At 35.6% G+C, this 72089-nt stretch overlaps 2 protein-coding genes, 1 long non-coding RNA gene and 1 pseudogene across 6 annotated transcripts; 2 read left to right on the forward strand and 2 right to left on the reverse strand.

Annotated features, from left to right (window-relative positions):
• Positions 1-5135: 5135 nt before the first annotated feature.
• LOC146881585 (uncharacterized) lies at positions 5136-10427 on the reverse strand. The gene is made up of 5 exons (XR_014986167.1): positions 10090-10427; positions 9941-10014; positions 9727-9853; positions 9331-9394; positions 5136-5378 (listed from the first exon to the last, which is right to left on the reverse strand). It is a non-coding gene; the product is annotated as an uncharacterized LOC146881585 (long non-coding RNA).
• A 17812-nt stretch (positions 10428-28239) lies between these two features.
• LOC114169284 (uncharacterized) lies at positions 28240-40663 on the forward strand. Of its 4 annotated transcripts, none has more exons than XM_028054362.2 (5): positions 28240-28374; positions 28506-29197; positions 29569-29641; positions 31438-31576; positions 32469-32858. In XM_028054362.2, exons 1-5 carry the CDS (start codon positions 28339-28341, stop codon positions 32507-32509), a joined length of 981 nt encoding a protein of 326 aa, XP_027910163.1. In that variant the 5' UTR covers positions 28240-28338; the 3' UTR covers positions 32510-32858. The 4 variants fall into 4 exon arrangements, with proteins under 4 accessions (XP_027910163.1, XP_085524883.1, XP_027910162.1 ...); XM_085668757.1 differs by lacking the exon at positions 32469-32858 and adding an exon at positions 40338-40663 and having other exon boundaries at positions 28277-28419; XM_028054361.2 differs by lacking the exon at positions 32469-32858 and adding an exon at positions 40371-40663 and having other exon boundaries at positions 28277-28419.
• On the forward strand, positions 34823-36023 carry LOC146881586 (uncharacterized; annotated as a pseudogene).
• A 13037-nt stretch (positions 40664-53700) lies between the features above and the next one.
• LOC114168417 (G-type lectin S-receptor-like serine/threonine-protein kinase At4g27290) lies at positions 53701-58313 on the reverse strand. The gene is made up of 7 exons (XM_028053214.2): positions 56945-58313; positions 55851-55961; positions 55059-55195; positions 54744-54954; positions 54421-54658; positions 54182-54332; positions 53701-54110 (listed from the first exon to the last, which is right to left on the reverse strand). Exons 1-7 carry the CDS (start codon positions 58266-58268, stop codon positions 53811-53813), a joined length of 2472 nt encoding a protein of 823 aa, XP_027909015.2. The 5' UTR covers positions 58269-58313; the 3' UTR covers positions 53701-53810.
• Positions 58314-72089: the final 13776 nt, after the last annotated feature.

The following is a 72089-nucleotide window of genomic DNA, read 5'->3' on the forward strand; positions in this document are numbered from 1 at the left end:
GAGATTTTAGCAATAGAAAATCCAAGTCCAAGTCCTATATAAAGAGACTGAGGGGGAAGTAGAAAGGACAAGCTCGGTACTTTGGAGTTTAGGAACCCTTAAGGGAGCCTAATTCCACTCTCTCTCTACTTTCTTCTTATATTTTTATTTTAATTTGCATTCCATGGAGGGTTAAACTTTAAGGGTTAGTTCCATTGTAATTTCTTAATTGTCTTCTGAGGTTAGATCAATAAATTTGTTTGTTCTTTTGATTCTTGTTGTGATTTATTTTAATCTATGTCTTTTAGTTCATAATTTAGTAAAAGTAATGATTTTTACATTGTAGCAAGTTAGCACAATGTTCAATACACATAACTTAACAATCGTATGAGTCCAAGGGTTTTTAAATTTTAATTGAGAAGTTACTTTAGTTAAATTTTAATGTTTTTTACATTGTAACAAGTTAACACAATGTTAAATCTACATAACAAAACAATCGTATGAGTCCAATGGTTTTTAAATTTTAATTGAGAAGTGAGTTTTTGCTAATAATTGAGAAGTTACTTTGATTAAAGGTGAAAACTTTGAATAGAATTAATCAAGAAATTACTTTGGTTAATTAGTTTTTTACTAGATATAAAAGGTAAACGAATAGACATGATTAGGCATAGTAATATTTAATTAAGAAGTTACTTTGGTTAAAAGTGAGGATGCCAACCAATTAATTGAGAAGTTACATTGATTAATTTGAAATCTTAAACAAGAAATTAATAACAATAATCTTTAGTAAACCAATGATGAATCATATCTTGAAAAAGCAATGGAATCGACCTATTTTTCTTTACTATTATTTTTATCTTATTTTATCTTTTTATCTTTATCTCTTATATTTTTTTATTTTATTTGACTAACTCTTTTGTATAGTTTTTATAAGAATTAATTTGTTAAAAATCAATTTTGTGTTCGTTAGGAGACGACTTTGAGTTATTTTACCCTTTCTATTTTGTTGATTACTATCTTAGCAATACTGACGTTGCTATAGTTTAGTCGTATTGATTTGATCACGTCAACGACCTGGTGTTGAACACCCTTTCTTGGGCCAGACACGGCCCAATCATGGGACGCGGTGAAGAAGACACAACCACTTCTCATGGCCTAGTTTTCGAATAAACTTTTGGATGTTGTGAACTACTTACACTTTTGCAAAGAGAAAGAGATGAAGCTAGTAGGATGTAGCTAAGTAAAGAAGAAAGAAAGAGAAAAAGTAGAAAAGAAGGAAAGAAAAAAAAAAGTAAATACTTTCAAAATTATATTAATAATTTAATATTTTAATATATTTGATTTTTTCGTAAGTTTACATACTTTTTATTTGAACCTAAAACTTAATTCAAATCGTTTTTAATTGAAATTTAAAGTTATGTATGGTTTATTAGATAAATATATAATTATTATTATGTTTTGTTTTTTTAATTGAGACTAGTTTTTATATTTTTATTTATTTTACTCTTAAATTATGAACATAAAAATACAAAATTTATACTTTGAATATGTCCTTTTTAAATGAAAAATGGAAGCTCTAAAATATAAATTCAAATTTTACTAAAGAAACCAAATTAAATTTTAAATTATTTTTTCCAATAATAATATTAAAATAAAAAATAAAACATAATATAAAATGTAAGACCCTAGAAAATGGCATTTAAAAAGTGATAGTGGTTTAAAAATAGTGAGACTTAATTATTTTAATATTAAAAGGTTTTAGTATAAATAGAATCGTTATAAACGAGTTTCATTATTTTAAAACACAACATCTCTTTAGAAACCACTTTTTTAGAGTTCTCTGACTTTTCTCTAGAGGTTATGTCTCTTTGGTCGTTTGATTGAAGAACTGAGACCGTAGGATTGATCCTCTCGGCGAGCTCTTCAAATTGGACCAATCAGTTTCTCCGTTCGTGTAAGTTGAGTTTTCGCTCTCTTTTTAGTCTTTTCTGTTTTCTGTTGCATGCGAGCTCTCTTCCGCTTGCATGTGACGTTTTAATCATCAGTATGAGTCTTTGCTGATCAGTGATCATAATGGTAGGTCCTGATCGTTCTTGTGATGTTTCTATGTGTAGATAGACCATCCTGTGGAGTTAGATGCGTTTTGGTGTTCTTTGACCAGTTTGGGTCTGTAGAGTCGCTTTGTCAGGTTAGGGAAGCTGATAATTGAATTTAATTATAGGATACAATGAATGTAATTGTGTGTAATTAGAATTGATTGTTTGAAGTGTGATGGAATGTGAATTGTTTGATGTTTGATATAAGTGAAATTGTGATTGCATTGTGTGAATTAAGGTTGAATTGGAAAATGAACACTTGAATCATGGCTCTAATTGGTATCATCTCACTTTACTTGAAAACCATTTTGAAAACTAGACAACACTGCCATGGAGGTGCCAATTTGGGTCATGAAATCAAGTGAAACATCTTTCAATGAAAACCAGAATTTGTGTTGTTTTCTGGTGTGAGGCTGAGCCTCAGAATTCAAGGCTGAGCCTTGAAAAATGCGAGACGATTAGCGCTGAGCGCAAACCTAGCGGTGCCTAGCGTTGAAAAATGCGAGAAGAATGAGGCTGAGCGCCAGCTGAAGGTGCCCAAGTGTTGGGACCCCTACAGGTCTGGAACAAAATTTCAGTGCTGAGGCTGAGCGTTGGAATCTAAGGCTGAGCGCTGGCTGCCAGATTTCATGTGTTTGTTGTTTTGATGTGTTTCATTACATTAACTTATTGAAATGGATTATTTTAATTGTCTTGGTATGCTTTGAGTGAGATTAGGTGAATAAGGACCTGTTGTATGTGATTTATGGAGAATTTCATGGAGAAATTCTAAGTGTGGATGAGGTAGGGTATGCAAAGACATAAGGACTCAGTTTTTGTTGGTATCATGACGCTCCAATAACCATTAAGGATCATATAGAGTATAATGGGTTATGTTGTGAGGAGTAGCAGGAGGTCTTAGCCACTAGACTCGATCAAGTCTTTGGCGCGAAGAAGACTTACCTGGTGTGATGATTGGGTGATAACCCCTTGAGGCCAAACTCTGTAGAGTTTGGGAATCATACACGGTGCAAGCTACCAAGAGGTCCAATGTTAATTGCATATATATGGATGATTGAGTCTAGAGTTGAATGGCGTATGAGTATTGGAATGTTCCTGTGTGAATTTGTGATAATTTATTGTTTTTATACTCTTACTCTAATTAACCTTCTTTAAATCATTATTAGCTTACCCTTGCTTTCTATGTTTCTGTCTCGTGTTGTATGTTTTTCTTTTGCGATGATCACCTTTTCGGTGGGAGCAGATGTGGTTGTAGTGTCAAGGGCACTTCTAGAGGATGAGGATTCATCGTTTTAGGTTGTGGAGGAGCTTTCCAGTGGGAGATTTAACAGAGGTCAGTTTAAGCATAGAGTTTACTAGTTTAGTTTAAGTGTATAATTGATATATTTTTATAGTCATATCTTTTGTAAGACTGTATTAATATATTCTGTACACTGGATTATTTGGTTTGGAACTATGATGAAACTCCCTATTTTTATTAGTTTCAAGCTGCTAAAATTGGGATGTTACATTTATGGTATCAGAGCAATGTGTCCCTAAGATGACCAGGGGGTTGTGGGTTTGTCATGTCTTTTTGTGTTAGAGTTCAAGTTTAGTCGAGTTTTCTTGTGGAATCAAAAGTATTAAGAACATGAAACATCTTGATAAAGTAATGAGGGTGCACACTCATAACTAGATCAAAGGTTGTTTTCCTTTCTTAATTCTAATGGTTTACGGGAAAGAAAGGTGATAGACAAATGGTTTTGTTCTCAGTAGATGATCGGGTTTTGCTTTCTATGTCCTTGTTTGTCTTGTTTGCGTCTTTGTGGTTTTTGTTTAGTGTCTATAATGGTAGAGGAATGCAGATTCAAGGTCAACTTGGTCTGCTTACCTTTACAAGAGTTGGATGAGGCCTCTGAAACAAGTTATCATTCCAAGGGTATGAAGTTGTTGTATGATGTATATCGGTGAACCAGAAAAGCTAAGTTTGGATTAGTAGTTTGAGAAAAGATGTTGGAGCTTAGCAACGTTTGGACTAAAAGAGCTTCAAGGACAAGTTTGGGAGCTTCTTCCATGTTATAAAATTTTTGAGTTTCTTCATTTGGAGCTTCTTCCATTTTAATTGAAGTTGCTGGTTGGAATGAATCTTGTTGTCCAAGAGCATCATGCACCATGTCTTGCATTGACATAAATTGGTCATTTTGTGAATGACCGTGTCCACCATCCTTAACCAAACCCATGCAAGTATTTACATTATCCAAATCACCTTCTAGCCTTTGTTCACCATGATCCTCCCAAACCCAATAATAAGGCTTGAAACCATGTTTGTAGAGGTGAACCTTCACAATTCTTTCCTCCAAAAATCCTTGTACAGTTGCACTTACTACATGGACATCGAACTCCCCCATAATTGCGATAACAATCTTGTTGGCAAGCGTTGGAAATAAACTCTTCAACTCCCATTACAAAAGACTCTTTCAAAGCACCTCTTCCTATATGACACCTATCATACATCCATCCACGATTTGATGAAAATTGATCCATGTTCTGTTTATACACCAACGAAAAATCAGACAATTGTTAAGACCATGCTCTATATATAGAGCAACATATAAAAGGAAAACACTCACCAACTGAAAAAGTAACTACTTCTAATTATTTGACAGTTACAATTGCAATTGTCCTATAGGAACATATGCCCTACTATAAGGCTACATAATAGGCCTAATAAGGCTTAGTCTATACAGAATAAAAAAAAGACTATTAAAACTGATTAAGACTATTGTTGTCCAGTTTTGCTGTAAAAACTGGTTCACTATTTGAACAATTTGTGTTAAACACATTGTTCACTATATTTAGTTCAGTTTCTTGTATTTATTTGTGGTAGTTTTATTAACTTGAAGCATAAAAAAAATATAAAAGATTAATAACATTAGTTATAACATTTTAAATTAAGAGATCCAATTATAAAGATTTAATACGAATTAAAGTGTTGTACTAACACCTAGGAATCAAAGTGCCAAAAGTTTGATATCATGCAGCAAGTCTAGTACTAACATACCTATACAGTACATACATACATAAGGAAAATCCAATCACATATACAATACTAACATGTAGGGCTTCTAGTCAAGTACATACACACATATACAGTAAAATCCAATCACATAAAGAAATATATACCTCCAAATATTGTAATTACATTAACAGAACCAACCAAGTACAATTCCAGCAACAACAACAAATGTAGTAGATCCAATTCCAGATAACCGAAAGTTGGAAAGAAACCACACAATCCAGCAATACTTGTTGGGTTAGGTAATCCTGTTTAATTAGTAAATAAAAAAAACAATTAGGTCAAAGAAATTGATTGAAATTACTTTTAATATATTCCACAGCAAAAAAAAGTAATCCTCTTATGTTACTAACAAGAACACAAGTATTCAATCATACATGAAGTAGTTAGCTAAGGTTATTACCGTTAAGTGCCATATTAGACACTTATTTGGTGTTTTAAAGCATTTCTTTTGGGGGTTTTCTTTTCTTTATTTTCTGTTTTTATAAAATTTCCTTCTAATAATCTTACTTTTAATAAAAACATGTTAAAAAGTGTTTTTTTAGAGTAAAGTTTAGTTTAGTAAGTTAAGAGTCCTTAGTAAGTAGTACAATGTAGTTTTAAATAGCCAATTGAAATTTTCAGCTTGATTAATTCCTTTGAATTTTTACTCTAGTAAAATGAATAGAATCCTGAAGAGAGACTTGGACCTATGCCAAGAAAGAATGGAACCCTACAAGGCAATTAGGACTTTTGCCTACCAGTAGTAGATAACAAGAGCACGAGAAAATAAAGAGAAATGACTTGGAGAGAAGTTGTCCAACGTGGCAACAGGAAATTTGCTTGAATTTGTTGACTGGACAGTTTGGGCTAAGAAGGAGTGTTTGATGCAGTTGGAAGTTAGAAGGCTAAAAATTTAGTTACCTATAGGAGCCTTGGTAACGAGAGATACATTGTACTAAGAACTAATTTTTGTTCCCTAAACTTCAACAGCGGGATAATTAGGATTTTGCTATAGTTATAAGTGACTACAACATCTAACAATTACTATGACTCATAAAAATACTATTATTGTAGATTTTAGTTTGAGACAAAGTTAAAAGAAGTAAGACTATCAATGGACAACTTAGATATTGGGAAATGGGCAGCCCTCTCTTAACAGTTGTCCTGACAGTTGAGATTTATTAAGCCATGACTTCAAGTGCCTAATCATCTACTAAGAAACCAGGTTGTGCTACTTTTGGTAATCATCTAAATGAAAGTCAAAAGAATAAAGAAGGACCAATTTGCATCCTTTTGGTAATCACAACCTCAGTATTGGAATTCATAGTCATACTTTAAAGACATGTGGTTGCCTCAATAAGTTTAGGAAAACAACATGGATTTAACTAGTTAGAAACAGGCACTGAATGCTACATTTCCAAAGCACACAGTAAAGATAACTGCTGCTAGATTAAGATAAGTTTTAATACTCTAGACAAGTAAATTATGAAGTTTTAATACATTTATTATAACAATCAATTTGATAAGGTTTTACTCCAATTCAGTTGTATATGTTTGGTCATGTTTCACTCATTAATTCTTAGTTTTTTACTAGAATTCAGTTTAGAGTACGATAATTCTAGTTTCAATTAATTTACATTCAATTATGCTTGTCTTAGAATATCTTTAATATTACTTCCTTACTTAAAATGGTTTTATTAGCCTACTTAAAATGGTTAGGTCACAAACACATAGAATATTGTGATGTTTATTTAGTTAATTAGAAGACAGAAAATTGAAATGAAAAAAAGAGAGAGTTGTAGAGTAGAACTAAAAAATAAGGAACTAAAATAAACAGAAAGGTAAATGAGAGAATAAAGGGATTTGGGAGAGATGAAGGTCAAGTCCAAAATCTTGTCCTACAAAAGCATAACCGCTTATGCTTTTATTCACGGTTGCTAGTTTTATCTTTGGGAATTAATTGCCAAACTGAAGCAAACTTTATTCACGTTTATATATTGTAAGACATGTGATTTTCCTTTTCTTATCTAATCTTACAAAAAAAGTTGGCTGCCACTTCAAACATCTCACATCCCATTTAATTAGTGAGCATTATTATTAGAATTTTTTAGTGCGGTGCATGATAGAACCAACACCCTTCTTCATTTCATTGTTTTCATGAATAATAATGAGTAGCCATGGTAATAAGAAATATCATATTATTAGATTATGCAAGTGCATTGATATTATTATTATTATTATTATATTATTATTATTATATAATGTCAACAACTCTAGCTAAGGAACTACATGCATTGACTCAAAGTGGTAAATTGAAATGATAAGTAAATTGTAGTTATTAGAGATATTTTTTGTACCAGAGTTCAACCCTGCATTGTGTGCCTGTCATTAGAAAGAGGCAAGTCCATGAGCAGTACATGGAATTAAGACTAGGTATTTGGGTTTTTTAATTAATCATCCAAGTTTTCAGGGGCCTTGCTCTCTCCAAACCCACTTGTGGGCACGATTGGGGTTCACTACAGCTGCTAATGATTTAAGCATTTTGATTGAAAAATTTCACAGGGGACTCACTTGCCCATGAAGTTGTGCATATTGGCTACATTGTATCCACTCTACCATAACTTTATCAGTAAAACTTAGGTTACATTTAGCTATATAACAACAAGCCACTCTTGTTGTACCAAACAAGTATTGTCAAAATGAAGGGGCAGGGGCAAGGGCATGGCTTTTTGTTTAATCTTACATATACAGAATACATGTTTAACCCATTTTAGACTCTTTAAACACAAGATCATGAACCAAGGACTTCCTCATAGCCTCCTCAATAGTAAGTCTTGTCAATTCTTAAACCTTTGCATTATGTGGCCATCAATATCAACCTTAAATATCGGAGTGGTGGTTGTTTCTATCAATCTAACCATCTCTCTAACCACATATCTTAGTTCATCCACCCCTTAACTCTAGTTCTACCACACGGGGATCCACAACAGCCTTAGAATTGCTATACTTAGTATATTTAAACGAGTCACAAAGAATAAGTTGCAACCAGTGAATTGCATCCATTTCCACATTCTCCCTTACTAGAAAAACCAAGAAGGAAAATCCAAACAAGTAAAGATGGAGATGGAGCAATGACTTACAATTTCCAGAACTAACATTTGGTTAAATGACATCGGAAAAAATGTCAAAAGAGTTAGATGAAATGAAATAGAAATCATTGTTGTAAAGGTAATGTCTTTGTGCCAACTTAGGGGCCATGATGGGTAAATATTTACACAAGGCAGTGCAAGTCTACCAACTAAGGTCATTTAAACCAATAGGCCAAGCTGAAGCCATGGACAAACAAATAAATTGCCATTTGAATAATTATAAAGCAGATTTGTGCATTTGACGTCTTCATCACAGTGTTTGTCAAACTCCTAGCTGAAGGCAGTGGAAAAAGCTATAAGGGACAATGCATATTTTATATATTTTCAAAATTCAACTCAGGGAATAAGGTTGAATTACATGGAAGTGATATAGTTAGAATAGAAGAAGTAGACAGTTAATTAGATGGGAATTGTTAGATTAAGAGAAATGCTAGGAAGAAAATATGTAGCACACTCTTTGCTATTATGTGAAATTCATTTAGGATCATCTAAATGAAGTGGGCATCACTCTATCTATTGGGTCCCTCGTGAAAATCATCCAACAGTAAGTACAAAGGAGTGTGTTGTTAATTTCGTTAATTATAAGGGAATTAGGGACATTCAAAATAGACAGACAATTGGTTAATTAGAGGGGAATTCTTAGATTAAGCGAAATGCCAGGAACACAATAAGTGACACTCTTTTCTATTATGTGAAATTTATATAGGACCCACTAAACTATGTGGTCATAATCCCTACCTATTGGGTCCCTCGTGAAAAATCACCCAATAGTAAGCACTAAAGAGTGCATTGTTAGCATTGTTCTGTAGATAGGGGGAATAAGATCGGAGGGCTTCAACTAAATAGAACTAGAAAGCTTGTATGAAAAGGAAAACCCTTTGTGAAGACTTGAAAGGTTCATTATAATCTCAATTTTTTATTATCAATAAGGAGAGGAATAGTTTAAATATGATTTAGTATTTCCTATAAACATGAAACAGAAGCAAAGGAAAGAAATGGTATTATTATGAAAATAAAAAGCATATAGAAATTACTGAAACCACAAAACAAGAACAGGTGCATGACATACACAAGTCCAAGTAATGTGAGCACGCTTCTAAGCCCAAGTACCTAGATGCAGCACCGAGAAAACCCTGGAATAAATCAAACATCAGTTGCGAAACATGCTACAAAATCAACAAAAGAAAGAAACATTAGTTTGTTTAGCAAGAAAAAAAAACAATAGACATGAAACAAAGAAAATAATTAAGTCTGCTGACATAACTATCACGAAATCACTATTGTATCTTGATATTATTATTTTTTTGCAATAGAAACTACTGCATCTTTTATTTTCTGCAGTGTTTGAATCATATTTTCTACACTACCCATTCTATTACTTCTAACTAAAACACGCAAACCAATGCAAGAATAGATCAAACAAAATGCTTTAACAAATTTGCAGGAAAGCATTAAAAATATTTACCTCTTGCACAAGTGCCTCAAGCTTGGAGCTATTGTGTTGGTTTTGGGAGAAAGATTTGGTTTTTAACGTGGTGTCGCAACCAAATTTAGTGTTCATAGTTGGGGAATTTCAATCTTGGGGAAGCAACCTACAGAAAGAAATTGCAATTGGGGGAGCTGAGATTTTATTTAATATAAACACAATCACAATAATAGACACTGATCACTATTCTCACCGAGTTTCACTCGCGATGAAGAACTCAACTTTTTCTTCGATTGAAACACGACTTCAGGCTAGGGCATGCGGTTCCTTTCAACAAATCAAAGATAAATGTTCAACACAAGAAATATACTTTAAAACACAATAATCAATCACCTTTCTCACCAAGGTTCAGTCGCGCTAGATGAGCTATGATCCTGTTCCTTGATTGAGTTCGATGGAGTTCCAATTTCAGTGAGACTTCAAGGTAAACAAAAAATCTTTGAAAGCACGCGAGAAATGTTGGACTCCGACCACACTGGTTAGAGTTGCGCGAGCAAGCTGCGGTGTTCAATGGTGAAGAATTCCTATCGAGTCGTGACTTCAACCTACGCGAGAACGGGAACAATAAAACTCCACCTCAGGCCACGCGATTTTCAAGTCAAGGGTCGCGCGATTTTCAGCTCAACCGGCACGCCATTTTCACCCTAGGGCACGCGAAAATATTAGGGAAAACTTATTGCAGAGAGTCTTCACGAGAGTTTACTAAAGAAGTGTTTTTTGTGTACTTAGAAAAAACTTGTTTTAATTTTTTTTTTTTTAAATATTATTTATGCTGAACGGTAGATAATATCAGTAGGTAAGAGGATGAAATATTTACCTGCTGATGTGGATATGGTTACATACAGATAAAATCCTTCAAAATAATTTCATGCCGAAGGGCGCTAATTTTACATATGGACAACATTTACGGATCTAGGATGCGAAAATAATAAACTGATAAATATGGAAAAATCTCTACGAAAGTAAAAAATTACCTACTGAAGACTATCGGTAGGTAAATTAGTATGTAAATCACACATTACCTACGAATTATAATCCGTATGTAAATATCAATAGATAACTAACGAATTTCTTGTAGTGAAGTTTTCCAAAAGGAGTTGAATCTAGAGGTTAGAACATATGGAAGATATCAGTGCATAGAAGTGTAACAACGTTTGAGGAAGAATCAACTTGGTTCTACATCCCGGCAATGCTGAGGTTCAGAGTTATACAAATACAAGCAATGTTAGGAGAAGTGTCATTAGATATATTCGTAAGACCATATCTAGTGTTTTCTTGGATTGGTGGAAGAGAAACACTTGGCAGATCCTAGGTTGCAGAAAATAATGAGATTGGTTGGCATCGAGCAAGCTAATAAAGATAAAGACCATGAAGTGTAAAAAGACGACAAATCTCTAGTTAGAGGCTAAGATGGAGTAGAGCTTACAGATCAGACAAGTAAGATGATGTTAAAGGGAAACTTAATATGTGGATAAGAATGAAGTGTGATGAAGGATTATCTTGTTCCTTTTTAAGATTATTGAATATGGTGTGAGTTGATTAAGAAAGCTAAGTCAAATCCCCACTGGACATTAAGATAGCAAGTTATCTAAATATGAAGGTTCCTTTCACAAAGCTCAAGAGAAGAAGATGATGGATTGATTCAAAACAAAAAGGAAATGACAAGAACATAAACCATAGAAAACCAAGAACAATTAAAGGAAGAAGAAAACATAAAATGGAAAGAAAAGGAATGGTAAAAATGTGAGAAGCACGCCACTACAAAGCTAGGCTAGAAGCCATGGCAACCTTGAAGATGAGTGGATGTGTGCCGCCACTTGCTATGCAAGATAAGGCTTAGAAGTATTCACTCCCAAGGGAGAAAACTCTCACAAATGGTTGAGACACAAGAGTGTTTTTACTTCAAAATGTTCAACCCTTTTACATGTCTAGGAGCACCCCTTATATAGAAGAGTTTAAGGGCCTCTAAGCAAATAAAAGATACCTAAGGATGTCTCTATAAAAACCTAACCCTAGCTTCTAGAAACTAGGTCAAATAAGGTTACAAAAATGAGAGACAAAAGAGCTAACTATGGTGTGTGCAAGACTAATTTCGTTGTAGCACAAAAGGAGACAAAGAATGTGTCTCATATGTCTCCAAAAAGTGGCCAAAGTGTGCTAAAATCAAAGGAGACCAAAGGTACATAGGTACACTTGTTTTATGCCTTTTACTTTATGCTTTATGCCTTTGCTTTACTCTCTCCTCCACATCATATATGCTCCCCAATTACCATGCGCCACCTAGCATTGTTTTCTTACTCCTAATTAACCTACAAAGCAAATAAACATAGATTAGCATGTTGGCTTAAGTCAAGTCAACTATAGTCAACAAGTCAAACCTAGTCAAAGGTCAACAAGTCAACTAAAGTTGATTCAACTAAGTCAACTTAGGGAATCAAAAATAACAAACACAAATGAAAGGGATGAAGGATTAGTGAATTTCCTTTCTAAACATGCTTAGTCTTTTAAAGCATGCGCCTCCATCCTTGGTTGGGATCAATCCTTCATCATCCTCCCCTCCTTGGAGAGAAATTGACCACAAATTCTTTAAGCCTTTGTTGATGGAGCTTGACTTGATTTGGGGGACGATTTGCGCCTCCCCTTTATGAGCTCTTGTTCCATCCTTTCTAAGGGTATTACCCCTAGCCTTGGTTAGGCCATCTTTATTTTCTAGACTACTCTTCCTCTCTTGCTTGTGCTTTGGGCGTTCCTTTTTGGCTTGGGAAGAAAAGGAAGGGTGATGCACATCTTGCTTTGGAAGAATTTTTTTGTAGGCAAGTAACACATTAGTGAAAGCTTGCCCCTTTTCTTTTTCTTCTTTATCTTTTCTTATTATATTTCTATCCTTATTAACTTCTTGAGGTGATAGAGGTTGTAAAGTGATCTTTTTCCCATTTATGAAGAAAATGTATTGGTTGGTATGACCATCATGTAAAGTTTGTTTATCAAATTGTCATGGCCTACCTAGTAAGATATGTGTGACTTCCATGGGAACAACATCACATAACACCTCATCTTTGTAGCTTCCTATAGAGAAGTTAATTAGGACTTGTTTATTGACATCTATTTCTCCCTCTTTACTTATCCAAGAAAGCTTGTAGGGCTTAGCATGAGGAATGGTCTCTAAGCTAAGCTTTTCCACCAACCTTGTGCTAGCTACATTGGTACTACTTCCTCCATCAATAATTAGAGAGCAAACCCATTTGTTAATTTTGCATCTAGATTGAAAAATGTTTTCTCTTTGAGTTGGCTCAAGCTCACTTTGATCTTGACCTATCATGTGCCTTAATAACATAGGGTCTTTCTCAAAAATTTTAGTTTTACTAGAGGAAGAAGATTCTTTTGAAAGAGAATAGGGAGATGAGTGTTCACTTTCAACATCATTACTCTTCTTTAAGATCATGGTCCTTTTGGTTGGGCAATTTAAAGCAATGTGATTATAACCCAAACATTTAAAACATTTAATGGAAGATGATCTTTGAGAAGTGGAATGGTGAATGTGATCACTTGGTGACTTACTTTTACTTGGTGGTTCTTGATGAGAGTTAGAAGGGAACTTATCATGTTTCTTTTTATCCTTTCCCTTCCATGAGTGACTAAAGTAGTGGTTGGGTGAGTAACTCTTCCTTGCCCTTCTTTTTCTTTTCAATTGAATTTCAATCCCAAGGGCAAGTGTGAAAATATTTTCAAGAGTGGAGTACTCATACAACTCTACTTGGTCTTGTATGTCTCTCCTAAGACCACTCACAAATCTTTTTATTTTCTCTTTGTTAGTTTCTTTTATTTCAATCCTACGCATTTGAGACTCTAATTCTTTAAAGTACTCACTCACACTCATAGGACCTTGGTGAAGCCTTTGGAGCTTCAAAAGAAGTTCCTTCCTATAGGAGGGAGGAACAAATCTAGCGCGCATAAGAGTTTTAATGTCCATCCAAGAAGCCGCGGGTGGCCCTTGGTCATAATTCTTACAAACTTTATGCCACCAAGTATTGGCATACTCCAAAAATCCTAAAACTACTAGATCAACTTGTGCTTGATCCTTTACATGATTTTCATTGAAAATTTTATCAACTTTAGCTTCCCAATCAAGGAAGACTTTGGGATCACTTCCACCATAGAACTTAGGAATCTTTGGAGTTTTCTTCTCTTGTGATGGGTTGCGCCTAGAATGCCCTCTTTTCCTAGGATCTCTTTCTTTCTCCCTAGCTTCAAGCCTTTGAATGTGCTCTTGGATTCTTAGGTCACTTTGCTCCTTGTCTTTTCTCAATTGTTCAAAGGCCTCCTTCCTAGACAACTCCAAATCCCGAAGCAATCTCATCAATGTATTGTTTTTGTTTGGTGTAGGTGCACTTGATGAACTTGCCATGATTCCTACAACAAAAACACTCAAATCCGAGACAAAATAAATGGATTAGAGGTTATTCAACATGAAAACCGAGACCAAATCCAACCCAAGTGTTTAGATCACTCTCCCAAAGTAACAAGGCAAGGCTAGCACTCAAAATCCACCAAAGGAGTGAAGCAAACACTTTTAAAAACTTGTTCAAAACCTTTCAAATGCAAGACAAGTGATTCGGCCACAACATCCCAAGAGTTTCAAGAAAAGAAAACTACTAAGACATAACAAAGAACACATAGTGTGACAAGCAAGAAAAGCACAAAAACAAGAAAGTTTAACTTCTAAGGAAATTTTGTTTTAAAGACAAAACTTGAACAAGACTAAAGCAATGAAAAACACTTTTAAAGACTCTATGGACAACATTTGAACAAGCCAAGATTATACCTCAAATTATGCATACACCAAGAAAGATCATAACCAAGTTAAAGCATGGAACTAATTTTCCAATATCACCCAAAATCCAAGTATAAAATTTGGTAGCATAACACCTAGTAAAAATGGCCAAATGGATTAACCAAGCAACACATTAGCTCTCGGACAAACTGTTTTTGGTCATGAAAATAATTTTTCTTTTCAAAACTAGGTACTTAAGATGATGAGAAGAATATTTTAGGGTGTCTTGAACACTTAGTTCCTTAAAAATTAGGTCAAAATCAATTTCAAGGAGCATGCTACAACAAAAGGCATAGATCTCATGCAATAGCTCAAATACTTAGAAACAAGAATAAGAAAACTCAAAGAAGCATATGACATATGACTCAAGCAAAAGTTAGACACATTTAAAGACTCAACATGACATATACAAAGACACAAACATGTAGCTATCATGCATTTAAACTCATGGATTTGGGACTCAAAGACTAAGCATCCAAAGACATGTTATCCAACCACATTTAGGAGTAAGAAGAGTAACAAAAACAGTAGCCAAAACTGCTCAACATAACCTGAAAAACGTTGATTCGCGGTGATCTCGGCAGCTCTGACATTTGCTCACTATTTCAATCATAACTCTCTCCACAAAACCCCAAATGCATTGGTTCTTTTTTTGTTAGAAACTAGACTAACAGAGCTTTCTTTTGACATAAAGAACGTAATTTTTGGATCACTGAGCAGGTGCAGTTTAATCTTTTAAAATCGTGAACAGTTTCTACCAGCATTGTTTTTGTGTGCAATGGAAGTGGATTTGAACCACACAAAGATAGCTACAACAAGACAATGTTAGCACATGAAAAACACCATATTCAAGATAACCTAGGCTCTAGATACCAAATGATGAAGGATTATCTTGTTCCTTTTTAAGATTATTGAATATGTGTGAGTTGATTAAGAAAGCTAAGTGAAATCCCCACTGGACATTAAGATAGCAAGTTATCTAAATGTGAAGGTTCCTTTCACAAAGCTCAAGAGAAGAAGATGATGGATTGATTCAAAACAAAAAGGAAATGAAAAGCACATAAACCATAGAAAACCAAGAACAATTAAAGGAAGAAGAAAACATAAAATGGAAAGAAAAGGAATGGTAAAAATGTGAGAAGCACGCCACTACAAAGCTAGGCTAGAAGCCATGGCAACCTTGAAGATGAGTGGATGTGTGCCGCCACTTGCTATGCAAGATAAGGCTTAGAAGTATTCACTTCCAAGGGAGGAAACTCTCACAAATGGTTGAGACACAAGATTGTTTTTACTTCAAAATGTTCAACCCTTTTACATGTCTAGGAGCACCCCTTATATAGAAGAGTTTAAGGGCCTCTAAGCAAATAAAAGATACCTAAGGATGTCTCTATAAAAACCTAACCCTAGCTTCTAGAAACTAGGTCAAATAAGGTTACAAAAATGAGAGACAAAAGAGCTAACTATGGTGTGTCCAAGGCTAATTTCGTTGTAGCACAAAAGGAGACAAAGAATGTGTCTCATATGTCTCCAAAAAGTGGCCAAAGTGTGTTAAAATCAAAGGAGACCAAAGGTACATAGGTACACTTGTTTTATGCCTTTTACTTTATGTTTTATGCCTTTGCTTTACTCTCTCCTCCACATCATATATGCTCCCCAATCACCATGCACCACCTAGCATTGCTTTCTTACTCCTAATTAACCTACAAAGCAAATAAATATAGATTAGCATGTTGGCTTAAGTCAAGTCAACTATAGTCAACAAGTCAAACCTAGTCAAAGGTCAACAAGTCAACTAAAGTTGATTCAACTAAGTCAACTTAGGGAATCAAAAATAACAAACACTAATGAAAGGGATGAAGGATTAGTGAATTTCTTTCTAAACATGCTTAGTCTTTTTAAGCATGTGCCTCCATCCTTGGTTGGGATCAATCCTTCATCAAAGTGGCATAAAGGTTTCATGCTAGGTTCGATAGTTAGAAGGAGATGATTGGTCTTTGGAGTTGATAGTAGGGTGTTTCAAGGAAAAGTAGTTCACATGAGCAGAATAATTGACCATGGGCTGAGACAAAGGAATCTAAGTGTTAGAAGAAGAAACGTACCATTAAGTTTGATCTTGTAAGAGTGACAAAAGCTAGTGGAGGCAAAGTACACTAAAGAATGAAAGGAGAAGAAAAGTCTGAAGTAATTGAAATGGTGTCTGCGATAGTTGGTGCTAGAGCGACTAGCGCAAATGATCAAATTCAAGGATACAAGGTATAAAAGTGGTGCTTGGGATATGAGTTTGGTTTTGTTTGGGATTATATACTTCTTGGTATTGTCCATATGGTAAAGGAGTCATGGTTGCCGGTAAGAGGGAGTTGGAGTTGAGATGGTGGTTTGCTACAGTTCCGGTCAAGTGAAGTTTACTCGAGTGTGTCTCACGTTTCATTGTGATCAAAGGACCTAAATTCAAATCCAATTTGAATTGTTTCCTTTGCAAGGTTGGGACATAATCTCAAGGGTGAATTGGTTGTTTTCTTAATCTCATTCTTAGGAGATGCGATCTCAAACGAAGTAGTATCCTTTGATTCAAAGAGATAAGTCAATGGTGGTGCATCAAGTGTGGATCAAGTTGAAAGGTGAGGGCAGGGTGTCATGTGAATTAGAGTTATATGACAAAGGCAAGCGAATAATAGATGCAAAGGATCTCGGTGGTAGAAGAGTTTATAGATTTGTTCTAAAGTAAATATTAGAATTTTTGCTTTGGAGTGGTGAAGTTCACTTTTGCATTAGTGTCTGAAGTCGAACTTGTGCTAATAGTTTCTAATTGGATGGTTTATGCTAGGAGTGTGAAATAAGAAAAGCAAGAGAAAGATTTGTTGGAGACATAATGGTATAAACTCAGTATAATCACTAGAATGACTATAAGTTTGATGAATCTTTAAAGAGAAGTTGTGGGTGTAAACGCATTCAAGAAGAGTAATGACTAAGGTTGGAATGGCTAGTAGGACATATGGTTTTAAAAGGGTGGATACGATGTCGAGGAAATGGAATGTTAAGGCTATTATAAGGGGAGTTTAAAGAGTTTTACAAGGTTTATAGAGGTTTTGAGCAATGTTTCTCAACAATGATTGTTTCCTTATCATAGCAGACATGAAAAGATCATCATTTTGAGTAAACAAATAAGTGAATTTGTGTATGGATCAGAGTAGCACAATGAGATGATGGCAAATGATACTTATGAAAGGTAAGAGGTGCACGAGAAGAATTATCTTACTCATGACCTAGAGGTTACTACGATAACCAGTTCTTTAAAAAAACAACAAAGGTGTCGTTTTGTGAGTATCAATTAAAAGTTTTCAATGATCATTCAGGGTTGGAAGTGTGGAGTTGCACAGAGAAAGTTGGACTAGAGAAATAGCAAATGGTTGAGTTATGGTTTCATGTTAGGGTGTCAACCTAGAAGTGAGAAAGTAAAAGTAGATGCTTAGCCAGAGAAAGGAATTCAACATCTTGGTTTGACGAGGTAAGAGTAAGAGTTAGTGGATAAGTATAACTGTTTGAGTTGGGAAGAGAAGATATGAGGAGATTTCATTAGTCTAGTCACCTAACTAGAACTAGTGAGTTTCTCAAAAAGATTGGGAAAAGGCAAATCGGATAATCTTAGTTTGAGATGTATTGTAGAGTTGCTAGGTATAAATCAAACAAGAAATTTAAAGTCAAGGTAATATATGGTTCTAAGGTTTTGTGTAAGGATGGTTACATTAGATCAGAAACGAAGATGGGATGCCATAATGAATTTGGTGGTTGTAATAGTTGAAGTTTTAATTTGAAAATGGAATAACTTGGTTGAGAACTTTGTTACCCTTTGTTAAAGTCAGTAAAGGAAGGAAGATGTTATGAGTGTCGTTATGAATAAAGGTGGTCATGAATGTTGATATGGGGCAGTAGACCAGAAGTCAAGTGTGATCAAGTCAATGGAGTAATGCTTCAAGGAGGGAACAAGGTGGTGTGAAGTGATAACTAATATGTTTAGTTTGAGACCTAAAGTTATATGAGATTTTGATAAAAACCTACAAGAGGTAGTGGAGATCATATGGAAGGTGAGTCAATATATCTGATACAAGTTGATTGGTCAAGTATGAAGGATCGTCCAAGTTTTAATGTTGGAGGTTGGGAGTTGCTTTGAGAGTAGTGGCTAATCCAATCTACACTATTGAACATATATTGCTTAGCATAGAGGCAGAGTTTTTAGTAAGTTTGGGTGTTGCAGTCATTAAGCCAGTCATGTCTAGGTCGTTGTTGTAGAGAAAATGAGGAAAGCATGGTTTTCTTTCTATCTGACGAGTTAATTTTCGAGGACAAAAATTTTTCTTGTTGGGGAGAATGTAAGACCCTAGAAAATGGCATTTAAAAAGTGATAGTGGTTTAAAAATAGTGAGACTTGATTATTTTAATATTAAAAGGTTTTAGTATAAATAGAATCGTTATAAACGAGTTTCATTATTTTAAAACACATCATCTCTCTAGAAACTACTTTTTTAGAGTTCTCTGACTTCTCTCTAGAGGTTCTATCTCTCTGGTCGTCTAATTGAAGAATTGAGACCGTAGGATTGATCCTCTCGGCGAGCTCTTCAAATTGGACAGATCAGTTTCTCCGTTCGCGTAAGTTGAGTTTTCGCTCTCTTTTTAGTCTTTCACTACAAAAAAAACTAAAATTACCAACGGAATTTTATCGACGGATAAACTTTTGTCGATAAATTTGAACTACCGACGGATTTTACCGACGGATTCCTAAATTTTAATTACGGACTTTCCGTCAGTAACACAAATTTTATTTACCAACAGAAAAATCCGTCGGTAAAATCTGTCGGTAATTCAAATTTTTTTTACCAACAAATTTACCGACGGATTTTTCCATCGGTAAAAGAAGCGAAAAATTTCCCGCCCATATTTGAATATCGACGGATTTATCGACGAAAAAATCCGTCGGTAAAAGATGCGGGAAATTTCCCGCCCAAAATTTGAATTACCGACGGATTTGTCCGTTAGTAAATCTGTCGATACTTATATAACTCAAAATCCGTCGGTAAAATCCGTCGATAATTTAATTTTTTTTTATCGACGAATTTACCGACGGATTTATCCGTCAGTAAAAGAAGCGGGAATTTTCCCGCCCAAATCTCATTATAAGAAGACGAGAAGAAGAAGAAAAGAAGGAAAAGAAAAAAAGAAGAAGAAGAAGAAGAAAAAGAAGGAGAAAGAGAAGAAGAAGGAGAAGGAGGAGAAGAAGAAGGAGAAGAAGAATAAAGAGAAAGAGGAGAAGAAGAAGAAGAAGAAGAAGAAGAGGAAGAAGGAGAAGAAGAAGAGGAAGAAGGAGAAGATGAAGATGAAGGAGAAGAAGAAGAAGAAGAAGAAGAAAGAAGAAGAAGAAGACGACGACGGCAGCAGCGGCGACGTCGATGGTGGCAGTGGCGTCGACGGTGGCGGCGACGACAACGACGACGACGACCACGAAAAAAAAATTGAAAGAGGGAGGAGGAAGAAGATGAACAGTGCAACAAATTTACCGACGGATTTTTTGGTAATTACCGATGGATTTTTCGATCGGTAATTACCGACGGATTTTTCGGTCGGTAATTACCGACGGATTTTTCTGTTGGTAATTATCGACGGATTTTCTGTCGGTAATTATCGGCAGATTTACCGACGAATTTTATCGTCGATAATTACCGACAGATTTATCGACGGATTTTATCGACCGATAATTACCGACAAGCATTTTACTGACAGATTTTTGACCGTCGATAATGTTGATTTAGCGACGGATTTTGACCATTACCGACGGATTTTGGCCGTCGGTAATATCGATTTTTCTTGTAGTGTTTTCTGTTGCATGCGAGCTCTCTTCTGCTTGCATGTGACGTTTTAATCATCAGTATGAGTCTTTGCTGATCAGTGATCATAATGGTAGGTCCTGATCGTTCTTGTGATGTTTCTATGTGTAGATAGAGCATCCTGTGGAGTTATATGCGTTTTGGTGTTCTTTGAGCGGTTTGGATCTGCAGAGTCGCTTTGTCAGGTAAGGGAAGCTGATAATTGAATTTAATTAGAGGATACAATGAATGTAATTGTGTGTAATTAGAATTGATTGTTTGAAGTGTGATGTGATATCGCTGTCGTTAGGTGATCAAATTACCACTACTTAACTTTAGCAACTTCAGTATTGCCAAGTTAGTAGTGAACAAACTAGTTAGGGTTAAGATAACCCTGAGTCGTCTCATAACGAATACGGAATTGATCTCAAATATTTGATTCTTATAAAAATGCAATTAAAACTAGTAACTATAAAAATATGGGATTTTGATATGCAAAGAATAAATGACAAGTAAATAAAAGATCGTAAACACAATAATGGTAAATAGGTCAATTCCACTACTCTTTCAAAATAGGATTCATCATTGGTTTTCTAAAGATTATTGTTATTGATTCCTTGTTTAAGATTTCAAATTAATCAATGTCACTTCTTAATTAATTTGTTGACGTCCTCACTTTTAACCAAAGTAACTTCTCAATTAAAAGTAAGAACTTTGTAGATTAGTCCTAGTAAATTTAACCAAAGTAACTTCTTATTTAAACATTATTAGTCCTAATCATGTCTATTCTTTTAGACCTTATATCTAGTAAAAAGTTAATTAATCAAAGTAACTTCTTGATTAATTCTAATCTAAGTTTCTACCTCTAATCAAAGTAACTTCTCAATTATTAGCAAAAACTCATGCAATCATATGAAAGTTTCTAAAAATTAAACAAATTAACTTCTTAATTAAAATTCAAAAACTTGTAGACTCATATGATTGTTATGTTCTTTAGATTTAACACTATGCTACCTTGCTATAATGTAAAAATCATTACTTTAACTAGATTAAGAACTAAAAGACACAGTAAAAAAAAATCTGAACAAGAATCAAAAGAACAAATAAATTAATTCACCTAACCTCAAAATCCAGTTAAGAAATTACAGTGGAATCAACACTAAAAGCTTAGCCCTCCATGGCTTTGATAGAATACATGATAATAATATGATGAAGGAAAGAAAATAAAAGGAAGAAGGAGAGATGTGGTGGATGACAGTATTTTCCAAAACCAAAGAGTTGCTAAGTGTCTCAGTTGTCTCGCTTCTGCTCCCTTAAGTCTCTTTATATAGGCTTCAACTGGACTTTGGGCTTTATCTGTCGGTTGCTAAAATCTTTTATTTTTATTTAATTAATCAGCAACTTAATTTCTTTCCAATTTCCAATTCTGGCCCTTTTATTTAACCATTTTTGCAGTTTTGACCAGAGTTGACTGCTGACTTTGACCATTTAACCAGTGTTGACCAGTTGACCAGTTTGACTGTCTAATAGCAGCCTGACACGTGGCGTAGAGTCTCTCCCCAGAATTAGGGTTTCACTCTCACACTCTTCTCCCTCCCTTGGCTGTGCGTGACGGCGCGGCTGCTCCGACACGGTGGCTGCTCCGGCGTGGTGGTGCGGTTCGTGCTCGCGTTTCTGGTTTGTGATTGCTGCTGCGATGGTGTTGCCTTTGCAGGTGCTACTATGATGGCGCGGAAGGATGGAATCTACGATGAGTTCTGGTTCTCGGGGCAATGGTGGACTCCGGTGTGTGCAGATCTGGCTCGTGGAAGAGATGGTGCGGTGGCTCGAAGTTGCAGGGATGTTGCTGCGGTGTTACTCGCAGTTCTGATCTGTAATGATGGTGTGAAGGTGGTGTGATTTCCGGCATGGTGGTGATGCTGCGAGATTGATGGTTGGATGGGGCTGCCATGGCTGGGGCGCGAGGAAGAAGAACTCGCGGTCTGCTGCAGAGATGGTGGTCGGCGAGGAGGTGGCTGCTGCTGCGCCTGGTTCTTCTCCGGCAACGAGCGATGGTGGCTGGTGAGTGCGTCGCAAGCACGATGGATGCGTCGTGGTGGCGCGAACGATGTGTGAGGAAGATGGTGGAGTCTGCTACAGGCGCAGAGGCTGCTGCATGGAGTTGCGGTGGCCGGCGTGAGTGGCGGCTGTCGTGGAGTTGCGGTCATGGTGGTTGAAATTAGGGTTAGGGTTTCATGTGAGATGGAGGAGATACTGACGTGGCAGTGTTTAATTGGTGCAGATAAGTTGCAAGGATAATGACACATGTTAGCATTTGGTTGGCCTGATTTGAAAGGTGGGGATTGCCACATGGCAGCATTGGTTGAGTGTAGTTTAAGTGGTAGGAGGGGTGCAACTTAGTGAAAACTGGGGGTGCAGAACAGGTTTTCGGTGGTCCACTTTAGAAGGAGTGTGCAAATAAAATATGGGCGTGCATTTAGCTCCTGATTTATTCTTTTCCAGAATTTCCTGATTTTGGACTTATTTTTGTAACTTTGAATATTTCAAATCCACACTATTAATGACCAAAAATAAATTCCAGCTGCATTAACAAACGTTAGAATATCTAATAATATTTTATGCAACTAAAATCAATTTTTACGCCATTTTTACCAAACTTATTCAAAAAATTCAATAATCATAAATCCTAATTAAATCAATCTTTAAGCACAGAAAATTCAATTAAATCCCCAAATTTAAATATTAAATGAGGGCAAAAATTTGAACTCATCATGTGGAGTTAGATACGTTTTGGTGTTCTTTGAGCGGTTTGGATCTGCAGAGTCACTTTGTCAGGTAAGTGAAGCTGATAATTGAATTTAATTAGAGGATACAATGAATGTAATTGTCTGTAATTAGAATTGATTGTTTGAAATGTGATGGAATGTAATTGGGTCATGAAATCAAGTGAAACATCTCCCAATGAAAACCAAAATCTGTGTTGTTTTCTAGTGTGAGGCTGAGCTTTAGAATTCAAGGCTGAGCCTTGAAAAATGCGAGAGGATTAGCGCTGAGCGTCAGCCCAGCGGTGCCTAGCGTTGAAAAATGCGAGAAGAATGAGGCTGAGCGCCAGCCGAGCGGTGCCCAAGCGCTGGGACCCCTACAGGTTTGGAACAAAATTTCAATGCTGAGGCTGAGCGTTGGCTGTCAGATTTCATGTGTTTGTTGTTTTGATGTATTTCATTGCATTAACTGATCTAAAATGGATTATTTTAACTGTCTTGGTATACTTTATGTGAGATTGGGTGAATATGGACCTGTTGTATATGATTTATGGAGAATTTCGTGGAGAAATTCTTAGTGTGGATGAGGTAGGGTATGCAAAGACATAAGGACTCAGTTTTGGTTGGTATCTTGACGCTCCAATAACCATTAAGGCTCATATAGAGTATAATGGGTTATGTCGTGAGGAGTAGTAGGAGGTCTTAGCCACTAGACTCGATCAAGTCTTTGGCGCGAAGGAGACTTACTTGGTGTGATGATTGGGTGATAACCCCTTGAGGCCAAACTCTGCAGAGTTTGGGAATAATACACGGTGCAAGCTACCAAGAGGTCCGATGTTAATTGAATATATCTGGATGATTGAGTCTAGAGTTGAATGGCGTGTGAGTATTGGAATGTTCCTGTGTGAATTTGTGATAATTGATTATTATTATACTCTTACTCTAATGTAACCTTATTTAAATCATTATTAGCTTACCCTTGCTTTCTATGTTTTTGTCTCGTGTTGTATGTTTTCCTTTTGCGATGATCACCTTTTCGGTGGGAGCAGATATGGTTGCAGTGTCAAGGGCACTTTTAGAGGATGAGGATTCATCGTTTTAGGTTGTTGAGGAGTTTTCTAGTGGGAGCTTTAACATGGGTCTATTTAAGTATAGAGTTTACTAGTTTAGTTTAAGTGTATGATTGATATATTTTTATAGTCATATCTTTTGTAAGACTATATTAATATATTGTGTACACTGAATTATCTGGTTTAGAACTATGATGAAACTCCCTATTTTTATTAGTTTCAAGCTCCTAAAATTGGAATGTTACATAAAATAATTATTAATTTAATATTGTTTTAAAAGTATATAATATATTATATTATAATTAATTTTAATTTGTGACATGTTTATTTTTTATATTTATATAATTTAATTTTGATTTCATTAATTTCTTTAACTATACAATTAATATTTTTGAATAGAAATATGTTGTGTCTCATGTTTTTTAATTTTGCCGTATCCGAGTGTTGTTCGTATTCTCACATTTATTTAATTTAAGATTTATCTAACAAACACAATTTAAAATAAACAGAAAATGTTACTTTTTTTTCATGATCATAGTCAAAGTCACGTCATTGTTGCCTTAAAAGCGTCACCAAACACAGAACCACCAAATTTCCCAAAATCATGCCTAAAACTCAAAAGTCACACTTAAATCCTCAACCAACCACGATGTTAAAATCGAACCACACTTTCTCTGATTAGACCCCCACACACCATAATCACTCTTAAGAAATGCACAACTGAAATAAAAAAAACCGATTCCAAAATGGAAACGAATAGAACATCGTTACATGGAATGAATGCGAACGGAAAAAATAGAACGTGGAGAAAGAAAAAAGATCTTAGGTTGTGTTTAATGGATTTGAGGAAGAGTGTGAAGATGTATTTATATAGATTTGAGTCGATGAATATATGTGTTGTTTTTAGTAAATTTAAAAAGTGAAGTGAATAGAGTTTGAGATACATTTTATGATAGTTAGTGAATAATTTGAGTGACATTATAGATAAAATAAAAAGTTATAATAGATAAAAATTCAAAATTACTAAAATAACCTTATTAATATAAGAAGTAATTTTTAAATTAGTCAAAATATTAAAATTTAAAAACTATTATTTGATAAATTTAAAAAATTTAAATTATATTAAATTAGTATTATTATTTTTATAATAATTATGTTATTTAAAATTATTATTAATAATTTATTTCATTATTATTAATTATTATATAGATAAATTTTATTATTTATTATTATATCTAATTACTGCATATTATTTATTATCATTACATATATACATATATTATTAATAATAATAATATTTATTATATACATAATTAATTATTATATATTATTATTAAGTATTATATTATATATGTTATTAATAATTATTATATTGTTATGTACCGGTTACTATAATATATATATAATAATAATAATAATAATAATAATAATAATATATAATTTGTGATCGTAAGGTCCACTTATATTTTAACCCTAATATTTAAGGACTATCCCAAAATTAGTTGGGCCTAGGGCTGGCCCATAAGGTGCCAATGCCTCTAAACCAGCTTAACACTCTCACTCTCTACTTACTTTCAGAAAATCAGCTTCTCAAACACTCTCCTTTCCTTCCAACAATGCTCTGCTAAGGTTTTGAGACTCATTCGATTTCAAGTGAGTTCGACCCATTCTTCCACCCACGTAAGTTATTTTCAGTTCATACTCTTCTTCTTTGGTTTGATTTTCGTGATTCTAGCTAGGATGCATCATGATAACCCATTTGGAATCTATTTCCGCTATTTTTCCAGCTCCCAAATCTGTTCTCAAAACTGTGGTACTCGTAGCTTCAGTGTTAGGGCTTTTCTGCTAGTTTTTCCAGGTCTGGGAAGCTAGGGTTTTCTGTTTCTTGCGATTTTCTACTCGCTTTACTTTTGTTTCGTGTTTGTATGGACTGGTTGTCGTTGTGTTTGATTTGGAAAATGTTAAGGCATGATTTGATTCGAATGTTTGGATTACACGAGAGAACAATGGTGAGCACTGGTTTTCTCGCCCAAGCGAGCACGTCTCGCCTAGGCGAGACTAACAAAGGCTCGTCCAAGCTTCTTGTTCGAGTTGTCGCTTAAGCATCAAATCTTCGTTTTGAGCGAGGTATAGTCTCGCTCAAGCGAGGAGGGCTCGCCTAAGTGAGAAATGGCAGCAAGCCACTGTTCCCATTCCTCGAGCTCTCGGCTAGGCGAAGGGAGCTCGCCTGAGCGAGGGAAACCTCTCGCCTGAGTGAGACCCTTCAGCCTGAGCGAGAAGTAGGGTGAGCATGTGTTTAATTTTGTTTTCCCTCCATACTTGGATGTTTGCCATATGTTTGGATTGAGTAATCTTGTAAAGCATGAATTGGGTGAATATGTATGAGAAAAATGATTTATGGTCTGCGATGGATAAGTTCAACATGACCTTGGCATGTGACATGTATGGAATGGTTGGTTATGAAAAAGACATGGAATTGGCATGAGAAATGATTCTATATTGATTGAAGGAACATGATGTTAGTATGGTTAGGACGTAATTCCACAATAGTTTCGTGGTGGTGCATCATTGGTCAGGGCGTAATTCCATGAATCTCTAGGTGAGATCTCATAGTGGTGCCTCATTTGGTCAGGACGTAATTCCATGACCCCTGTTAGTGGGAGTTCATGGTGGTGCCTCATTTATATAATTTAGTAAGGATTCAAGGTAATGATTGCATCTCGACACTCTAAAGAGTCAATTACTCTCATGTAGAGCATACTGACTCAAGTGGTGAGAGTAGCAGGAGGCCTGAAACACTTTAAGGCTAACCTTATGCATGGGGGATGAAACACGGTAACAATTAGCTTGGTAGAGCAGTAAAGGCCACCACAAGTGCAAGCATCCGCTGAATCCGACTAATTATATGTATCCGGATAAGTCGTGTTTTGAGTCTTAGTGTATTGGTTGCGAGTCATCACATGATCAGTTTATGTATGCATCTTGGTCTATGAAAATGTATGCAATTGTATGACAAAATCACTTTCTACTTTAGCTTACCCTTTCTGGTTGTTGTATGTTTTATGTGTGGTTTTCTCTTTTTGCGATGATCCAATTTATTGATGTGAGCAGATGTGAGCAGATAATCATCAATTCATCTTGGAACAAATCCTGCTTGTTTGAGTTTTCTTTAGGGCTATAGCCCATGTATTGTCTACCGCTTGGGCAATTATTTTAAATATTGTTGACTCTTGAACTCTATTTTATATGGGCATCGTAGTGTGTCTCAGTATTTTACTTTTGGTATCTTGGATATTGTAAGGAGTAGTGTTTATACTCCATGACTATGCTCTTATATTATTCATCGTAATATTTCATTTAATTATTATCATTTAAATGGGACGATACAGTGATACTATATATATAAATATTTGAAGAAAAAAAAAGTATATTATTACTAATATTTGAAATATATGGATAGCACATACAAGATGAGGTTAAAACCGTAAAAGTATTGTTTATAGTAGCAAATCTTTGCAGTTTATGAATGATGAATTTTGTACAGTGTAAAAGTATTGTATGTATTTGTTTATAGTAGCATATCATCTTTCGAAATACTTGAATTTAGTCATTTTAATTAAATTTTGTTAAGTTTATTTGACATTTCAAGCGTATTTCATAATAACATTAAAGCAAAGATGTGTCAAATAGTATAAACAAGTCAAATATAATCATGAGATGTGAAATGCATACAAAACATCAAATAAACCTAACAAGATTCGATTAAAAGGACTAAATCCACATATTTCGAAAGATGAAGGACTAAATTCGTTCAAAGTTTCGAAATTGACTAATTCCAAAATTTGGACCAAAATCATATTTAACCCTTTCTTTAAAAATTAATAAAATCATCGATCCAAAGTTAAAAAAAAATTAAAATTAAATTAATCAAATACAGTCACACGTCAAGTTTCGGATTAGGGGTACACCACATGGAGAGAGGTGTTCATCCTAAGCTTTGTTTGATTGTGGGGTTGGGAGCAAGGTGAACATTTTATTTTAATTTTTTCCTTTGAAAACAAAACCAGGGAAAAATGAGAAGGAAGAGTGTAGGGAAACGTAGGGATGAGGCATGCGCAACTGCTCCTTCCCTCTTCGCCATTCCTTTGCTTTTGGCATCTCCCTCTCCTTTCACTCCTTTCTTTGATAATCTCTTCTTTCACGCCACTTTAACAGTTTCAATTTGTCTGATCTTAATCAGGATGAACATAACGCAACTGCGTTTGATAGTGAGAGTGACGATGTCAATTGCGTTCATCGCCGTCCCGAACCTGGACCCGAGTTTGTGGAGTCGTTGGACAGGAGCATCTGCGTATGCTGTGACGACAAACGCGAAGAGGGAGTTTTGGTTTGCAGCGAAAGGCTGTGCCCTGTCACTGTACATTCCAACTGTATCGGTTCCGAACCCAAATTCAATGATTCGGGTAACTTCTACTGCCCCTACTGTTGGTACAAGCGCGCCCTCGACACGTGCCAACAATTGAGAGAGAAATCCCTGGTCGCAAAGAAAGCTTTGTCACACTTCTTGGAGAGTGGCGCACGTGCAGATTCTGCTGTTGCACGTGCAGATTCTGCTGCTGAACGTGCGGGCCTGGTTCAGGATGGGATAAAATGTGTGGAGGAAACACAATATGAAGAGAATAATGATACAGATGAAGAAAAGGTGTCGGTGTCTGTGACGGTTAGTTCTGTGGGTGAGACCAATGATGAAGAACCCAATGTCGTTTCAGCAGAGAAAAGGAAGAACCAGAGGAAGGATCCTTCTGCAAGGAGGAAGGGTTTGTTACAACAAGAAGAGCATAAACATTGTAACACCAGAAGGAAAATTGATGGTAATGTAAAAGAGGAGGAAGTTACCAGCTCCAGGCGACCACAGAGGTCGATCGTGAAAGGGTGTGTCATTTTTCAAAACTGAAAAATCTGTTGATTTGTCGTGATTTTTAAATTCGGGGCCTACTGCCTTGATGCTGTTGTGAAAGTCAAAAACCACATAATATATGTTGTAGCTGCAATTGCTGTTTGAAACCCTGGTACTATTCAGAGGTTTAAATTGCAGTAGTGGTTGTGTTGTAAGTTGCAGCCTTTGTCAGGCGACGCGAGGCTGTTGTGGCCAATGCACTCCTCAATTGCAGCAATTGATTGATTGAATGGATGTTTTATTGATTCATTGAAATTTATTTTTTCCACTGAGATGGAGACTTGCTGTCTCAAAGCAAAGTAAAAGCGTTAATGCAAATCTTTGGTCTGTTATTTCTTAATTGCAGAATGAATCGGACTTCACTGCCTGCAAAGCGCAAGAGATTACTTTGGACCGTTGAAGAAGAAAAGGTTCTGAAGGTATAAGTTTCATAAAAGTCAAGCTCTGACAATGTGAAATGGGTTAAAACTTCAAGCCAATGCTTTGATTTCAATATATACCTTAGTTGGCAGATATATATAATGTATCTCCATTTAAGTAGATGAGTCTTAGTTTGTGAGAAATAGACGTATTTGCATCCCATAATCAAGCCAAGAGCATACACGTAAACTGTGTTAGGTTGGGCTGAAAAAGGAAACCTAATTATCATATCTATTTAACAACCTTTGAGAATGGTTTTACAGAGGCTGTCCATCAATGTAAATGTTAGGATATTAGAAATTACTTAAGTTGGTTAGAATATTAATGAGCGAGTTAGTTATATATCAACAGGATGAAATATATAGATTGAAATTTGTTGCTATTGTAAGTTGAGTGGATAAATCCTTTGTGAAGTGGAAACCCTTGAAGAAGAAATTTCTGTCACATTTGTTGTTTTTTTCATCCTATTTGGTAAAAATGTTTCTTTTCTTTTTCTTTTTAATTCCTGGTTTCTAATATTAGTGAGAAAGAGGAGTGATCTAAGCCATCTAAAGGATTTGTAAATTAGTGAAACAAAGTTGCTGAGTGGACTTAGTGTATTTGAAGGTACGGGTGAAATGAACATGAGAGGGAATATTTGCGTCATGCTTGTTGCTGTGAGATTACAGGTGAATTAAGAGTCAACATGAGATAAGATATTTGGTTTGGCAGGTTTAGTTAAAATTCAATCAAGAATCATTCAGGGCTATGGTGGGATGTAATTTTTTTATTATGTCTACATGCGAAATGGGATCCAAGTCGTATGGAAAAGTTAAAAGATATAAATGTAAAAGAGAGAAAGAAAGACAAGAACATGGGCTTGGTTGCATGAGTTACATCATAAACCCAATAGAACAATATGCTCCTCTAATTTGCTATCTGCAAATCTGAAAATAAATAAAATACTTGTATGGTTATGGTTGATTGTAATATTTTTGAAGACAGTTTCTTATTCTATCTTCTTCACATTTGGGGTCTAATTATGTCTTCAAAACATTACAACTAGCCCAACTATCATTGCTGAACACTTATCTGGAAATAGAATATTGAGGCAACTTTCAACATGTGCTTTTCTTTGTGCTTGTGTTTGCAATATGAGGATACAGTGTTCATGATAAGTTGCTATGTTGTTATGTCTATCTTTTTCATTATATCTGATTTAACGTCTCTTCTTCTTGATTGATATGAATAATACTGCTTTAGTGTCATTGAAAACTGCTGTGGTGATGCCATGGCAGAAATTGGGTGACGGAGTTATAGCTTGCCACCAAAAAATGATAGTGGTGATGCTGGTTTTACTTGGTGGCCCATGGCCACTTTGGGTGTCAGAGTGGTCTGGCCAAGGTAGTTAAAATCAATATTATGGTTAGGATCATGAAAGACTTACAAAATCATAAATCATAGGATTGTAATTATGGTTGTCTCTTTCATTATTTTTGCAATACAATTATGTTTTTAATTTTTCTGTAAATTATCTTTATGAATTTATTGATTTCTATTTGGAGCTGTTTGCTAAGTTTCCTGCTTCCTAGTATGCATTTTATGTTTCTAAAAGTTTATTATGAACTTAAAAGTTGTAAAACTTATACATTGGACAAGGTATACAACATTAATCTAAGGTGTTTTAGCTGTTTTGGGCTTTTATTTGTCTATTATACTTTTAGCTTTGGTTCTCACGTTAGAGTAAGGAGTACTAAAGTTCTTAATAGGCTTTTATTTGTCAATTAGACTATTAGCTTTGGTTCTCACATTGCAGGAAGGAGTATTAAAGTTCTCACAAGAAAATAAAAATATCCCTTGGAGGAAAATTTTGGAGTTTGGTTGTCGTGTATTTGACAAGACTCGAACTCCTATTGATCTCAAGGATAAATGGAAGAGCATTATCTCCAAGAAAGGTATAATTTTAAATTGTAGTTGTAGTTGATTTATAACAAGTGCTATTTAGGAAATTATTTCATTTCATGTTCTACGTTTTATGCTCTTGAGACTGACTTTTTAGCTGGCAAGCGTCTTTTAAACTATATGAGAGAATTCATAAAGATGGAATTCTTATATCATACCTTTACATGGTAAACCATATACATTCCTTTCGAACAATCTTCATTGGGGTTCTTGGGATATTGGGCAAATCTTTGAATGTTCTTTCAGTGGGATGCTATATAGAGTCCCTTGTTCAATCTCTGATTTGAAAGAACATTTAGGATACTGGGCATTAACAAAATATGCCCACAGTTTGAAAGTTTTAAAAGAATTAGAAGGGTCTAATGATCACCTAAGTAAGTACTTGGGGAATCCACCCTCAAAAACTAGTTGTTAAGAGGAACTTAGCCAACCCCATATTCCAGTGAGATTTAGACACCCCATAATACTCCAGTCCCTATCAAGGTTCCAAGTTATTTAGTTGGATAATGTGTCAGGTTGTTAGCATTTGAGGAGGTGGTTTACATGACAAAGACAAATTATATAGCTTGTGTGTGCCTTAGATTATGGGGGAGGTTCATTTTGGTTATTAGTAGTGTTATTGAAAAACTGCAACGGAGGCACCATGGTGGATTTTTGTAGCAGATTTCTTGTTGGCCACCGTCTATGGTGGTGGCAAATCGGGTTTCACATGGCAGCGCATAATGGCTACCATAGGTGTCTCAAAATGGTGGTTCAGGGTGGCCATGGCAGAAATAGTGATCCATTTGATGCACTCTGCTTAAAGAAAGAAGCCTTGGGTCAGTGTGACTTGACGTGAGGCATGTAAAAACTCTAATGTCTTCTTTCTTTGTTTTCTATTTCCAGGTTATACACCCGACCCAGCTAGTCCACTAATGATTTTTTGAAGTGTTTGGTAATACAACCAAGTTGAAACCCAAACAAAATATTTTAACCTTAACCCAATGTTGCTGCCACCACATGTAAGTTGTTTCACAACACTCAGTGGAAGCCATTCAGCTGTGAAGGCTTTCCTTCTCCCACTATTGTGCTTGCTTCATGCCACCATAGCCGTGTTGCTGTCCAACTACAACACCACCAGTGTTCTGCCGCTGCTCACTGTAACACCACTGATGTTGCTCCACAACCGTACAACAAAGTCCATTTATTTTTTCAACCCCTTTAACTTGATCACCTATTTTAAGTCTTGAACTTGGTGGTGTTTTATTTGGTTTTATTTTTATTTTGATTGCTAAACTTGCAATTATTATTAATTATGACTATTTTTCATTATTTGAGTTACAATTATATTTCTACATTTTAAAATTTTTTATATCTATATATTTTATTTTAATTGTCTGCTATGCTTATACCATAACTCATTATGGCTCTCGATATATTTTCATAAAGGATTTTTGTGTTGCCAATACTTTCATTATCCATTATTGATGACACTGGTTATTAGGCCTTTTGGTTGGATAGGGAAAGCACTTTGTGACGAACTTTTGTTCGAGGAGAGTGTGATGTGGGATAATTCTTTGAATATGAGGTCAAAGGTCCGCCTAAGGGAAATGAGATAAGATTATACTCAATTCTCTTCATTCTTGCATTGTATTTACATAGATATAGAAGCATGATCACATACATCCTCTATCACCATTGGGCTTAGGCTCAACACTATGGGGCTAGAGAGTGATCCTCTCTTTTATATGATCATTTTTTATTTTTCCTCTATTTTGTATCTAAATTGGAGTGTATGTGAGGGATAATAGAGGGGAAACACAACTATAACTGAATAGCGTAGAAGTAGGAGGATAAGGGGTGGTAGTTGGTAGGTGTTATGATAACCAGTAGTGTCAACAGATCCGGATGATGGGGAAAAGGGACCCAATTCAGGCAGAAGGAGCAAATACAGTTAGGAAACCATCGTGGAGAATGAGGGAAAAAAGTGTGATGGGTGTGAGAGGGGTCTGGAAGTTTTGATGAATATTTGTTCCTTCTGATATTTCAAATTTCCTCTTCTTTATACTTTGCTACATTTATTAGGCACCTAGAAACTGTGATGAAAGAACAAGACAGAAAAGAAGCAAAGATAAACCCACAAGCTGACTTATTCACTATTAGCTATAAGACAACAAAGTTTACAAAGGAAATAGCTTCTTCTCACATAGGGTATTCCTTGTTAGAACCGTCGCAGACTATTAATACCAAAAGAAGACTCCCTCACACCACTCAAAAGGAAACTATTTATAGATTTTCTCAGAAATTCTCTCCCCCAAAACAACTAAGTGCATAACTCCCTTTTATGTTTAAATTTCCTTTTATAACACCTATACCACTCTTTCTCATTATTTCCCTGCCTATCATTGCCTAACATTACCCATTGTTCCCAAGGTTGAATTCTAAAAACTAATCTTTAATGATAGAAGCATCTTCCCACAAGGCTGCTTCAGACCTGCCCTCTTGCCATTGCACCAACGCTTCTTGTGGTGGCTTTTGTGCTTATACTTCCACAACTATCTACCATGCTTCACATCTTCTAAATTTAAAGTTTAAAACCCCTCAAGATCATAATCAATGTGATGTGTTGTTCTTGATTGGTGACTATGTCTTTGTTAAGCTTTAGTCATTGTTGAGATGTAATATTTTATTTATCATGTATGGGATCCCTTCTTTAGGGTTAGGGTTAGGACTGGGCCTTGACTCTTTGTATTCTGCTTATTATTTTCTTATATAAACAGTAGTAAAACAGTAATAGTGATAAGTTTTTTCACTGTTTCATTTATCTAAAATCTCTTCAAGATGGTATCAGAGCCAGAACATGAGTCTGGTTCATCTTCACTGTTTGTCACAGTGACTGTCATCGTCCGCCGTCTTCCGCAACTGTCCGCCGTCGTCCGCTGCACCGTTCGCCGTTGCCGCCGTTGCTGCCGGCGTGTATACTCCGGCGAAGTCAGGGTTAGGTGCGCCTCGAGGAGCGCAACCCATCCCTGCAAGTCACGTCACCGGAAACCTCCGCACACGCCGCCACGCTCCGCTTCTCTCCGGCGACCTTCAAGCGCGTGTACACCACGCGTCGCCTTCTCGGCGCCAGAATCGCGCCGCGCCACCGTCGTTCGTCTCGCTGGAGCCTCCTGGTCTTATATCTACTCTTGGTTCTCTGTTTCGGTGACCATATCTTGAACCTAGGGTTTCTTCTCAAAAGTTAAGTTTTTTTTTTAATGGCTTCTACGGGTGGAATGTCTCCCTCTCTATCAGCTACTCCTATTATTACCTCTGTGAAACTGAACTGGAAAAATTACTCCTCTTGGTCAGCTTCGGTGGAGTTGTGGTTTCTTGGTCAAGGCTATCATGATCATCTTGAAAAAGAGGTCTCTACTATTTCAGAGGAAGAGAAACCTAAGTGGCAGAAATTGGATTTTCAGTTGTGTGCTGTTTTATGGCAATCAGTTGAGCAAGGGGTCTTAGACATTTTGAGACCTTACAAGACATGCTTCTCTTTTTGGAAAAGGGCACAAGATATTTTTGCTAACGACATTCAACGCCTCTTTGATGCAACTCAAAGAGTAGCCTCACTCAAACAAATCAATCATGATATGGTTTCTCATATATGAAAGGCTAGGGCTGCAGTAGAAGAATTGAAGAGTTTTTTTGTGGCTGATTCATTAGAATCTATCAACAAAAAACTTGATAAGTTTTACATGGTCTTAATTCTGAGGAGCCTACACTCGACTTTTGATCATGTGCGTGATCAAGTTTTAGCTGGTGATCAAATCCCTTCGATGGACAACTTAGTTACTAGACTTCTTCGTGTACCTACATTGGTCAAAGATGAAAGTTCAACTGATGTTTTTGAAACATCAGCAATGGTAGCACCACGAGGAAGAGGAGGAGGTCGGAGCAACCGTGGAGGACGTGGTGGTCGAAGTGGGCGTCCTCCATGCTCATATTGTAATAGAATGGGCCATACCCAAGACAAGTGTTATTCCTTACATGGTTTTCCCGATAAAGCTGCTCATGTGTCCAAGTCTGATCATTCAGAATCTAGAATTTCTGATGAAGAGTACCAAGAATTCTTGAGGTACAAATATGAGAAATCCAACAATCCTGGCCCATCCTCTTCAATGTCAACTGCATGCATCTCTCAATCTGTGGAAGGTCTTAGTCCATGGATTCTTGACTCAGGTGCCTCAGATCATGTCTCTGGTAACATTTCCTCATTTTCCTCCATTTCCTCTCCCAAAAGTCCTTATTTTATTACTGTTGCAAGTGGATCCAAAGTGGCATCTCAAGGAATTGGCAAAGTTTCTTTATAACCTTCACTAAATTTAAACTCTGTTTTGTACATTCCTCATTGTCCTTACAATTTAATCTCTTTGAGTCAATTGACTCGTTCCTTAAATTGTTCTGTAACCTTTACTGCTAATTACTTTGCTATACAGGAACATGGTACGGGTCGTCTGATTGGAGAAGGACATGAGTCACGGGGACTTTATTTCCTAAAACCAAGCTCCTTAGTATCTTGTTTTGCAACTTCATCCCCAAAACTTTTGCATGATCGTTTAGGTCACCCAAGTTTGTCCAAGTTGAAGATGATGGTTCCGAGTCTCAAACACATTCAAGCCTTAGATTGTGAATCGTGTCAGTTAGGAAAGCATGTTAGATCTTCCTTCCCTAAAAGGTCTGAGACACGATGTAATTTTGCTTTTTCTACTGTTCATTCTGATATTTGGGGACCAAGTCGTGTCACTTCTTTTGGTTTTAACTATTTTGTAACGTTCATTGATGAATTCTCTTGATGTACTTGGGTTTATCTAATGAAAGAAAGATCGGAACTTTTATCCATATTTGTGTCCTTCTTTAATGAAATTAAGAACCAATTTGGGAAGACAATTAAAATTCTCAGAAGTGATAATGCTAAGGAATATTTTTCTGCTACGTTTTCCTCATTTTTATCTTCCCAAGGAATTTTACATCAGTCAACATGTCCTCATACTCCACAACAAAATGGCATAGCCGAAAGAAAGAATAGACACCTTATCGAAACTACACGCTCTCTCATGTTGAATACCAATGTTCCTATTCATCATTGGGGAGATGCAGTCCTCACTGCTTGTTTTCTAATCAATAGGATGCCTTCTTCTATTGAAAATAAAATTCCTCACTCGATAATTTTTCCAAATGATCCTTTGTATCGTGTCTCTCCACGTGTGTTTGGATGTACTTGTTTTGTTCATAATGTCTCTCCAGGTCTTGATAAACTTTCTGCAAAGGCTATTAAGTGTGTCTTTTTGGGATATTCTCGCCTTCAGAAAGGGTATAAATGTTATTCTCCCCCAACCAAAAGGTATTATATGTCTGCTGATGTTACATTCTTTGTGGACACACCTTTTTTCTTGTCCTCCATGGAGGAGAGTTCATCTGTTCAACAAGTCCTTCCTTTACCATCCTGTGATCCCTTGGTTCTTCCTGAAACTCAACCTCAAAATGCCAATGACATTGTTCAACCACCTCTTCTCACATATCAGCGTCGCACTCCAGTGACTCCTTCCTTGCCTGAAGACCCCTGTGACTCAAATCCTTCTCTACCAGATTCTCGAATCATGGATCCTTCATCCTCTTCATCTTCTCTTGACTCCGATCACACTTGGCCTATTGCCCTTCGGAAAGGTATTTGCTCTACTCGTAATCCACATCCTATTTATAATTTTGAGTTATCATCGTTTGTCTCCTCCATATTTCTCTTTTGTTTCCTCCTTGTCTACCATTAAGGTTCCTAAGAATGTTGATGAGGCACTTGGTCATCCTGGATGGCGACAAGCCATGATTGATGAAATGCAGGCACTTGAACACAGTGGGACTTGGGAACTTGTCTCTCTTCCTCCTGGTAAGAAGTTTGTGGGCTGTAGATGGGTCTATGCTATTAAGGTTGGTCCGACTGGTGCTGTAGACCGACTCAAAGCCCGTCTCGTCGCTAAGGGGTATACTCAGGTTTACGGCCTTGACTATTGTGATACTTTTTCTCTTGTGGCTAAAATAAGTTTTGTTCGTCTTTTTCTTGCTATGGCTGCCATTCGCCAATGGCCTCTGTATCAGTTGGACATTAAAAATGCCTTTCTTCATGGTGATTTGGAAGAGGAGATATACATGGAGCAACCTCCTGGGTTTGTTGCTCAGGGGGAGTCTGGGTTAGTTTGTAAGTTGCATCGTTCTCTCTATGGCTTGAAGCAATCTCCTCGAGCTTGGTTTGGTAAATTTAGTCGTGTTGTGCAGAATTTTGGATTGAAACGTTGTGAAGCGGATCATTCAGTATTTTATGGTCATACTTCTCCTGACAAATGTGTTTATCTTATGGTTTATGTTGATGATATTGTTATCACAGGAAAGGATATCACTAGAATTGCTCAATTGAAGAACCATTTGTTTAGCCACTTTCAGACCAAAGATTTGGGTCGTCTTAAATATTTCCTTGGTATTGAAGTGGCGCAATCAAAAGAAGGTGTCATCATTGCACAGAGAAAATATGCTCTTGATATTTTGGAAGAAACAGGTCTGACAAATTGCAAGCCCATTGATAGCCCTATGGACTCAAATAAAAAATTAACAAGAGATCAAGGGGAACTTTTCTCAGATCCAGAGAGATATAGAAGGTTGGTTGGAAAACTCATCTACCTTACTATAACAAGACCTGATCTTTCTTATCCAGTGGGAGTTGTTAGTCAATTTATGCAAAATCCCCACATTGATCATTGGAATGCTGTGATTCGCATTCTCAGATATGTAAAAGGGAACCCAAGACAAGGATTGTTGTATGAGAACAAGGGAAGTACTCAAGTTGAAGCGTATTGTGATGCAGATTGGGCTGGTTGTCCAATTAATAGAAGATCTACCACAGGGTATTGTGTATTCCTTGGAGGGAACCTTGTATCTTGGAAAAGTAAGAAACAAAGTGTTGTTGCTCGATCTAGTGCAAAGGCAGAATATCGATCTATGGCTCTAGCTACATGTGAACTAGTATGGATTAAACAACTCCTTGAAGAGTTGAAATTTTGTGAAAATGAGCAGATGAAGTTATATTGTGACAACCAAGCAGCCCTTCACATTGCCTCCAATCCGGTGTTTCATGAGAGAACAAAGCATATAGAAATTGATTGTCATTTTGTTAGAGAGAAATTACTATCCAAGGATCTTGTTACAGAGTTTGTCGGCTCTAATGAACAACTTGCAGACATTCTGACTAAATCTTTAAGAGGGTCTAGAATTCAATTTATATGTTCCAAGCTTGGAGCATATGATCTATATGCTCCAGCTTGAGGGGGAGTGTTGAGATGTAATATTTTATTTATCATGTATGGGATCCCTTCTTTAGGGTTAGGGTTAGGACTGGGCCTTGACTCTTTGTATTCTGCTTATTGTTTTCTTATATAAACAGTAGTAAAACAGTAACAGTGATAAGTTTTTTCAGTGTTTCATTTATCTAAAATCTCTTTTCAAGAGTCATATCGCCAATTATCTGTCAACTCTGAGCGTAACGGAAGTTGGGTATGTGCTATTTTGGCCCTTTCCATGTTGCGCAACACATTGAATCCATTGCATATAGGTTGGCTCTTCTACTCCAATCTTGCATAAATCCGGTGTTTCGTGTGTCCTTTTTTGAAGCCTTGCATGGGAGACCCTTCAGCCCAATATGTTCCTTCACCATTGTTGTCTACATCAAAGGAACTTTCAGCCTGTCAAACTCCTTGATATCGCTGAGTCAAGGTTGATAATTTCTGGCAGGTTCAGGTGCTTGTCTAGAGGGATGACATCCTCACCCTAACTTGGGAATTTTGGGATCATTTGGAGGAGTCATACTCTTACTGACCTTGAGGACAAGGTCTGTTCCAAATAGGGGCGACTGATATGCTCCGCGCTCAACAGGATGGGACCTAAGACTAACAAGTGTCAACAGATCCATCCAGATGATGGGGAAAAGGGACCCATTCGGTTAGAAGGAGCATACGCACTAGGAAACCATCACGGAGAATGAAGGATAAAGCGTGATGGGAATATTCTCTCTGATAGAGGGCCTAATTCCACAAGACCCACTAGAAGGAAGGATCATTAAACCTAGAAAACTTAGATTATATTTTAACCTAATTTGTGAGCTAGACTCTGTCATGATAGAGATCTTTTTTCTTTTATTATAAAGGACAGGTGTCACTCCTTGATGAACCCACCCAATGTAGACCAGCTTTCTGAATAAAATGGCAGAGAAGAAAGAATGAATATTTCGTTTCACTGTTTTTATCTTTTATTCCCAGTTCCTTGTATCACTCTTCCTCTGATATTTCTGATTTCGTTGTCTCCGCACTCTTCCGCATTTCTGCCTCTTTCTTTAAAAGGTCCCTTTCTGAGAAATAAAGTTCTGTTCTGCCATTTTAATTCCAGGAAATCAAAATATCCGTTTGCTGTTATTTTCTTATTGAATTATAAGTTGACCATTGCACTAGGTAAGAATTGATTCAGAAACTGTAAGTATCAATAGATATCTAATAAAACACCGACACATTGCTCTGTTCTTTTTTCCATAATCTTCCACTCTATCGGTTGAATCCTATCAGTAGTCTGAACGTTATTAACACATGGGATGTGAGTGGTGAGAGGGGAACACATAAGAATAAAAGGAAGAGGACTAAAACTGATATTTGCGGAAATATAGCCGTAACATAAGTTTTTGGATGCTACTGTTTTCAGGTTATTTGAATTAGTATCATGGTCACTATGCAGGAATTTAGTAGAACGTTTGCATGGAGATTCTTCTGAGCATCTATTGAAACCTGGGTTCTTGCATGTTATTTTGGCAAAAAGTGGAGCAACGATAAAAGATGCAGATGAAATTTAAAGACACATAATATATACTGTATTCAGTTCTGTTATTATTGCATGGTCTCCGATATCTGTATGCAATTTCATTCTCATTTGCCAAAACCATAGTGCCTCTATATATTTTTTGGACGAAGAATTATAAAATCAGGATGGTCAAGCGACGACATGTCCTCGTCCACAAAATTGTGATCAAACTTGTCTTTGTTTTCAGTTGCGTATAGCTGGATAAGCCTGCACGTTCTCGTTGAGATTGGGTTGATAATGTTTCATTCAAGTTTATGATGTTCCTAGGTCAAGTTGAGGTTGATTGATGACCTCATAAATGAGGTAGACTTGTTAATAGACAAATATAGTACTTCTCAAAAGATTTTGATAATTTCCACTAAACTTGAATGTACACGATTATTAGGATAAACAACCTTCGGGCACAATAGAAAAGTAGAGAAAATTTGTTTTTATAATGTGACTCAATGTAAACAATTAATTATCTTTTAAGTAACCTTTTGAAAGATTTCGTATAATAAACTTTGGTTAATAACTATATGTTACGAGTACACAGTGTTTGTCCTCTTATAAATAGAGATTGTAAATAAACTCATATTTGTGAGTATTATCCAAATTTATATCTATTTTGACGAAGAATCTCTACATTGACTGGGTATGAATATAGAAAATCCTTGACTTTTCAATTGAGTATAAGAATGTATATATTCGTTCCTTTTCCATCTTCATACTTATCATAATATTCGTTATTCATAATTAATTAAGTAATCTTTTATATATATATATATATATATATATATTCATACACATTTTTTATTTTTTATTTCTTGGTGTATATATATTAATACATATTTTTTATTTTTTATTTCTTGATATATATATATATATATATATATATATATATATATATATATATATATATATTTTTAAGACTCTTAATTTAAGTGTTTAATAGCATATTGCATATTCCTTTATAGGTAACATAAAAAAATTATCTTCTATAATTTATTATAATTAATTTTTGTTTGAATTGAAGAACCATTTTTGTTTTTCTAAAAAAATTTCTGTTATTTTTCTACCAATGACTATGTTGATATTTGAAAATTTTTCTTAGATCTCTAAAGATTTTTATTCTTATCATATCTTTAATTATATATTTATTTTCTTTGTGTAATTTCATTTAATAATTTTTCAAATTGTTTCTAAGACACCTTTGATAATTTTTTATTATTTTTATTTGTTTCTTTTTCTCATGTAAAATACTATTTTGATATATTTTATACAATTATTTTTTATTTTATAACTCATTATAATCATGTTGTAGTTTTGTTACTATAATTATATAAATAAATTTTGTTTACTATAATATAAAAATTTAATGTAAATTTATTGTAATTTTCATGAATGTTTCTTTTTTATTGTCCTTCAACATATATTGAATTTCAAAAGAGAAAAGATCTATGTTAAAATTTTATTATTATTAGTTTAATATTTATTCTTTGCGTGATTTTATATTATAATTTTTATTAGTGTATAAAAAAGAAATTCATTGAAATTTAAAAAATTGAAGTAAACACACATTTAATATATATTTTAATTTGAATATTTATATTTATTTTATATTTTTTTAAAATATTTTTAAATTTTATTAGTTAGGTTTTATTAATATTTACAAATTTTATAAATGTTTTGATTTTCATGAAATTTTATTTGGTATTTTAATTTTAAATGTATGCAATTATAATTTTTTTCTAAATATTTTATATCGAAGAAACATCATTTCTCTTAATATTGAATATTTGATATATTATGTTGTCTTTACCATAATTTTTTATTATTTTATAAATATTAATTAATTAATATTGAAACAAGTAAGAAAACGGTATGTGTATGGGTATGAAAATATACCTATTACACGGTGGGGATGGACATGAGACAAAAGTTTGATACCCATTAGGTTTGAGTATGAGGATGTGATGCATTTTTTCTATGGGGATGGATATAAGACAACAAACTTTGTCCCGTCCTGTTGCCATCCCTACTTGTAAACGCATTAATCTACCGAGTATTCTTTAATACTAAAAGAAATTTTTTATCATAAATGTTATTTTATCTGTTTACTCTTGGTTACAAAGATGTTTTATAAAGACTACAAAAAATACAATTCTACTTTAGAGATTATACTTTCTAGATTTTTATTTACAAAGATTGACAAATTATTGATATATTTTAAAAAAAATTATAAAATTTAGTTATTAATAGATTTGTCAAGGTTTACTATGAAATGGTCAAAGTTCAAAATAAAAAATTTAGTATGGGTACACCTTAGGAAGGAGAGGAAGAATGTAATCTACTATTGTCGTGTGGCACCTGTAGGAACCTTTGAGTCTACTCATTACACTAGTACCTTTATACTAGTACCTTCTGGAAATAGATTCATATACCATCCATTCTATAATTTAACAAGCTCTTTTGTTACTAAAAATCATGAGTGCTAAGGGATTTGCATTTGAACAGGAATGGCTTAATATGTGACATAATAACATTGTTTTATGATTAACTTACCCTTTTCTTGTGTGTTTGTTGGCTTTGCCCTGTCGTGATCGTGTTCATCATGGGAACAAATGTTGATCTAGTGGATGGTGAACCAAAAGTGAGGGACTAGATGCTTAAGAATGCAACATAATCATAACTGCTTTAGATTCATTTATGTTTATAATAAGATATATGTTTAAACCTAGAGAAGTTTATATTTCTAATTGCTATGTAAAGGCTAAGTTTGTTAAATCTTCAAGGTATGTGTTTTGTAAACTCTTATGTATTTGAGATATCTTTATTATTCTTGAAGCATTTGAAAGGAAATTGATTGTTTTTCTTGATTCTTGATATTCATGTCAAATTTTTAAGTGTTATATGAAATTGACGTTGTGTTAAAATCCATTAAGATGCCTCAAAATTGTTGAATAATGCATTAGACGACTAAGTTCAATCCATTAGATGATGTCAAGCTCATTACACAACTCAATATGCAGTAGATGACCTAGTGGGTTAGACGACCTTGGGGTTAGACAACACCACTATGAAGCCTTAGACGACAAATGGCTTTTGAAGAAACAATTTCCTATACTCTTGTTAAACAAGGTCTTCCGCAAAAGGGTGTGGCACATAGAGTTTGGGATTTCACAGAAGGGAAGATTTTGCATATGTTGATTCTTTAAGGGATAGAGGTAAAATGGATGTAAAATCTATGTGGATTGTTAATGAAGCTCATGAACCATCACTTCAAAACATAACGTTCAACACGATGATGTTTGGACAACCATGTTCTTTTTCTGGTTATTAAAGGAGTTGGAGTACTTATTCTTTTATACATTCTTTGTAAATAAATAAGATGACACCTAAAAGGACGATAATTTATTATTTGTCCAAAGTAATCTTCATCTTCTCTGAAGAAACTCCCCAAAATATAAAGAGAAAAACTAAATTGTGCGATATTGTAGGATATGACTTTTTATTAGATGACAATAAAATTGTCAAGATTGCTAGCTTATCTATTGATGATCCAAAATTAGAAGTTGTATTTTTTCAATTAAGGCGAACATATGAGAGTCTAACATTACGATTTACATAAATTTTTCTTTTTTTAACTTTTTTTGTAAATATTTCTCTTGATTTTTTTTAGATTATGAAGCATAATTGCATAATTTTTTTTAGACTATGAACCACAACCTAAATTGGTTATGGATCTACTACATACAATAAGGATGGTCATAGCTCTACCACACAAAACTATCTTTCTTGTTATTGTTCTCATCCCTAATTTACATTTACCAACGACTTTTTTCCCATGGATTACGATCCATCCGTAATATTTCATTAGCGACGACATTACTAACGGATATTGTCGTGTATTTTACCGATGATTTGTATCTGTTGGTTTGTGTATTTTACTAACAGAATTACTGACAGATATTATTTGTTGAATTTACTGACAAAACTAATTAAAATATCGACGGATTTATACGTCGATAATGTCTTCTATGAAATCAAAATTTATAATTCTGATTCCCACCCTCAATTTCATTTCACACCTAAATTTATAGTCAGAGTGAGAAAGTCCAATGCCCACCTTGACTCTGCCAGTCCACACTGAGAACCTGCCACTGCCTTCTCAGAGCTTGCCACTGCCTACTTAGACTACCAACCATGATCTACCGTGAGTATCGTGTTGTGGGTATTCGTGTCCGTGACCTTCTGTCGCTTTCGTGGGCAGCGAAAGCTTACTAGTGTTCTGTCGCGTTGCCTGACCTTTCGATCATCGAGGGACACTGTCATGGTTGTTGCCTAGAGCTTTACTAGAGCTTCACCTCCACAAATCATACCATTGCTTAAGAGCCTCCAACCTTACTCCGTCATTCCACTGCCTCATTGGAGTTCCTCCTCTCCAAATCCATGCACGGAGCTCCATCATTTGATTGGTGAAACAACTTAAGCTTAGGGCTTAAAAGATTGAACATAACCTTGGTGTTGGGATAAATTATGTGTGTGCTATCTACTTTTTATATGCTTTTTTTTTTCTCTGTATTTTTTGCAAAATGCATAAAATGTCTATAGGCTCTATTTAATTTAATCCCCCTCATTCCACCCCTTTTAGAGTCGAATTGCACCTTTAAACCTATTGTCCGTAAGTCTATTATATAACCTAAAGCAACATGCCTCCATCGCACAATAATTAAAAAAGCATTATAAATCAATAAATTTGAAACTAACATAATAAATATAAAACAAATCTTCATTGAAGCTAAAATGCATATATAATAATAATAATAATTATTAGTGTCCTATACCTAGGCAGACCATGGCAAGTACACGACCAAGACCGCCTAGACATAGTCCCACAAAAAGCAGAACCATAAGCAGCCCATGCCACTTACTATAAAGAATAATACCTAATAAGTCGATAACACCTAACTTAGAATGTCGCAAACAAGGCCTCTAGTACCAACATACGCTAACGCAGGGCCTAGGCTAAGCCCAGGCCCATCAAGGACCAAAATATTGGCCCAACCCATAAGAATGGAGGACATAATTAATAACTCTATAAATACATGTGGATCCCAGCAATTAAGAGGTATACTTTCATTAATTCCCTAATCTTAGATTTGACTTTTGCGAGCCTTTTTGCTGACTTGATCGTCGGAGCCCTCTCCGCATGTAACCCCCTAAGGGTTCAGACCGTATACGCTAGCAAATGGCATGTACAAGTCGAGAAGGAGCCATCTCGAGAGGTCAAGGATTGAGGTCAAGCATGCGCAAGACTTGTCCACAGTATTCTCCGCACTACGATAATACAACCTTAGAGTAAACCCCGAAAAGTGCGTATTCGGCGTCGACCGTGGCAAATTCCTAGGCTTCATGCTCACACAACGTGACATTGAACCCAACCCTGAAAAATGCAATGCCATAATTGAAATGCGTAGTCCCAATAATGTCAAAGAAGTCCAACGCCTGATAAGCCGCCTAACCGCCATATCCAGATTTCTCCCAAAACTAGCCGAACAAACCCAACCTATTATCCAGCTACTCAAAAAATCTGCAAAGTTCTCTTGGAACGATGATTGCGAAAAAGTTTTCCAAAATCTTAAAACTACATTTACATCCCCACCCAACCTCCACAAACTAGATACACATCAACCACTCTTGGTATACATCCACGGGGTACGGATACTATAATACCCGTACCTGCCCTGTTAACATGTGGGTATAAAAAATACTTGTACCCGTGGATAGCGGGTATCCATTTTTAATATATGTTTCTTATCCATTGTAGGTTTTATCCACGGATACCCACGAGTACAGATATTTTTGACATCCCTAGTCTACGCCCTTACTTCCAAAACCATCATATCATTGTTAAGACCGATTACCCCATCCAAAAAATCCTCCAAAAAATGACCTTGCTGGACGAATGTCATCTTGGACCGTGGAGCTCTCTGAATTCAACATCTGATACGAACCACACGGCCCCATCAAAGCCCAATGCCTACTTGACTTTGTCAATGACTTATAACACACCTTCGAGGAGGACCAATGGACACTATATGTTGATGGTTCCTCTAATCCAAAAATTAGACTAAAGAGAAACATACGAAAAAGAATTAATGACTTGATTAAGATGTTGATTTATGTAATTTAATTAGGTGATTAAATTATGAAATATGAAATAATTATTATTTGAGTGATTTAAGTTATTTTTGTATTTATGATAATTATTTAAGTGATAAGTTATTGTTTTATTTATTTTTAAATTTTAATATTATACTTAATGTGGATATATGCTTTTATAAACCTGCTGTGCGTGTTATATAGTTTCATTTTTAATGTTTTTTTGTTTTTTTTTTAAAACTTGAAAACCAGTTAAGATTTTGGTTTGTTTTTATTTTTAGTTTTTTTTTTAAATCTTAATTGGAAAGATTTAATTTTAAAATATTAATAGAAAAGATTAGAGATGTTAATTATAGATGAAAAAGATAAGATTTTGAGAAAAGGAGATAAAATACTTTAGGGTTTCTAAAAGGTGGTAGAGGAGGTGGATGAGAGGAGAAAACGAGAGTTTAATAGTAGAAAGAGAGGAACCGTGGAAGAGACTACGAGAGAAAGGATTTGAGGTTGCTAACAAGGTAGGGGAAGCTGAGTTTGTTTTTCTGTGTTGTTTGAAGCTTTACCTTATTTCTTTTCTTTATTTTGTTGATTGGTGCATGAGGTTTTAATGAATATACTTGATATATTCTTCTTCTTTTCCATGGCCTGCATATGTGATTGTTTTCTCTTCATTCACGTTGTTGGAGCAAGTTTTTTGCATGAGATTAACTCTTCTACCTCTCCTTTTTGATTTACGTGAATGTGGTGCAAAGTTATTAGCTTTCCTCTTTCTTCTTTTTGATATCATGCATATTGATGTGGGTACAGTAAATGATTTTATATTTCAATGAGGCCAAGGATTGATCCTGCTTGTACGTAACCTATTTATTTTGGTGCAGCCACCTTTCCTTTTCTTTATCTCGTTTTGCGGCGCTACCCATTTTTCTACACTACACACTTTTCGTAAAATGAAGGTTCCTACTTCGTTAACCGTTGGATCATGCTGAAATTTTAACAACCAATCCTTAACACATAGTTCTTGACTTTGACTGGTCCGATCTTAAATCGGAGCTCTGTAATTAGAGCAGTTTTTATCGCAAGGTCCTTGTAGTTTGGTTGTTGACAGCATTGACCTTTGTTGCTTGTTTGGTTTATAACTTTCTCTATAGTTATTCAATTAAGTTGGTTATTATTGCATCGTATTCTTGATTCAATCATATTTAATTTGAATATAAATACATGATTTTTGGAGTTTTACACAAGCTGTAGTTTATTTCTAAAATCCCAAATCGTTTGTATAATGTGTTGATAAGTTAATGGATTTATGTTATGAAACTTTAATTCCCATGCATGATGTAGTGGTGTGTATTTTGTTGGTAATATATAAATTCTCATGTGTAGCATGTTGGGAGTGTTTGCCTTGCTTGAAAGCTCTTGGTGGAATTTAATGAACATGTGATGCTATGTTTGGTTTAATATGATTGTTTGGATTTGGGGTTTGTGTGTTCAAACCAAGGTTGGATTGTGATCATAAAGTTTCCGTGTTAATTGAATGCAACGTTGAGTATTATTGGACATGTTTTATTTACGAATGTCTTTTATGAATATCATTATTTTTGGTTAACTTACCCCTATTTGTTTGTGTGTTTGTTGTATGTGCGATGATCGTATAACGTGTGTGTTATACGGGAGCAGATGCTATTGCAGATAATCTTGGCATAGAGTAGATCGACGAGAGGCTGGGGTGAACTCGGGAAATTTTATAATTTATTTAGTTGTTTTAAATCAGATATTAAAATATATGTAATTTTATTTTTTCCGCAATTGATATTGGAAGTTTTTGAAAAAGTGACGTTTGAAATTATGTAATTTAAATTAAATTAAAAGTTTTTTTATTAGTATATTTTCAATGATAATATTTTTTCATCAAATGCGTTCGTTTTCTAACTATCCGTGACATCCCAAAATTGGGGTGTTAAACTGAGTACCACATACTATCATAATTGACAATGGTTGACAATTCATAGATAAAGAACTCGCTAAATTTTACACCGGTCTTGGAATCAAACACATCACCAGCTCCATAGAACACCCACAAACCAATGGCCAAGCTGAAGCTGCCAACAAGGTAATACTAGTTGAGTTGCGAAAATGATTAAATGGCGCGAAAGGACGCTAGCTAGAAGATTTGTTGGAAATATTATGGGCCTACAAATGCACCCCACAATCCGCCACTAACGAATCCCCCTTTAGCTTGGTCAACGACGCAGAAGCAATGATATTGGTTGAAATTGGTGAACCTTCCCTACACCGTCAAATATATGACCCAAACGAGAATCGACATAATCTATGCACCCACCTAGACTTATTAACTGAGTTGAGAGACAAAGCGCAAATCTGAAACATAACGGTTAAACAAAGGGCGGCCAGGAAATATAACTCGAACATATATCCGCAGTCATTCGTCAAAGGAGACCTAGTCTAGAGGATGACTAGTAATGCAAGAAAGAAGGACGGCAAATTCTCAGCCAACTGGGACGGACCATATCGAATACAAGACGATGCAGGAGGAGGCGCTTACAAACTCAAGCAACTATCAGGAGAAGAGATACCGAACACGTGGAATGTATCTCACATAAAATTTTACTTTAGTTCGCCTAATCAATGTAATGAATACTTGTAACCCTAGGTGTACTCTCTTTCCTCACCTGGCATTTTTTCCCTAAGGAGGGTTTTGGCCAGAGAGTTTTTAACGAGGCATCCCAAACTTCATGAATAAAACAAAGGGTTCTTCATCCTATACTCAGCAAACTTATCTGGTTAAATTTCTTAAGTTTCCCACCACTTAGCATAAGTAAGCAGCCTAGGTCGACCACTGCTTATCTTGTTAAATTTATTAAAGTTCCCCACCACTTACCACAAGTAAGCGACCTGGGTCGAACACTGCTTATCTTGTTAAAATTATTAAAGTTCCCCACCACTTACCACAAGTAAGCGGCCTGGATCGAACACTACTTATCTGGTTAAATTCCCTACCATTTACTACAAGTAAGTGGCCTAGGTCGAACACTGCTTATCTTGTTAAATTTATTAAAGTTCCCCACCACTTACCACCATAACCATCAATGTGCTCCAGGATAATGCAACCCTTAAGATCTTCCAGCTCAGTCTCCAGACCGCCATGTTTTTCCTTCAGTTTGTCATAATCGGCTTTGAGATCTACAATCCTTTCCTTTAGCTTTTTCTCAAATTCTAAACATTGCACCTTCCAGGTCCCTTATCTTTTCCTCTCCTCCAGCCACTCCTCCCTCTCCTTCTTCCAAGTCGCTTTCTCTTCAACATGCTTGGCAACTTGGACTTGTAGCTCCTCCATTTTGGACCGATTACCCTCCTTCAACTCTCTATGATACAAAGTACCCACTCCGCGTCCCAAAATCAAGGCTTTTCTATTAAACTCTAACATAGCCTTAATCATGGCATTCAACTCCATGTTGTCAATAGAATTGACCAAAGACTCCGATAAGTTAATCTCAATATCACGTCGAACAGTAGTCTCTAGCAACTCAAAAAGCCCAGCCTTGGGTTTCTTCGCACCAGCAGAGGATCCCGGCCCCAACAAGGCAGCCTTTACCCTCTTCACGTCCTTGCCCCCGCCTTGCTTAGCGGGCACCTCCGCTTTCCTCTTGGACCCCCCATGTACATGAACTTCCACCAAGGGATCTTGTAGATTTGGAACTTTAGTATTCCCAGCAGCCCTGACCTTCGCCACTTTCTCCTTGCGAAGAGCTTGAAAGAGATTCAAATTTTTCTTGCCGACTTGTGCCATATGACCTACAACAATAACAACAACGCCGATTAGTTAACTCAAACACACCTTACCATATAAATACAAAAAGATACCTTCTATATCAACAATAGGGTGTATCGAATTATAAACCCTAATTAAGCCCTTAGTGGGCATCTTCTTACAATTAAACTTCGTTAGGGTATCCACCACCTCCTTATCCACCAATGACAACTTCTCCCTCTTCATATCCTTATACTGCCAAGGGTTATTGGTCCAACTGAAGGGGAACTTGGTGGTCCTATCATCAGTATAGAAATATGAACGCTTAGGCTCCTTCACCACAACCTTGAAAACCATCTTTAAAATGATTAAACGACTGGGTAAATGCATCCAGCCCACTTATCCCTAGCCGACTTATTAGCGACAACCATGTTGTTGGACTTCTTGGTCATGTATCGTAGAAATATAAAAATGATCGTGGGGATGGCTGTAGATACAACGATCGGCACAAAACCTGGAAAGCCTCAAATATGCCCAACTATTTGGATGCAACAGAGTAGAGGCAACGTTTAGCAAGTGCAATACCCCCATTGTGAAATCATCGAAAGGCAACCTCACATACAACTGGGAGAAATGACACATATACATATAGAAAAACTCTTCTGAAGCTCCCTCTTTGTCGTGGCAAACGCAATCAATAACGCTTACCCTCTCCAAAGCCAGTATGTTTCGACTTATATTCCTCTCTAGGTAGGTATACAATTAAGCCACGACTTCAGCAAACGAGACCATCTGAACAAGGAGTGTTGAGTCCGCACATCCTTAGCCACCCATTCATACCTAGCCTTTGCCAGCCAGCTACTTTCTGCCACCTCTTTTGGTAGATCCTCCCTCGTTTCAGTAATCGTCTCCATTGGGATCCTCCCTACACCAACCAATTGACCACCACTCCCTCTATCTAACCAACTACTCCCATCTTCCCCTGAACGCTCACTCCCACTACCCGAACTAGATAATGACACACTACCACTAGCACTACCAATTGACATACCTTTTTTGAGATACTAAGATGATGGCAGAGATAAAGAATGTATCGGACAGATCTCACGCACACAAATAACTTCTCTCAAACTTCTTGCAAATGAACCAAGGTGAACAAATTTCCCTCATCAATTGTATTTATAACCAGGATCTAAATCACTACAACTTTTCCCGTCAAAAGCAACAATCATATGAAGCGTCACAATGAATGCAAAACGTCACAACACTTGAAACGGCGGTGCAAATCCCTCTGAATAGACCTCTGACATCTGGCACCCTTTCACCTACCGTCGCTTTTTATGCCTTAGTCTTAACACTGTTCATAACACTTAAAGATTGGGAGGCTACCATACTGTACCTCGACAATAAGTAATTTTTCTTGCTCTGAACTACATGAACCATGAACCATAACATCATGGCAATTTGCATCGTCCGAATGCACCACAGCGGACAGATATTGTAGCTGACAGTACCACTCATCACCTACACAAAACTCATACACTTCTAAGCCTTTGACGCCACACCTGTTCCGGCAAGGACTGATGGTTTGGTGTACTATACCTAGGCAGACCAACGCAAGTACATGGCCAAGACCGCCTAGACATAGTCCCACAAAAAGTAGAACCACATAAGCAGCCCAGGCCGCTTACTGCAAAGAATAATACATAAAAAGTTGATAACACCTAACTTAGAATGTCGCAAACAAGGCCCCTAGTACCAACATATGCTAACGTAGGGCCTGGGCTAAGCCCAGACCCATTTAGGACCCAAATATTGGCCCAACCCATAAGAATGAAGGACATAATTAATAACTTTATAAACACACGTGGACCCCAGCAATTAAGAGGTACACTTTCATTAATTCCCTAATATGAGATTTGACTTTTGAGAGCCTTTTTGCTAACTTGATCGTCGGAGCCCTCTCCGTAGGTAACCCCCTAATGGTTCAGACCGTATACGCTAGCAGATGGCATGTACAAGTCGAGAAGGAGCCGGCTCGAGAGGTCAAGGATTGAGGTAGGGCATTATTTGTGTTCCCTAATATCTCTTATTTGTCTCCACAAGAACAATTAGGTATAATTACTTATTTGGTTCCCTAATTTTTTGGTTTAGTGCAATTTGGTCCCCTTATTATTGGTTGTTTCAATTTAGTACCCCAATTATTTAAAAAGATTCAATTTGGTCATTTCTGTTAAGTTAGAGTTAACATCGTGTCCGTACAGGACATGTGTCAAGCCGTGAAATTTTTTTATTTTTTTAATTTTAATTTTTTTTCTTAAAATTTATAATCTACCACATATGAGGTTATTGTCGTGCCACGTGGCAGTTTATCGTCATAACACGTGCTAGTGGTAATAGTTGATTTCAATTTAGTCCTCTATTTTAAATTTTTAGTTTAATTTAGTATCTCTAATTTTTAAAACGATCTAATTTTATCCTCTCCAATTTGAGACCAAATTAGTAAATAAACTTAATTACAACTTATATATACATGTTACAATAATATTGTTTTAATATATACATCGAATCACTTCACCTAAATACTCAAATTATTTTATTTTTTACATTTTACCTTTGTAATTTATTACACTTGAAATTTTTTACACTTCTAAAAAATAAAATAATTTTAATATTTAGGAGGTGTAGTGATTTAATGTATAAATTCAAAACAATTATTTTAACATGTATATATAAGTTATAATTAAACTTATTTACTAATTTGGTCCCAAATTGGAAAGGACAAAATTGGATCGTTTTAAAGAATTGGGTACTAAATTGAACCAAAAATTTAAATAAATGACTAAATTGAAAACAACTATTATCACTACCACGTGTCATGACTGTAAACTACCATGTGACAGACAGTAACCTGACATGTGGCAGATTATAATTTTAAAAAAAATAAATAAAAATTAAAAAAATTAAAAAATTTCACAACTTGACAGGTTTCCTGTACGGAAACGGTGTTAACTCCAATTTACAACTCAACAGAGAGGACCAAATCGAACAATTTTAAATAATTGGGGTACTAAATTGAACCAATCAATAATAAGGGGAACAAATTGAACTAAACCAAAAAATTAGGAGATCAAATCAGTAATTATACCTAATTATTATTATTATTATAACTATCATTATCATTATTATAATATATAATAATAATAATTATTATTTTTTTATTATTATTATTATAATAATAATAATAATAATTATTAATACTATTATTATAAAAGATAAAGACATATAAGAAGAAGATGATTATTGAAACTTTGTACCAAGATTTTATTTTGTTTTCAGTACAATAAACCTTGGTGACCCAAAACTTTACGATTGGTATTGGTGTCTAAGATAAGAATCAAATCAATTTCTTATCTTGGTTCCATCTCTGAAATAGTTACTTCATTTGTTGGACAATACATATTTTGTCCTACATCTTCCTCAACTAAAACCCTTTCCATTAAGAAAACAGGTTTTTCTGGTTGTGGTAAAGTACTTTCACTCGTTAACATTGTAAGTACTGAAGTCATATTCGGTCTATCATTAGGTTGATGTTGTATACATAAAAGACCAATATGAATACAACGTAAGGCTTCCGATAGAATGTATGAGTCCCTTAAACAAGTATCGATGAATTCAATTGGGATGCTCTCTTTCCAACACCGCCATGCCTACAACAATGCAAAGTAATTAACAAAATCCAATTCATTACCTATAAATTGAACTTACTTTCAATACTTACATGTTCAATAAGGTTATAGTTGTGGATTGAGTAGGAAAATCCTTTATTTTTCTTTCCACTTAAAACCTCTAATAATAAAACCCCAAAGCTATAAACATCAGATTTGACCGAGAATACTCCACCAATTGCATATTCAGGAGCCATATAACCACTGAAAGAAATAATCACATGTAAATTATTTTTAGATATGATTTGTGATAAATATCAACTTTCATAGAAAAAAAAAATTAATTACTTACTATGTACCCACAACTCTCCTTGTATTCCCTTCAATCTGATCACCTCTACCTCCTCTTGCTAATCCAAAATCAGAAATCTTTGGATTCATATCATCGTCTAATAAGATATTGCTTGATTTTAAATCTCTATGTATGATTCTTAATCTAGAATCTTGATGAAGATAAAGGAGTCCTCGAGCAATTCCAGTTATAATATTTAATCGTGTAGACCAATCTAAGAGCTTGCTTTGAGAGTTATCTGTCATTGATATTTTTGTTACCTTTAATTAGTCAATAAATATATGAATGAAAAAGAGAGTCAAAAGTTTAAGAAAATCACTAACCAAAAAGAAAGAAGTTTAAGCTTTTGTTTGGCATGTATTCATAAATGAGCAATTTTTCTTGTTCTTCAATGCAATATCCAAGTACTTTGACAAGATTCCGATGTTGAAGTTTGGAACAAAATATAACTTCATTCTTAAATTCCTTGAGTCCTTGTGCGGATGTATCAGAGAGCCTTTTCACTGCAATATTCTTTCCATCTGATAATGTCCCCTTAATAAAATAAAATTTACAAAATAAGTTAAATTGCATATAAAGAAGTAAACCTATGTTCTATTTTCTTGACTATATGGTAAAGAAGATCGTTGCATACATACTTTGTATACAGGACCAAAACCACCTTGGCCAAGCATGTGGTCATCTGAGAAGTCATTAGTAGCACATGCTATTGTATCAAAATCAAACAAAGGTAGCTCTAGATCATCTTCACTCCCGTTTATCTTTGCTTTTTTATCTGTTTCATTTGAAATGTGTTTAGCATCACATTTTATAAGTATTTTTCTGTGCTTTATCTCAAAAGAGGTTACATTATTAAAAAGATATTACATTACTTGATTTGTTTTTTTTTTCCAAATTTTCTATAAAAAAATGTGAAAAAATATTTTTTTTTTCTATAAACTTTGTAAAGTATCACGAAATATTCGTAAAATCTTTATACAATATGATGTTACATGTCCTTTAAATTTTTGTTTTACTGAACTATTTATACCTATGAAAATTGTATACCCCTTTGTTGTTAGAAAAAAAGTAAATTGAAGGGTATTCAATAGATAATATTACAAAATAAAGAGAAAATCTGAATATGAAAGAAACCATAATTTGTGTCTCGACGTGTTATTTGTTGAATGAGTAAGTAATTATTATAGAATTTTTTTTATATATCAGATTTATCTATGATAATAATAAGTAGAAAATTTAACACGCTATAAAGCAAAGTGATGTTACATAATATATATATATATATATATATATATATATATATATATATATATATATATATATATATATATATATATATATATATATATATATATATAAAATGTTTAAATATGTAAACTATTTAGATAAACATAATAATATGAAATTGGAATCAGATAAAGAAAGTTTACCTTTATCTTTTCTTCTCTGGTAAAGGAATGTGAATATTACAAGCACCGCAAGAATTAATGAAACTGAGCTTATGACCCCAATCACCACTTTCTTTGAATCATTTTTATTTTCTTCACAAAGAAATGAAAGAAATAGACATTGTAATTGAAATAAATAAATAAAATTGAGAAACACACGATATAGGATAAAATTTAAATTAGAAGTGGGTTTCAGGTTAGTTTTTTAAGTTTTAAAATAGTTAATCTTTAAGCGTTTGCCGTATTAGACATATATTCTTCGTTTAATTTGTTTAGGTGTTAAATTTAGTTGACTTCATATATTCTTAAGAACAAACACCGAAATTCTATCATAGCCTGTAATTTTATAATCTATACCAGTACAAACATATCTATATGTCTACAATATTTTAATGATAATAAAAAATATAATTAAGAAATTTAAAACACAGCTACCAAATCTTAAGAGAAAATTATAATAAAATAAAAATTATAACAATTAAGTTTCTATTAAATATTTTCATTAGATCAACTTGCTCTTAAAAAAAGAAACAGTTTGATTAAAACTAAAAAAAATCGAGGTTATTTACAAGAGAATTGAAAAAATTGAAAAGAAAATTAACAAATTAATCATGACATAAACTGAAAATAATATTCACATTATTATATTAATAACAAAAGTCAACAAAAGTTATTTTATATTTATATAATCATTCCTCTGTATCCTCAGTGAATACTAGATTTATAATTTTTTTAATACATCCCTTCAAAGCCTAGCATTACTTAGGGGAGCAACTTGATAGCATATTATAAAGATCTAATTAACTTGACTCCAGATAAGTATTTCTGTGAAATAGAATCTTGTTTAGTTACATACTAATTAGTGTTTTATTATGGGAGAAGTTGACTCTACAACCTACCATCTATTCTAAACTCACTCAATCAACTAGTAACTTCCGAACGTTAGTGAAGCTAATTAAACCAACAATCTCTCTTGCTCTGGATTTTAACACCATTCCTAAGGTTATTTCTCCCATGAATTGTAACATATTGTAATTTCTATTTAACCAAAAGAAAACAAAAGTAAGATCGCTTACCAATTTTGGAGATATCCAATCTGACATATAGATCTTGCCCTGCATCAGGAAGCAATCTCAAATCCAATAGATCACCGAACCAGATGATGCAACCGCTGTAACCACTTCCATTTTCAGTGATATCCGAATTAGCATAAGCCGTGCACGAACAATTCGCCCAACACTTAGCCTTGCATTCATCAATTGTCATAGTTCGATTCATCCACGATGTTTTAGTGTCGGGAATCTTCATGTTACTGACCTTAACGAAGCCGTCTTTGTTCTTCACCCTACACCTCCACGTATCAGTGCTATTCACGCACCCTTCATTCCAAATCTTTGCACTCCACTTTTCCGGCGATTTTGGCCGAAACCCTCGTAAACACTCGCAAGTTGAAGTGTTACCCGCGACTGCACAGTACCCGAAAGAGCCACAGTAGTTATAGCCGCAAAAACCGTCTCTGGGGATAACTAAATCAAGCCTCCAGTTTTGATTATCTTCGTCCCAAATGAAACGCAGAAGAGCGTTAGCCGTTTGGTTAATCACCGTTCTCAGAAGCATCGAACTATTTCGCGGAAAAACTTGGTAATAACTTTCCCTAGGATTGTCAACGAAGTTGATATTCACCAATGGACGACGCTTCAATGCCGGTGTGGCGCTGAATCGAAATCCACTCCAAGGGCCACTTCGGTAGGACACTGATGAACCGTTCCAAATTTGCATTTCTGGGATGTTGCCTCTTGAAACTCCATAAGAATAATGACCAGAAGATGGGTCTTCCCAATTGTTCCAAGAAGTGATGAATCTGTTGAGACCTGTTGCTACTTCCCACCCTAGCTTCATTCCTGGTAAAAGTGTGTCCGAAGGATAGTCAAAGCTTTGCCACAAGTAGTTTTCAGAATTATTGTCGTTTTCATCTTTAAGGACAAAGTTCCCGGTTTCCAATAGCCGTGCTACGGCGTTGACCGATTTAGATTTTGTTGTTGCATTTGTTGACCAGTGAACGGTGTTGTTGCTGCTGAGAAGAACCAGGTTTCCTTCTTTGGTTAAGGTTAACTCGGTGGAGTTGTTTCTGTTCATGGTATTATTGATTGGATTGTTGCGGTTGGCAACCCAAACAATGGTTTTTTGTGGGATGTTTTTGAACCATATTCCTAGGTAGAGGTTTGTTGAAGTACCTAGGCTGAAGAAACCTAACTCGAAGGTTCCTCCCTCAGAAACCAAGTTGGTTCCATAGATAAGTGGCTGAAGCTGAGTGATGGTGTTGGTTTCAGATGAAATTTTTGATGAGAGGAGAAACAGACTGGCTATGATGACAAGCGTGGAAGGTAGTGGAATTGCCATTGTGTTAATTGCTGCACATGAAGGCACGATAGTTGAGGGAATAAGTAGTTTATTGTGGAATTTTTTGACTAAATATGAAAATGAAAAATATCTTTTCATAACTCTCTTTTTCAGATACATCTACCTCATAACTACCTTTATTTATAAAATATTATATTACAATAATAATCATAAATGTAAATTAAATATCATAATAAAATAATAATTTCCAGAGTTGTGTAGTGGTGGGAAGAAATGAATTTCATCTCGTATGAAAATGGTACAGCCTCATGTTTGTTATCTTCCCTGTGCATCAGTTGACTTGATCAAAATATGTTATTTAAAATGGTCCTGAACGGCGTTTTGAGCCGCCAGTGAAGTTCACATCAATCACATCCGCACAATCAATTGTTGTACAAGTAGTTGAAATTACATACTCAATTATTTCTTGATTAATTATTAAGAAATATTTACTACGCTTTATAATAAAATATTATAACTAATTAAAATTGTATAATCAATATATAATTTTAAAGTATTACTTTTATATTGAAAATTAAAATTGTATAATAAATATATACTTTTATATTGAAAATAAATATTTAATTAGTTTCTAACATGTTTTACTTTTAATTTTGTTTAATATATTGTAATGTTGATCATTTCATTAATATTGTTAGTATTGTTTGATGATACAATTTATTAATATTGAACTTTTATTTCTTTTATTTTTTAATAAATATTGTTTCTTCTTACTAAATCTTTTGTTTACTCTTCATCTCTTTCTTTATTTTCCTCACACTATTCCTCCATCTCTTTTTTTCTCCTCCCCTGATGTTTTTCCGAGGCCAAATCTTTAGGGATAAATCTTTTACTGAAATTGATATGTCCTAGGTCCACACTTTGATATTCACTTATTCTTGTCGAGATGTCCTCTTCCAATGTGAGTGTAATGTCCTCGACAACGGGGTGTCTGCAAAGACATTCCGACGCTCAAGTTAGTTACTATAGTAAATATGACTGATTGTAATAAAATGATATCCTTTTCTTACCTTATGAATAGTTCCATCTATACTACCTAGATGGGCCCACACTATTAGGCATGAGTTACGCGGGATTAGGTCATTTTAAGGTCTTGCTTAACATGTGTATTTACCTTAATTGTTCCATGACTTGTCTTTTTTGCCTAGGTGGCTTTGTACTATAGCAATGGCATACTTGTCTGTCCTTTCGTCTATGTCAAGATGTTCTTTACCCTTAAGTTGTAAGACGTACTCGGCCTTATACGTACAATATCCCCCTAGAGTCGAGACAATCTTAGTCGAGTGTCTCAAGGTAGTTTGGGTGCTTCTCGGTACTCTAAGTTTATGTGTTTTAAGCAAGAAGTTTTTTTTTGTCTTAGTACTTTGTCTTCCTAGACTCTGTCTACACACCTAATTTATATGATCCTTTGCAATAAGGCTAAAAATTAGCACAAATAGCAGCTGAATTTGATGCAAAACAACTAGCAAAAACTGCAACAGAATTGAACAAACAATGTTCTCAAACTACATTGTATTCTTTTGATTCTGGTGTACTTCTTTTGCCACTTTCTTTTGATTCCTTTTGGCACTTTCTTGTATTCTTTTGTGTTCTTTTCTTTCTTTTTTTATGAATTTTACAACAACACTTTTTCCACACAAATCAGAATCACTAGTACGCGATGCTTGATCATATGTATTTTTAATGAAAATAAGAAGCACAAATTGAGAAGGAAACTTAAGGAATGAAATATGGAATATGAAACTGAAGGAAACACAAATTAAACTTAACTCTAAGGCATTGCTAAGTTCTAATTAGCAAATAGAAATCAATGGTAGAAATTAAAAAGCACTCAAAGAAAAATTACCAAATGTAAATTTATATGGTTTATGTTGATGTTAAGCAAGAACAAGGAAAATTTTCACTAGATATTAAGATAAATGTAAGACCCGAGAAATTTAATTAATTAAATAATTAATTAATTAATAAATATGGGTAGTGGAAGCCTTTAGGGCAATTAATGTTAATTATTATGAATTGGAATAGTACTAGTTCAAAAGGTTGAGAGTACTTGATTATTATGAAAAGACTTGGGTTCGAGTCATGTGTATTATTTAATTAATTATTATTTTAAGCATAATATGATTGATCATGATCAGTGATAATATAATCTTAGATTTAGAGAAATTATCATGAAACATGAATTGGTTGTATGGTTGTGCATTGACTTGTGATTTGTGTGGTTATGTGTTCGAACCTTGGTAGACATTAATTAAGCTTCCTTTTTGCCAAAATTTCTTTTGGCATAGAGGTGAATGGTCAGACAAACCCTAGCCGTCAGAGGGCAGCCAAGAAGGCTGGAAGAATTACCCTAAAACAACCATGTTAATTTCAATTTTCGTTTTATGGCCATTAAACTTAACTAAGACATTTTTAAGAGGCTAATGGAGGGAGAGAATAAGAGTTTTTGAGACTGGATATTGGAGAGCATTGTAAGGAGTGCGATTTTAGAGAAAAATAGTTTTTAGTGAGTGAAACGGAGGAGCTGAACGGTGGGAGAGCTAAGGGAAGCCATTGTTGATCAAGAAGAAGTTTTTGAATTCATAAGTGAAGTAAGGAAACCAAGTTAGGGGAGCTGGAATTCGCTAATCTTATGTGTTGGATTTAATTGCATGATGTATAACATGTTTATGCATGATTCCTTTCTCCCAACGTTAAACCATGGTTGTATTAAGGATTAGAGGAAGAGTACAGTAATGGTCAATGGAATTGATGAGTATGAATGCATGATCTTTTACACTTTGGACAACTTAAAGCTAACAGAATGCAACTGGGATAGGGCATGATGATTGAGGATAGTGCTAGCCATGTTTAGCCAAGTACCTAGATTTTTGGTAAGTGTTGAGGTAGATAAAATGGTGTAAGGAACTTAGCAGGCTATGAAAAATTAGTACAACAAGTTGTACTGATATAGAGCCTAGAAGCAAGGCTCAAGTCTTCAAGCGATAGCTACAAAAATAGTAGGGTTCTTGACCACGTAGCGCCTAGCAGTGAGGACGATTCTCCAAGTGGCAATTGTTAGACAAAGGCCACTAGAACGAGTGGTGCCTGGCGGCACGAGGCTTCCGGTTAGGTAGTCTGGAACTGAATTTCTCTTGGCAGCTCTAGAGCAGCGCCACACTACAAAAAATTGAAGTAATTGCGACGATTTTAATATGGTGGTTCTAGAAAACTTCCATAATTTTCTTCATAATACAACAGTTTTATAACTGCCATATTTTGTATGCAAATTATGGCATTTTAAAACGTCATTATTATGTATTATACTATTTTCTCATTCGCGCTCGTCTTTTCCTTGCTCTCATCTTTCGCTCTCAGTTTTATTAAATTTTTTGTCATTTATTTTTTTATTAAAATAAAACTTATAACCCCTAAAAGAAAAATAAAATAATTCTTATCACAAGAACCCTAAGTGAAACACGAAGAGACCAGAACCCATTGCCCTCTGAAGCACATCAACCACATGTCAACACCACAGCCACCATAGAACTCATCGAAGATCTCTCAAAAACTTGCAAGAAGATTGCACTTACCGGAGCAGTACTCTTCGGAGGTGACATTTCTCTATCAAATTAGTTAGCGAAATAGCAACAACCGCACTCAGCCCTCGTAAATCGTCTTCCTCACAATGCAATTCGGAGCTCCATTGTTCCTCTTGAACCTTTCACCATCGTCGTTCTCCACCACCGTTCATCATTCACTAGCAAGGTTTACTGTCACCATTATCCCCATCCTCAGCCCTCAATACGAAATTAGAGGTTCTCCCATCAAGAGCAAGGAAAAAAGGTAACCCTATATGATTATCTATTTATGCATTATGATTCTTTGGATGTTGTTATTCTTTGTTTTAATGTATGAATAATGTTTTTTATCCTCCCAACTCTATTTGCTAGCACTAGGTACTGATTTGGCTTAATAGAACTATTTCTGATTCCAAGTTTATATTGCTTGTTTCCAGATTATTGGTTTTTGTAAGACTCGAGAAAAATTAAATAGTTAATTAAATAATTATTTAATAAATGCGGGTAAGAGGAGCATTTAAAGTATTTAATGCAGATAGCTATGACGTGGAAAAGTGCTAGCTCATGTGGTTGAGAGTACTTTGATTGTGTGTGAGGACTTGGGTTCTAGTCCTATGTGTGCCATTGTGTGTTATTTAATTATGAATTTTTAAGTTGTATATTTTAAAGAGTGATGTGGTCGCATAACCTTATAATTTTAGGAGTTATCACAAATGTGAATTGGTTGAATTGGTTGTGCACTTGCTTTGTGATTGGATGTGTGTGAGTTCAAACCTTGTGGAGAACAAAATTTGTTTTCTTTTTTGCCAAATTTCCTTTGGCATGAAGGTGAAAAGGTTTGGAAAACCTAGTAGCCAAGAAGGCAGTCGTGAGTGGTGAGCAACTAGTCTTGTTTTGGGTTGAATCGCCTGGCGGCGATGAGTTTCTGCCCGGCGGCGCGACACTGTTCGCGTTTGGTTTAGTGGTTTCACTGCTGATTTGAGTGAGTGTAATGAATTGTTGAGTTTTGATTGATTTTATATATTTGTGCGATGATTTTATGGCCTTGAATTGATTGAGGGATGCTGGGGATCATATTAAAATTTCGCATATGGGAAGGTTGGGCTGAAACCAATGAGTTATTGTGAACCTTGGGTTGTTTGGGGTAATTAGGAAATAATTGGAATTATGGTATGCGAAAAATATAATGTTGATAGGGATGGGTATTGAAAATGTCGCAAATGATGATGTGATGACTATCGGGGAAGAAGAAAAGAGAGTTGTGATCAAGAAGTATGCAGAAAAATGGGTAAAGGAGTCTGCGTTTGATATGCCGCCTGGCGGCTTCATGCTGGCCGCCAGGCGATGCTGTGTGCCAACCCAGGCTGGCTGTTGCACTGTGGTAATGCGAGAGAAGGATAGGAAGTGAATTACACATGCATATATAGCCAGTTGAAAGGAAGAGTGAAATTGAAATTGTTGATGTTCGATAAGAGATGAATATGTTGATGGGGATATAGAATTCGATATAAAAAAATGGTGTAGGAAAGGATAATCATATTTTGTTAGCGAATATAAGTTCTTGCGTTTTGGTATGCTAGTTAAGGATAAGTGAGGGATACGAGAATTTAATAAGAGGGGTTAAGCATGGGAATTAGGGTGGAAGGCAAACATTGGTTAGTTCAGCATGGTAGAATCGGGGGTATGATGTAAGGAATTGGAATACTAGCTAATTTCGTGGGATGTATGGAGTTGTTGTGTTATGACAATGTTCTTGTTACTTGAAAGAGTTGAATAAGATGGAATTATCATTGTAATGTATAGATACATGATTACATAGTGAGGAGTCTCTATTGGTCCATGAGAGTGAGTTATGTAACAAATTAGACTAGTTGGGGTGCTAAAACTAGTGAAGTACTGTTCTGGTATAGCGCCTGGCAGGCTAACGAAACCCGTCAGGCGATAGGCTTAACAAAAGAGAGTGCTGCACTGAGTGGCGCCTGGCGGCACGATGTGCTCCGCCAGGCGGTGATGAGAAAATAATGGCTCTGAAAGGACGCTGGCGCCCGGCAATGAGTGGATACCGCCAGGCGGTCTGGAACAATTTCGCCTGGCAGCGTGTGGGCCGTGCCAGGCGGAAATGTTGTTGTCCTTTGTTTGTTTTGTGTGTTGTTTGAGCACTGACACTACACTTGGGCTGGGAGATGCTGTGCCATGAGCGGGTAGGTTCATGGATGGTGGTTAACATGTGATGATATGAGCGGGGAGGTTCATATCCAGTTACTCTCACGTAGGGATACGAGCGAGGTAGGTTCGTATGTTCCGTGCTCATGGTTGAGAGATGCCACGTGCGGGGAGGTACGGGGCTGGTGGATCACATGTGTTGGACTACGGGCAGGCAAGCCCGTAGAGCAGGACTACGAGCGTGGAGGTTCATAGAGGCAGGACCACAAGCGGGCAGGTTCGTGTGAGCATCATATTCCCGAGTCCAAGGCTAACCAGTTGTGTGATTTGAAGGCTATAAAGCCTTGGGGTTAAGGTCTTGGCCAAGAACTATGTAGAATGAATAAGATGGGTGTATGATTTACTTTGCATATTGTATATATGTTATTTTATTTTTCTCAGCTCACCCTTTCTGTTTGTGTATGGCGATGATCGTGTGTTTCGTTACACGGGAGCAAATGTTGATACAGGTGGTGCTGAGGATGTCCAGGCGACGGAGTGAGGGGCTAACTTTGGGAATAGAGCTAGGGTTTGTCTCACTTGTATTTTAATATACTTTTATTATGAACACGAATTTTGAGAACTTGTAACCCTTTATTGATTAAGTTATGAGTTTTGGCGCAAGTTTTAAATAAATTAAATTTTCCCGCGTTGGGATTATTACTAGACGACTTTTGATATAATTTATTTCTTTTATTATTTATATTTAAGTAATATTCCTTAGGGATGTTACAGTTTTGCAGCTTTCATTGTTTGCTGAATCATTTTATGAAATGCTCCGATTTCAAATGGGCAATAGAATTTTAACATTTCTTCATGTTATTTTGTCCCCTTTTATTAGGTTTTTTTATTTTACTTGATTCTTTGAAGGCAACCTTGTCTACAATTTTGTTTACCATTTTTCTCTAGAAACTGCATATGAATTTTGTTATCAAAAGAAGTCAGGGGAAGAGGCAGCGGGAAGACAAGCATGAGAAGGATGACGTGAACAAATCCTTCCCGGTTAAGCGTCAAAAGGGAGATGATCCTTCTGTGGAGAGTGAGCTAACGAATATGGACACTAAACCAACCTATATAGATGATGAGAAAGCTATTTCTGAGAATGATAAGTCTAATATTTATAAGGAGGATGTTGTGAAGATGAAAGATGAATCAAATGGGGAAGAAGATCCTGAGGAGGATTCGGAAGAATGTGAGGAAATGGATGATGGTAGTCCCAAGCATGATGCATCTGATGACATAAATGAAGAGCAAGAAGTGAATGCGGACATTAAACTTGAAAATATTAGATAAAGCAACTGATGAAACTTCTAAAGGGGAGATCAAGGTTAAAGATGAGGTGCAAGAATCCAAGACTGATACTCAAGCGAAATAAGAAAAGGATGACACTAAGAAAGAAAAACTTGTTGTTAAGGAGGTTGTTGTGGACAGAGAATTTTTGGAAGTATTTTGTTATATATTGTAACACTGATATATTTATTCTATTTGATCGTTTATGAATAATCTGTCTATATTTGGATTTTAGATTAAGTAATTATTCGCTATCATTTATGACAAGCTCTCGGCTGGGTGTCCACTTGATGACATGGAAGCAGATTGGAGCAAGCCTATTGTTAGTTTAAGGTATTATTGTACTTTCTTTTGAATGTTCTGTTTTGTGGTTAACTTGTATTTGGATCCTAATTCATTTGTTGTCCCCCTTGTATTATATCCAACCCTTGAATGTGCATCATAATATGTATTTAAAGTTAAACAAACATGTACTCAATCAAAGTGGTTCATATGATCATTTGAAATTTTAAAATTAAGTGAACGGTTTCTCTTGAATAAAGATTATCGTTGGGAATAAACGTGTAATTTATAATTGAGTTATTATGCTAACTTGTGTAGTTTCAAAATTTTTTCTAACTATTGGGAATTGGTTTCATCAATGTCGTAGGGATTCCTCGAATCTTCACAAATGAAAATGATCTTTGTTTCTTAAAATACATCCAAACTTCTACGACCAACATTAATATCAGACAAGTTTTTTGAGTAGTCTTTTCTTTTCTTTCAAAGTGAAAAAATGTTATATTAGTTCACGAAACAATTATGATTTACTAGTTACAATTTAAGAGACTATTCCTTCGTTTCAATTTTATACGACCAGTTTCCGATTTTTTGATCGTGACTGTGTTAGTTACATTAGGGTAAGCGATGTGTTCTTTATTTTACATTGGTTTTCAGCCTTCCTCAATAATGATGAGAAATGTTGTTTCTTTATAGGTTGAAGATATGAGAATAATCATACACAATATGGGAATTTTCCTTTCGCACAAGGATGTCAAGGTGAGAAAATTTCTAAAGGTTCTTAGCTTGTTCAACATATTTGTCTTCTGCCTCGTGGTACTCAAGTATTGAATTTAAATCTTTGCTAAGACTAAATGGAATTGTTAATTGGTATTGGGTGACACTAGGAATTGAGTTTGAATTGGTCTATAGTTTATTCACTTTGAATCTACAGTTTCCTTTTACTTTAATACTTTTATTTAAATTGTACTCTCTTTTTTTTTTTAATTTATTTTTTCTTAAAATTTAGTATAGAAAAATTACACATCCATGTATATTTGATCTTATGTGTGCTTATGCATTTATGTCATGCATTTTCTTGCCTTGAGGTTGGTACCAGTTTCTTATGTCATGAAGGAGAAATGTATAAGAAAGCTAAATGTATAAGAAAGCTACTTTTCAACTATGTTAGTGCAAATTATGTTGTAACTTGTAAGTTTCTTTTTTTAGGCATTGAATGTTGGAAGTGGTGCTCCATCACCGATTGGTGCAAGAAGATCAAACGAGAGAGACAAGACTAATTAGGAACATAGTTATAGAAATTTAGGATTTTTTTTTGTAAGCTATTGGAGGGTGTATATAATGGTGAAAGAATTTTATTTTTTTTTGGTTTTCAACGTGCAAACCTTTGGATGATGTTGGATAAATGACTTTTCTTTATATGAATTATGAATGAAAATATGTGATTAAAAATTTGTTTATTTGATTTTTTTTCTTTTACTTTTTTTGATTTTATTAAAAGTAGGTTAAATGAAAAATGAATTGAAAAAATAATTTCATTTTAGTGCCATGCAAATACTGGCGCTTTTAGGTGTCATTTTTTGCATTAGAATTCTTTTTAAATAGACAAATTACGGCAGTTACACATGCCATTATTTGTGCATGGAATACGACGATTTGAACTACCATTATTTGCGTAGTGCATTAAATGACGTGTGTTGCGGCACTTCGCATAAAACTGCCATATTATACCCTATGACGACAGAATATATGGCGGTACCCAGACCCGCCGCATGCGTAAAATATGGCGGTCATAAGCGCCATTTTATACCACAAATAATTGTCGTATTTAACAATTTTTGTAGTGTCAGGCGATAATGAAATGATAGAAATGTTGTTTGCTTTGGATGTGCATGGTCTACAATGCATTGGTGATACCTTAAAGATCGTCTTGCTGGAGTGTTCCTTCAGTTGTGACTTTGAACGGTATTCCTTGAGTTGTGGCTCGAGATAGAGGGAAAACACGTGGCATTCCTTGAGTTCTAGCTCAAAATGACATCTCTTGAGTTGTGGCTCGAATTGGCGAGTGTTGCTGGTGTGAGTGCGAGTTGTGGCTCGTACGGATGGGTCCAAAAAGATTGCCCTCTTTAGTGGACATTACGAACTATGTTCATATTGGGAACTCCACCTGACGTTACGGAGTGTGGTCCGTATTAGGTTTCCCGCATGGGTTCTACAAGTTGTGGCTTGTATGTGTGGCATCAAATGCATCTTGAGGTATTCATCTAAAGACATAGAGCATGGATGACATGGTGGTGGCCATGTGGATATGAAAACAAGGACAAATTTTCTTGATGTGTGTGTGTGCTTATATATTTGAATTAAATATATGATTCTATACTGTTAGCTCACCTTATCTGCTTGTGTTTGACGATGATCGTATATGCGTTACACGAGAACAAATGATGTTGTAGGTGATTCTGGTGAGGCATAGAGCCTGAGCAGGGGATAGCATGTGAAAAACTTTATTCGAGTTTTATTATTTATGGTTTTGAATAATTTTGTAAGCATTTATGTTACAGACTTTCATATTATATTGAGTTTTATAAATTATGGAATAAACGTTTTAAAATTTCTCGCATTTATGGGAAATAGAGTTATAATAAATGAGGTATTAATCGTATTTCTTTATTTTATTATTTAAATTTGTAATATCCGACCGGAATGTTACAATAACCAAGGTTATCTAGATGTGAAGATGCATTTCCAAGGCTTCAAGAGAGAGTAAAGATTCAATTTTACTCAATAATGTTGCAGTATTAACACACCCCACCATACCAAAGATAACAACACAAATTCAAAGCAAAATAAAAGCTAAACAATGAAGTAATGACATATATGGACTGAACATGACTCTAGACACAACATATGGATCTTAAAATAAAAATAAACTCAAATAAAAAAGATATAACCGAACAAAGATTAGGAATTACTCAAGCAAATGGAAATGCAAACAGTAGAAACGTAAAGAACACCTAAAGCAAACAAATGGAGGTTCAAGATGAACTAATGAATTTGAACCAAATATAAGACAAGGAACAACAAACCAATCGATACAAACACATCAAGACAAGTAAAAGAAAAGATGAACAACACAAAATTGAAAGAAAAAAATAACGAAGAAGCACTTAAATCAACTAAGCCGAGATCAACTTAGGCTTATGATACCACATGATGGCTTCTTCTTGGCTCCATGGAAGCTTATGTGAATGATGAATGTTCCAAGGTTGATGTTGGATTCAGAAGCATGAAGGAAGAAGGCTTGAAGTGTTTGGTTTGATGTAGAGAAAGGTTTTTTAAGAGAAATGAGGTCAACTCTCAAGGAAAGAAACTAGAGTAGACTAGAAATGAGACTACTCTAGAGTGAGCTCAAGGAAGAGAAGATGTGCACACATTTTGGCAACAATTCTCTACTAAAATTCAACCTGAAAATTACGTGAGAGGAAGATCTTATTTATAGCCTAAAATGAGACCAAGGAGTCTCCAAAAAGAGGAGGGAAAAAAGAGTCTAGAAAGTTGAATTTTGAACCAAAAAGGAGCACGTGGGAGGTGTGACTTGCCACCTAAGCAAGTCACATTCTCCTTGCCATGGGACGCTCACTTGGAGCCTTGGAGAGCAAGCTTGAAGCTTCTAGATCTCTCTAGTTCATGTGCTATCTCAAGTCCATTTCAAGGCCCAATTCCCTTTTTGGTCCAAATTATTTTTAAAGCCCAATACATGATCCAACATAAATCCTAATATATTATTTACAAGCAAAATGTTCTAGGCTAGGTCTTCACATATTTCTTGGCCCATGTGAAGTTCATCATGAGCCTTGCATGCTCATATGATGCTCATTCTTCTTATATCCTCCTAGCCATAGCTCTTGTTGTAGGTCCCTTGACAAGAGGCATCTCATCAACATGCAAAGAAACACACTTGGATATGGATGACTTAAACAAGTTTTAAGAAGGTGGGAATGCTTAGAAGTGATAGACCTGAAAGTTGTTTTCTTTTATTTACACATATATTTATAATTTATACTCCTATATACGATATGTTTAAAATTGAACTCATGACGATTGTAAATATAATTTTATGCATAGAAATTATGGTAATGTGAGATGCTTAATAGACAATTAGTAGAAATGTAACTGTAAAGTGGGTGTTACACAAAACAATTTAGTTTATATAAGAATAATTCAATTTAGTTTTCTTAAATTGTAAGTTCAATTGAATTGAATTGTATTTTTAGTTTGAAATATTTTTTTATTGTTTACATGAGTTTAAACTGTTTTCCCAATCCAAATTATAAGAATGGCAACTTAATTAGTGTAATTACGATTTAAAAACTTCCATCCTAGTTGTTGTGATCTCATGCCTTTGCATCCTTTTATTTACATGGAAAGGCCAAGTAATTGTTATTCATATCGTAGTTATTTAGCAATTTATATTTACATCTTTTCTGTTAATTAATAAGGCGAAAGAAAACTCATGATTGTAATTATCTATCAAATTTCCCAGCTATACAAAATTTAAGGTACATGGCTAGCAAGAAATGAATGTTGTAATCAAAAGATTTTAGGGAATTATGGAAAAGGACAAAAAAATGGGGGTTTGGAGGTATGTGACTGTCTGAAGATAATGAAGGGTCGTAGCGGACTTTTTTGACTTCACTGCACATGTCCTATATGGACCACGTGTGTGTAGGAGTTTATTGGACGTGATGACAATTTTCCGTTAAAAGAGAAATAAGAAGCTAGATCTAGAGCTAGTAAAATAGAAGTCATAAATGACATAAAAGAGAAATTGATGAAACTACACATTCATCTAGGGCTAGAAAAATAGAAGTCAGAAATAGCTTAGCATAAGCAAAATGACAATTACCTGCTAGGAAACGATAGAGGATTTACTACTAACGTAAGTTAACCCTATAATATTTCATCTCAATATATATATAATTCAAGAAGCATACATGAAAATTTTGCAAATGTCATACACAAAATTCATCACAAAAAAAGTACTAAATAGAAACATAATATATTTTCCCATAAAAAAAGAGAAAGAAAAGAAACACACCTATATATCGTGGGTCATCCAGGGAGTAGGGGTGGGCATGGATTGGATATTTAATGATCCAATCCACATCCATTTTATATCTAAATAATTGGATTAGATTTTTGACCCAAATCGATTTTTTTAGCAAAAGTAGTTTGGAATTTTTTAGAATCCAGATCCAAATATTTGGATCAAGATTTAAATCCAATCCAAATATTTGGATCAAGTTTAAAATCCAGAATCCATTTTTAATAAAAGAAATTTAAATTGAATTTCTTAAAACTTGTGTCATTAAGGCCCGAATGACTCGGATGGGATCGACGATCCGGACGATCCAGACGGGCCCGACGACTCGAACGACCCAAACGGGCCCGATGACCCGAACGGGCTCGACAACCCGAACGAGCCGGACAACCCGAACGGGCCGGACAACCCGAACGGGCCCGAAAACACAAACAGGCTCGACGACGCGAACGGGCCGGACGACACGAATGAGCCCAACGACCCAGACGGGCAAGACGACCCGGACGGACAGGTCCAAATAGTCGGGCCCAATCGGGTAGTCGGGCACGTTCGAATCATGGGGCCCGTCTGGGTCGTCAGGTACGTCAAGGTCATCAGGCCCGTCTGAGTCGTCAGGCCCATCCGGGTCGTAGGGCCCGTCCGAGACGTCGAGCCCGTCTAGGTCGTAGGGCCCGTCCGGGTCGTAGGGCTCGTTCGTGTCATCGTGCCATCCGGGTCCTAAGGCCTGTGTAGGGCGTCAGGCTCGTCCGGGTCGCCAGGCCCGTCAGGATCGTCCAAGTCGTCAAGTCCGTCTGGATCGTCGGGCCCATTCGGGTCGTCCGGCCCGTTCGTGTCGTCGTGCCCATCCGGGTCGTAAGGCCCGTGTAGGTCATCAGACCCATCCGGGTCGTCGGGCCTGTACGGGTCTTCGGGCCCGTACGGGTCTTCGGGCCCGTCCGGGTCGTTGGGCTCGTTTGGGTTGTCAGGCCCATCCGGGTCGTCGGGCCCATCCAGGTCGCCAGGTCGTCCGGCCCATCCGGGTCTTCGGGCCCGTTTGGGTTGTCAGGCCTGTTCAGGTTTTTGGGCCTGCCTGACTCGTTCGGGTCTTTGGGCTGCCTGACCTGTTTTCGTTATTGGTTCTGCCTGGTCCGTTCGGGTTTTCGGGTCTGCGTGACTCATCAGGTCATTGGTCCTGATCGACTCGTTCGGTTTGTCGGGCCCGCCTATCTCGTTCATATCTTTAGGCCCGCCCAACCTCTTATGGTTGTCGGGCCTGTCCGATCCGTATAGGTCGTCGAGCAAGGCCCATCCAAGTCTGAATTTAGCATAGTTCATCTCAACCTTTAGTCTCACCCAACTAAAAATTAAATTGAAAATTTGGATTGGATT

The sequence above is a fragment of the Vigna unguiculata genome, chromosome 11, assembly GCF_037176805.1.
Source record: "Vigna unguiculata cultivar grain cowpea cultivar isolate G323 ecotype 2 chromosome 11, ASM3717680v1, whole genome shotgun sequence".
NCBI classification, from domain to species: Eukaryota; Viridiplantae; Streptophyta; class Magnoliopsida; order Fabales; family Fabaceae; genus Vigna; species Vigna unguiculata.

Bases quoted from the DNA above. Each gene is read 5' to 3' on its own strand.
- LOC114169284 (XM_028054360.2), top strand. From the start codon at position 28,339: ATGAGAAGGAAGAGTGTAGGGAAACGTAGGGATGAGGCATGCGCAACT. The intron at 28,420-28,505 runs GCATCTCCCTCT...GATCTTAATCAG, and splicing joins TCGCCATTCCTTTGCTTTTG to GATGAACATAACGCAACTGC. The intron at 29,642-31,437 runs GTATAAGTTTCA...CTCACATTGCAG, and splicing joins AAGAAGAAAAGGTTCTGAAG to GAAGGAGTATTAAAGTTCTC.
- LOC114168417 (XM_028053214.2), bottom strand. From the start codon at position 58,268: ATGGCAATTCCACTACCTTCCACGCTTGTCATCATAGCCAGTCTGTTT. The intron at 55,962-56,944 runs GTAAGCGATCTT...TTCTTTGTGAAG, and splicing joins ATTGGATATCTCCAAAATTG to AAAATAAAAATGATTCAAAG. The intron at 54,659-54,743 runs GTTAGTGATTTT...TATCAATGACAG, and splicing joins CTTAAACTTCTTTCTTTTTG to ATAACTCTCAAAGCAAGCTC.